Source organism: Hyla sarda, chromosome 9 (genome assembly GCF_029499605.1).
Source record: "Hyla sarda isolate aHylSar1 chromosome 9, aHylSar1.hap1, whole genome shotgun sequence".
NCBI classification, from domain to species: Eukaryota; Metazoa; Chordata; class Amphibia; order Anura; family Hylidae; genus Hyla; species Hyla sarda.
In genome coordinates this window covers 160,690,029-160,762,117 of record NC_079197.1, presented here as the reverse complement: position 1 = coordinate 160,762,117, position 72,089 = coordinate 160,690,029, and the positions used below count along the sequence as shown (strand labels likewise).

At 43.3% G+C, this 72,089-nt stretch overlaps 3 protein-coding genes across 7 annotated transcripts; all 3 read right to left on the bottom strand.

Annotated features, from left to right (window-relative positions):
• Positions 1-4,912: 4,912 nt before the first annotated feature.
• On the bottom strand, positions 4,913-5,854 carry LOC130291960 (olfactory receptor 8D1-like). The gene has a single exon (XM_056541391.1). It carries the CDS (start codon positions 5,852-5,854, stop codon positions 4,913-4,915), a length of 942 nt encoding a protein of 313 aa, XP_056397366.1.
• Positions 5,855-32,666: 26,812 nt separating this feature from the next.
• Positions 32,667-60,283, bottom strand: MVB12A (multivesicular body subunit 12A). Of its 5 annotated transcripts, XM_056538887.1 has the most exons (11): positions 59,795-60,278; positions 55,768-55,875; positions 54,253-54,345; positions 52,731-52,824; positions 50,150-50,279; positions 47,524-47,655; positions 44,381-44,481; positions 44,225-44,286; positions 38,749-38,808; positions 38,324-38,387; positions 32,670-32,761 (listed from the first exon to the last, which is right to left on the bottom strand). In XM_056538887.1, the coding sequence occupies exons 2-10, from the start codon at positions 55,843-55,845 to the stop codon at positions 38,343-38,345; spliced, it is 795 nt and encodes a 264-aa protein (XP_056394862.1). In that variant the 5' UTR covers positions 55,846-55,875; positions 59,795-60,278; the 3' UTR covers positions 32,670-32,761; positions 38,324-38,342. The 5 variants fall into 5 exon arrangements, with proteins under 5 accessions (XP_056394858.1, XP_056394859.1, XP_056394862.1 ...); XM_056538883.1 differs by lacking the exon at positions 38,324-38,387 and having other exon boundaries at positions 32,667-32,761; positions 59,795-60,283; XM_056538884.1 differs by lacking the exon at positions 38,324-38,387 and having other exon boundaries at positions 32,667-32,761; positions 44,381-44,478; positions 59,795-60,282.
• Positions 60,284-63,066: 2,783 nt separating this feature from the next.
• Positions 63,067-65,360, bottom strand: LOC130291959 (olfactory receptor 146-like). The gene has a single exon (XM_056541390.1). It carries the CDS (start codon positions 64,006-64,008, stop codon positions 63,067-63,069), a length of 942 nt encoding a protein of 313 aa, XP_056397365.1. The 5' UTR covers positions 64,009-65,360.
• Positions 65,361-72,089: the final 6,729 nt, after the last annotated feature.

The following is a 72,089-nucleotide window of genomic DNA, read 5'->3' as shown; positions in this document are numbered from 1 at the left end:
GGTACGCTATCTCCTCTGCCCCATGACTTACCCCTGGCTTCACACTCCCTTCTCGCAGTGAGCAGAATGTTTTTGCCCTGCTCCTATGTACACTGCTCAAAAAATAAAGGAAACACTTAAACCACACAATGTAACTCCAAGTCAATGACACTTCTGTGAAATCACACTGTCCACTCAGGAAGAACACTGATTGACAATCAATTTCACATGCTGTTGTGCAAATGGAACAGACAACAGGTGGAAATTATAGGCAATTAGTAAGACACCTCCAATAAAGGAGTGGTTCTGCAGGTGGTGACCACAGACCACTTATCAGTTCCTATGCTTCCTGGCTGATGTTTTTGGTCACTTTGGAATGCTGGCAGTGCTTTCACTCTAGTGGTAGCATGAGACAGAGTCTACAACCCACACAAGTGGCTCAGGTAGTGCAGCTCATCCAGGATGGCACATCAATGCGAGCTGTGGCAAAAAGGTTTGCTGTGTCTTTCAGCGTAGTGTCCAGAGCATGGAGGCGCTACCAGGAGACCGGCCAGTAAATCAGGAGACGTGGAGGAGGCCGTAGGAGGGCAACAACCCAGCAGCAGGACCGCTACCTCCACCTTTGTGCAAGGAGGAGCAGGAGGAGCACTGCCAGAGCCCTGCAAAATGACCTCCAGCAGGCCACAAATGCACATGGAGGCCACACACACTACTGAGCCTCCTTTTTACTTGTTTTAAGGACATTACATCAAAGTTGGATCAGCCTGTAGTGGGGTTTTCCACTGTGATTTTGAGTGTGACTCCATATCCAGACCTCCATGGGTTGACAAATTTTATTTCCATTGATAATTTTTGTGTGATTTTGTTGTCAGCGCATTCAACTATGTAAAGACGAAAGTATTTCATATAATTAGTTCATTCATTCAGATCTAGGATGTGTTATCTTAGTGTTCCCTTTATTTTTTTGAGTGACGGCACACTTGCTTCACATTTGAGTAATAGTCTCTCTCTTTCTTCCTGGCTTGGGTGTCTCTTACTTTTTGTCACAATCAAAACTGACACCCTTTGTGATCTCGTGATGAAGGGTGATACTCTGGGAGACCTGCTGCACCCTCCTGTCTGTAATGCCTGACACTGTTTTGGAATATTAAATGCTCAACTCTATCACTTTGTGGCTAAACAGTGGGACGGCCTAAGCCTTTTTAAGGATCTATCTCCTTTTGACACGTGATGGAACACCTGCCATTATGAAAATTTCTCTGATTTATAACCTTTTGCTTGATAATTCACTTGACCCAAAGCTCCCTTTTCAATCCAGTTTGGAGAGAGCATTGGGGCATACTTTCACTTTCACTGAGGAGGAATTGGCAATGTCTTTATTTTTATGTCACAAAAGGCACAGGAAACTTATTCTAAGATATTGACGCGTTAGCATAGAGTACCATTGCTTCTTCATAAGTTTTATCCTCAGACGTCAGAGGTGCTGGCATTGCGTGCAGGAGGTGAGTACCATGGTTCATATTTGGCGGGATTGCTCCTTGCTTCGTAGTTTTGGTAAGGCTTCTAGAGCTTACACATACAATAACTTGATTCCAGTTGCAGGATGATCTGGCTCCTTTGCTCCTATATAGTGTGCCCCATACCATTTAATCTTTATATAATTTTCTCATTATCTCATAGTGCCCAGGACCGTGATCCCATGTCTATGAAAATTTTTTTATCCACCCATTATAACTGAATGGTTCACTGAAATTAGCCATGTCCACCATATGGAAGAAAGACTAGTGGCCCATTCATCTCGAGAGGTTAAACATGACAAGGTGTGGCTTCCCTTGGTAGAATATATTCATTCAGATCTGTATAGGATGACCTAGAGGTGAAGTGTTGTTTATAGGTTTCCTTTTTCCTCTTGTTAGTTGGGTCTCTTATTTTTCAATTCTTTTATTATATCTGTGCTTCTATTTGTTTCCCCTGTCTATTGAATGTTGGGGGTACTTATGTTTCTCGTTCTACTTACTTGATTTTAGTGAGGATCTGCCTACTGAGCCTGGCCCATTTGGTCTTTGGATTGGGTATTCTACAGTATTTCTTTCATGTACCGATATTCTTGTACTTGCTCTTTAGATTTTTAGATTTCTTGTTTTATTTTTTATTTGCTCCCTCCCTCTTCCCTGCACTGTACTGCGTCTGACCAAGTGGAATTACTGTATTTATATTATATGGTGTAGTGTGATATGTTTCCCTACCTTTCCTATGTTTTCCTTGTTCTCCTTTTTTTTGTTTTGTTTTGTCTTTTCTTTTAAGGATGGTTGCCCTTAGTGTATTGTTAATTTTTACTCTTGAAAGTGAATAAAACATAACATAAGTCTAAAACATAATAATAAAAACTTTATTATCTTAAAAAATTGTATAGATCTGGATCCATCTATAAAAATATATATATATCTATCTATCATAACATTACAAATGTATTGCCACCCAATGGTCAAGGAGACATGAATCTCAGGAATGTTCACTAGAAGAACTTCAGTACAGTCATCCATTTGTCTTTTATGATATCTTTGCCCAACCAAAAATGAGGGACCCAATTCCAGTCTAAACCAAAGTCAGGTGAACCAGACTAGAACCAAGGGAATTCCTTGTCAAGAGTGATGCATATTCCTAGTTAAAAATGTCAGTGACCAAAGTGGGTTACGCATCTTTCAAACAGTAAGGAGAAGGTGAGCAAGGACCTCGTGGCATTCTAAGACATATTGGGCTTTTCACTGGACCAAGTCAACAGAGTAGCTGAGAGAACTATACCAATGTTGTCTGTATTCTGCAGCATTAGGAATTGCAGAACATTAGGAGACCTACAGATTTTATGGAGCTCACCAGGAGCAAACCTTTGTGAATTGTTCCCACCTTTGGTAAAACAAAAATAGAAGACTGTGATTTATTAAGCTCACAGAAAGACTGAATAAATAGGGGAAGAGGGCCCTTGCATCACATTCCAGCCTAGTCTCAGGGTGCTCCCTTACTCTGGCCATATACATCTATGGGATTGCACATATTTGTTGCCTTACTACAATAGTATTTTCTATCTTCTAAGCTAACTGAATAAGATTGCCTCCATGGATCTCTGAGGAAGGAAATCGTACTTTCAGAAACGCGTCAGATCCTTTTTGGCCCTAGGCTCTATCAGTAGTGATGTCACTATTAGCTTTTTGGGTCACGTTTTTGCCCTGTATTAGCAGGGAAGGGAGCCGGTGAGACGCTTCCAGCTGGAGCAAATCTCCCGGCGTTCGACTCCCTGCCACCCCGATACCTCGCATATGTTACAGGACTATTCAAGCTCCGTCTAACAACCGTGACTACCGCAGTGAAATCACAAGTTAGTGGAGCGATTGTAACTCTACATTGAAGTGGTACAACTATCATCATTAAGAGAGTGGATTACCGAGTGCCGTATCTCTAACATTGATCTGGTATGAACCAGTTTGTTTTCAATTTAAACAAGTGATATGATATACTAGTCATTTTATTGTATTGCACCTCCCATAGCGCCGATACACATTTTCCTTTACAGTTTGAACTACTTTTTGAGTGGAAATACAGGGATCCACTCAGATGTATCTAGGCTGCTAATTACAGACATCTAGTGCTCCGGTGCTGTATATATATATATATATATATATATATATATATATATATATACATATATATATATATTTACAAATCTGTTTACATTTCTTGCACCAGTTGATTAAAAAAAATTTTTTTTCACTGGAGTACTCCTTTAAGCCCTGGACATGTTTAATACACAGATATCTCTTGTATGGGCACTGATAATCATGAAATATTACGTGAGATGCTTCCTCCAGAATTTTCAGTGATTTACAATCTTGGTGCCAAATTCTGCAATTTTGGCGTGAAAAAAAACAAAAACAAAAGTGCCACGAAAATGAACTGTCACATATTTTCATATTTTCAAAGCAGCCCAAGAGACCTTTTGACAATGTGAGAAGAAAAAAAGTGTGATTAATATCTCCCCCAATGTTTATGATCCCACATGGTAAATGACTAAACGTAAAACACCAGAAATGTAGATTCTTGGTTACGTCATATATCAGAAAAAAAAGAATAAAAAGTTATCAAAAAGTCACATCTAAACCAAATCTTTACTGATAAAAACTACAGATCATAGCACAAAAATGAGCACTCATACATAATGCTTATCAGCTGCTGTATGCTACAGAGGAAGTTGTGTAGTTCTTTTCATTCTGACCACAGTGCTCTCTGCTGACACCTCTGTCCATGTCAGGAACTGTCCAGAGAAGGAGCACATCCCCATAGCAAACCTCACCTGCTCCGGGCAGTTCCTAATATGGACAGAGCTGTCAGCAGAGAGCACTGTGGTCAGACTGGAAAGAACATCAACAAAGAACTCAACTTCTTTTGTAGTATACAGCATCTGATAAGTACTGAAAGGTTTAAGATTTTTTAATAGAAGTAATTTACAAATCTGTTTAACTTTCTGGAGCCAGTTGATTTAAAATAATGTTTTTCACCGGAGTACCCCTTTAAGCATACAGTTTTTGTTAAAAATGTTTTACATTTTCCAAGTACAGTAATAGACAAACTAAATAAATTGGGTATTGTTTTAATTATACTGACCCTGAGGGGGAAAAAAAGAATATGTACCATTAAATGCACTGCTTAAAAACAAAACGCCACAAAATTAGCAAAACTGCAATTTTTTTTCCAATTTCAACCTGCATAATTTTTTTTTTCTTGCAACATACATTTTATGGCAAAGGTGAAAGGTGTCATTGCAAAGTACAATTGGTCACACAAAAAACAAGACCTAATATGGGTCTGACAATAGAAAAATAAAACAGGGCTTTTAGAAGGAGAGGAGGAAAAAACGAAAAGGCAAAAATTGTCTGTGTCCTCAAGGTGTTAATTTACACAATTTGAGCCTCCGCTTTATAGCTAATGTCATCTCTTTATTTTTGAAGCTGTAGATCAGTGGGTTTACTATGGGGATAAAGACAGTATTAAACATGGAAAACATTTTACTGGATTCAGTCGATCTTTTCGATTGTGGTGTGATGTACTGAAAGCAGATGATCAAAAAGAGAAGGATGACGACGGTGAGGTGAGAAGAACAGGTGTAGAAGGCTTTACGTCTTCCAAAGCTAGTGCGGATCTTAAGTATGGTGATGATAATAAAAATGTAAGGCGTGAATGTCACAAGAAAAGGCAAGAGAACAAAAGTAGTAACTCCTACTGTAAAAATTACTATCTCTAAAATGGCGATGTCATCACAAGTTATTTCCATGAGAGGAACAATGTCACAGAAGAAGTGATTGATCTCATGAGACCTGTAACAAGAAAAGCCTGAAACCATAATGATAGGTGGAAGGAGATTGACGAAACCAGAAATCCAGGAAACCAAAGCTAACCCTACACAGACCTTCTGGGTCATGATTGTATGGTATAGTAACGGATTACAGATGGCCACATATCGGTCAAAACTCATCACCGCTAGTATTGCAAATTCATCAAACATTAGAGCTGCGAAAAAGTACATCTGTACCATACAAGCCAGGTGAGAAACCGACTTATCTCCTGATAGGAAGTTGGCAAGGATCTTGTGAAGAGAGACTGTCGAACAAGACATGTCCACCAAAGACAAGTTGGCCAGAAAGAAGTACATGGGAGTGTGGAGTTGACGGTCCAAACAGAATAGTGTGAGAATGGTCATGTTACCTCCAAGAATGATGATGTAAATAAGAAGAACCAGTAGAAAGATGGGAAGCTGAAGTTCAGGAACACTCGAGATACCTCTGATAATGAAATAGGTCTCCATGGTCTGGTTTGGTGCATTCATGGTTAGGGCGAATTCTGTAAATGTAACCAATTCATTATTAAACTTAGCAAACACCGTGGATGCCGGACATCTGTTTCTTCTACTGTAATTCATTACTACAAACAACTGCACAATAAAAAAAAACTAATTCAAGACACAATACTGTCCTACTGCCCCACCTTGGACTTTTCTGGGACCTGTTGTACAGAATTAGAAAAACATGGCTACTTTCTTCCAAAAACAGTGCCACATCTGTCCACAGTTTGTGGGCAGGTGTCCATTCAGTTTAATGAAGCCAAGCTACAAAAACAAACACAACCGATGGTCACAAGTGTGGCACTGTACCTAGATAGGAAAGGCCATCAATGCTTGATCAGTGGAGGTGCAAAAATCCCAAACAGCACCAACAAAACCAGCACAATTGTTGACCCAGGCACTATGTGTGGATCATACAAGCTCTTGTGGCTAATACCACAAGCATCACAGCCTCTTTACTGTTCTGATCTGTGCAGTCCTGAAGGTCAAATTCCTATTGATTAACTGTAATATTACCTTAGTGAAATTAATAGCAAGTCATTCAAAAATAAGTTGTTAAAAAAACATACGATAGGGGCCCATGTGCACTACAGAAATTCTGCCCAGAATTAATTTCATTTGCAGCAGCCTCCCATTATATTCAATGGGATTCTGCTGCTCTGTTCACACGGATGAAGTTCCCCAGTGGAAATTCTGGATTATGAACTCCACTGAAAGAATAAATATGTTAATTTTTTGGTGGAATTCTGCCAAAAAAAAAAAAGAATGATGGGCCGCAGATATCCTAAACCAGTCTTAAGACTTTTTGGGTTTAAGTAGAGGAAATATAAAGTCTCTAGTAGAATAATGGACTTTCAACACATTCTGTAAAAACTGTATTAAAGGGTTTATCCAGGAATATTAACACAGCTAATTTCTTTAAAAAACAGCTTCTCATCTGTCTCCAGGTTGGATGTGGTTTTATAACTTGGCTCCATTCACTTTAATGAAACTGAGCTGCAGAACCACACCCAACCTGGAGACAGACGGGAAGCGTTTTTTGAAAGAAAGAAGCCATGTTTTTCTATTCATGGATAACCCCTTTAAGAATGTTCGTTCATGATCAGAGCCTCAGATCATCCAACCAACGCTTAATTGTTAACTGTACAGTCATTTACTCCTGATAGATTTCCCATGTAAAGGCTCCGTTGACATGGCACTTGTTAAATAGTTCATCTGCAATTACAATGGACAATAATCTTCCCAATGTGGACAATTTCCCTAAATGAAAGTTACAAATATCACTGAACAGAACTCCACCACTAGAAAATAATGAGGAATTACTAGGAAGAAATAATTTTTTACATTTGAATAATCACAATTCTTGAGCATTATAAAAAGTGTATAGGTCAATTTTGGTCCAAACCATCAGGGTTTATATGGATTATATGTAGCCTACTTGTATGAATATTTGATAAACAACATTTCTTTCTAACATTGCTGTTCGTGAGTTAGTCCCTAGAAGACTCCAACACAACTTGTCCACACATGAGGTGAGGGTTTGGTAGCCCCCATGAGCACTATAACAAAAATTGCTAAAAACAATTGAGGACATCTTTATAATCTGTCAATGAATACCTAAAACCCACAAGTAGCTTAAAAGTGGTGTCTATGTTAATAACTGATACAATGTACCCCATAGACTGATCTGCAGCTAGAACTCCTAGATTTGCTGGGGAACCCAGCAGTAAGTGTTCAGTTCTCTACATGACCCCCAAGAGGGAATTTAAGAATCACATGACCCCTCTTAAAAATCAGTGGGTTGTCCACATCCTTCATGGACATGGTGGGTCCTCCAGAGAGAAGCTCATTGTAGAAGCTTTCTGATCTACAATAAGGAAAGCCGTCTTTAATGTTGACTAGTTACCTGATCTTGTAGCTGATCCTTAGCAGATTATAGTCTTCCAGATGTTCTGCAGAGATTAGGCTTCAACTTTTTCAATACATTTTTACCTTTGTTTTGAAAAATGTATGTAAGAAAACATGGCAGTAAGGAGGTCTTTCAATATAATTGAAGCAACATAGAAAAAAATGTGTCAATGTACTAAAAACACAGCTTTTTATAGTCCCTGGACGGGGTAAAGTTCATGTTCAGTGTCACTGGATTGTTAAGGATAATTGATCTCTTGGGTGCAAACAACTTTGTTTGGCTTTAATTGGTGATTAACACAAAATCACAGTTACATTGGAACTAGATATAATAAAGCTGTGCTATATTACACCATTCACACAATAAATCACAGCCTTCTTAGGACTGTTACAACACATCTAAAATGAGAAGTGAAGTAACTGTGACAATAGTTTTAACTAAAAATAGCCAATTATTTGGCGTCCCCAGCTTCTAAAATGACTCACAGTACAGTATGTGTCTTTGTGGTTTCAGACTACAAACAAACCCTGTGTAGTTCAATCCTGTAGGCACGTGCTCCTCCTCTTCTTGCTACCCTGCAGACCACTTAAAGGGGTACTCCGGCGCTAAGACATCTTATCCCCTGTCTAAAGGATAAGGGATAAGATGCGTGATCACGGGGGTTCCGCCACTGGGGACCCCCATGATCTTGCACGCAGCACCCCGTTACAATCAGTCCCCGGAACATGTTCGCTCCGGGTCTGATGACTGGCAAAAATGTTGTCACACAGCTGTCACACCCCCTCCCATAGGCTTGCATTGAGGGTGCGAAGCGTGACATCACACCGGGGCGGGGCTGTGACATCACAATGCTCTGGCATCGTGATCTCCAGCGTACATGCTCCGGGGACTGATTGTAACAGGGTGCTGCGTGCAAGACCACGGGGGTCCCCAGCGGCGGGACTTCCGCGATCAGGCATCTTATCCCCTATCCTTTGGATAGGGGATAAGATATCTTAGTGCCGGAGTACCCCTTTAAGAAGAACAATTTCTTTACAAACAGCATCCCACATAAGTAAGTCCACTCCACTGAAGAAATGCCCCTCTGCTACAATGTAATGTAGTGAGTGCACATCCTGTATAACAGTGTTTAATGTTGTGTCCCCTCAAAACAACTCAACACAGACATTAATGTCTAAACCTTGGCAACAAAAGTTAGTACACCCCTAAGAAGAAATGTTCAAATTGGGCCCAAAGTGTCAATATTTTGTGTGGCCACCATTATTATCGAGCACTGCCTTAAGCCTCTTAAGCATGAAGTTCACCAAACCTTCACAGGTTGTCACTGGACTCCTCTTCCTATGCTCCATGATGACATCATGGAGCTGGTGGATATTAGAGAACTTGTGCTCCCCAATTTTCTGTTTGAGGATGCCCCACAGATGCTCAATAGGGTTTAGGTCTGGAGACATGCTTATCCAGTCCATCACCTTTATCCTCAGATTCTTTACCAAGGCAGTGGTGGTCTTGGAGATATTTGGGGTGGTTATCATATTAGAATACTGTCCTGCAGCCCAGTCTCTGAAGGGAGGGGATCATGTTCTGTTCAGTATGTCACAGTATATGTTGGCATTCATGGTTCCCTCAATGAACTGTAGCTCCCCAGTGCCAGCAGCACTCATGCAGGCCCAGACCATGACACTCCACCACCATGCTTGACTGTAGGCAGGACATACTTGTCTTTGTACTCCTGGTTGCCGTCACACACGCTTGACGCCAGCTGGACCATCTTGGTCTCATTGGACCACAGGACATGGTTCCAGTTATCCATGTCCTTAACCCCTTAAGGACAATGGACGTACTCCTACGCCCCCGTTTCCGAGTCCTTAAGGACCGAGGACGTAGGAGTACGTCCTGTCCTTTCCCGGCCCCCCGCCGCTAGCCGGAGGGGAGCCGGTGCCCGATGCCTGCTGAAATCGTTCAGCAGGCATCGCGGCATATCGCCCAGGGGGGGTCATTATGTGCCCCCATGTCGGCGATGGCCGCAGATCGCTGGACAATTCAGTCCAGCGATCTGCGGCGATTCCGGGTCAATCGGGTCTCCAGTGACCCGGTGACCCGGAATTACTGGCTGATCGGGGCCGTCAGAGATGGCCCCGAACAGCCAGAGCCTGCAGGGGTGAGGTGGCACTGGTGCCACCTCACGATCGCCCTGATTCGTCGGCCGGATTACCGGCCGACCAATCAGGGCGCCTGCTGCGGGTGTCACTCCCGCACCCGCTCCGCCCCTCTTCCGGAGGACGTGAGCGGGTGCGGGAAGACGACCCCCGGTGATGGGGACCCCGATCCCCGGCGTTAATGTTGGGATCGGGGCCCCAGGAGCGACGACGGCGGCGGCGGCGGGACTGACCTGTGCGGCGATCAAGCAGCAGCAGGAGGTGAGTGACAGCCTCCTGCTGTTGCTTAGCAACAGCTCCCAGCATGCAAAAAGGGCATGCTGGGAGCTGTAGTTATGCAACAGCAGGAGGGAGACCACCCAACTCCCAGCATGCACTTATGGGCATGCTGGGACTTATGGTTTTGCAACAGCTGGAGGCACATTCTTTCTATGGAAAAGTGTACCTTCAGCTGTTGTGTAACTACAACTCCCAGCTTGCACAAACAGCTTAAGTGCATGCTGGGAGTTGTAGTGGTGCATCTGCTGGTTGCATAACTACAACTCCCAGCATGCCCGTTGGCTGTCGGTGACTGCTGAGAGTTGTAGTTTTGCAACAGCTGAAGGCACACTGAGTTAAGTAGCAAACCAGTGTGTCTCCAGCTGTTGCATAACTACAATCCCCAGCATCCCCAGCCAAAGTAGTATGCCTCCCGCTGTTGCATAACTACAACACCCAGCATGCCCTTCCGCTGTCCGTACATGCTGGGGGTTGTAGCTTTTGCAACAGCTGAAGGCACACTGGTTGCAAAACACTGAGTTTGTTGCCAAACTCGGTGTTTCACAACCTGTGTGTCTCCAGCTGTTGCAAAACTACAACTCCCAGCATGCACTGATAGACCGTACATGCTGGGAGTTGTAGTTTTGCAACAGCTGGATGTTCCCCCCCCCCCCCCAATGTGAATGTACAGGGTACACTCACATGGGCGGAGGATTACAGTAAGTATCCGGCTGCAAGTTTGAGCTGCAGCAAATTTTCTGCTGCAGCTCAAGCTGCCAGCGAGAAACTACTGTGAACCCCCACCCGTGCGACTGTACCCTAAAAACACTACACTACACTAACACACAATAAAATAAAAAGTAAAAAAACACTACATATACACATACCCCTACAATAAAAATGAAAAACGTCTGGTACGCCACCGTTTCCAAAACGGAGCCTCCAACTGTTGCAAAACTACAACTCCCAGCATGCACTTTTAGACCCTACATGCTGGGAGTTGTAGTTTTGCAACAGCTGGATGTCCCCCCCCCCCCCCCCCCCCAATGTGAACGTACAGGGTACACTCACATGGGCGGAGGATTACAGTAAGTATCCGGCTGCAAGTTTGAGCTGAGGCAAATTTTCTGCCGCTGCTCAAACTGCCAGCGAGAAACTACTGTGAACCCCCCGCCCGTGCGACTGTACCCTAAAAACACTACACTACACTAACACAAAATAAAATAAAAAGTAAAAAACACTACGTATACACATACCCCTACACAGCCCCCCTCCCCAATAAAAATGAAAAACGTCTGGTACGCCACTGTTTCCAAAACGGAGCCTTCAGCTGTTGCAAAACAACTACTCCCAGTATTACCAGACAGCCACTGACTGTCCAGGCATGCTGGGACTTTTACAACAGCTGGAGGCACCCTATTTGGGAATCACTGGCGTAGAATACCCCTATGTCCACCCCTATGCAAGTCCCTAATTCAGGCCTCAAATGCGCATGGCGCTCTCCCTTTGGAGCCCTGTCGTATTTCAAGGCAACAGTTAAGGGTCACCTATGGGGTATCGCCGTACTCGGGAGAGATTGTGTTACAAATTATGGGGGGTATTTTCTGCTATTACCCTTTTTAAAAATCTAAAATTTTTGGGAAACCAACATTTTAGGTAAAAATTTTTTTTTTTTTTTTTTTTACATATGCAAAAGTTGTGAATCACCTGTGGGGTATTAAGGTTCACATTACCCCTTATTACGTTCCCCGAGGGGTCTAGTTTCCAAAATGGTATGCCATGTTGGTTTTTTTTTTTGCTGTCCTGGCACCATAGGGGCTTCCTAAATGCGGCATGCCCCCAGAGCAAAATTTGCTTTCAAAAAGCCAAATGTGACTCCTCCTCTTCTGAGACCTGTAGTGTGCCAGCAGAGCACTTCTCACCCCCATATGGGGTGTTTTCTGAATCGGGAGAAATTGAGCTTCAAATTTTGGGGGGTATTTTCTGCTATTACCCTTTTAAAAAATGTAAAAATTTTGGGAAACCAAGCATTTTAGGTTAAAAAAAATGTTTTTTTTTTACATATGCAAAAGTCGTGAAACACCTGTGGGGTATTAAGGTTCACATTACCCCTTGTTACGTTCCACGAGGGGTCTAGTTTCCAAAATGGTATGCCATGTGTTTTTTTTTTGCTGTTCTGGCACCATAGGGGCTTCCTAAATGCGGCATGCCCCCAGAGCAAAATTTGCTTTCAAAAAGCCAAATGTGACTCCTTCTCTTCTGAGACCTGTAGTGCGCCAGCAGAGCACTTCTCACCCCCATATGGGGTGTTTTCTGAATCGGGAGAAATTGGGCTTCAAATTTTGGGGGGTATTTTCTGCTATTACCCTTTTTAAAAATGTAAAAATTTTGGGAAACCAAGCATTTTAGGTAAAAAAAAAAATTTTTTTTAACATATGCAAAAGTCGTGAAACACCTGTAGGGTATTAAGGTTCACTTTACCCCTTTTTACGTTCCCCGAGGGGTCTGGTTTCCAAAATGGTATGCCAAGTGTTTTTTTTTTTGCGGTTCTGGCACCATAGGGGCTTCCTAAATGCGGCATGCCCCCAGAGCAAAATTTGCTTTCAAAAAGCCAAATGTGACTCCTTCTCTTCTGAGACCTGTAGTGCTCCAGCAGAGCACTTTTCACCCCCATATGGGGTGTTTTCTGAATCGTGAGAAATTGGGCTTCAAATTTTGGGGGGTATTTTCTGCTATTATCCTTTTTAAAAATGTAACATTTTTGGGAAACCAAGCATTTTAGGTAAAACATTTTTATTTTTTTTTTACATATGCAAAAGTCGTGAATCACCTGTGGGGTATTAAGGTTCACTTTACCCCTTGTTACGTTCCCTGAGGGGTCTAGTTTCCAAAATGGTATGCCATGTGTTTTTTTTTTGCTGTCCTGGCACCATAGGGGCTTCCTAAAGGTGACATGCCCCCCAAAAACCATTTGACGCTCCTTCCCTTCTGAGCCCTCTACTGCGCCCGCCGAACAATTAACATAGACATATGAGGTATGTGCTTACTCGAGAGAAATTGGGTTTCAAATACAAGTAAAATTTTTCTCCTTTTTACCCCTTGCAAAAATTAAAAAATTGGGTCTACAAAAACATGCGAGTGTAAAAAATGAAGATTGTGCATTTTCTCCTTCACTTTTCTGCTATTCCTGTGAAACACCTAAAGGGTTAATACACTTATTGAATGTCATTTTGAATACTTTGGGAGGTGTAGTTTTTATAATGGGGTCATTTATAGGGTATTTCTAATATGAAGACCCTTCAAATCCACTTCAAACCTGAACTGGTCCATGAAAAATAGCGAGTTTGAAAATTTTGTGAAACATTTCCAAATTGCTGCTGAACTTTGAAGCCCTCTGGTGTCTTCAAAAAGTAAAAACTCATAAATTTTATGATGCAAACATAAAGTAGACATATTGTATATGTGAACCCAAAAATGTTTTATTTTGAATATCCATTTTCCTTACAAGCAGAGAGCTTCAAAGTTAGAAAAATGCAAAATTTTCATTTTTTTCATCAAATTTGGGGATTTTTCACCAAGAAAGGATGCAAGTTACCATAAAATTTTACCACTAATTTAAAGTAGAATATGTCATGAAAAAACAATCTCGGAATCAGAATGATAACTAAAAGCATTCCAGAGTTATTAATGTTTAAAGTGATAGTGGTCAGAATTGCAAAAAACGCTCTGGTCCTTAAGGTGTAAAATGGCCTGGTCCTTAAGGGGTTAATGTGCTTGTCCTCAAAAAACTGTCTACTTTCTTGTGCTATATCTTGAGAAGAGGCGTCCTTCTTGGATGGCAACCATGCAAACCAATTTGATGCAGTGTGCTGCATATGGTCTGAACACTGACAAGCTGACCCCCCACCCCTTCAACCTCTGCCACAATGCCAGCAGCAATCATACATTTACTTCTCAAAGACAACCTCTGGATATGACGCTGAGCATGTGCACTCAACATCTGTGGTCCACCTGAGCCTGTCCTGAGTGGAACCTGTCCTGTAAAACTGCTGTATGGTCTTGTCCACAGTGCTGCGGCTCAGTTTCAAGGTCGTGGCAATCTTCTTATAGCCTATGCCATCTGTATATAAAGCAATAATTCTTTTTTCAAATTCTCAGAGAGTTATTTGCCATCAAGTGCCATATTGAATTTTCAGGGACCAGTATTAGAGAATGTGAGAGCAAAAACATATGCTCCTCCTACACACCTGAGACCTTGTAACACTTGCAAGTCACATGATACTGGAGAGGGAAAATTGCTAATTAGGCCCATCTAATATAATACACGAGGCACCACCCTTCATATATTTATGGTTACATAAGTTCATAAAGTTCAACCTATAACCCTATTGTGTCCTTACTGTGTTAATCCAGAAGAAGGCATAATCCCCCTATGAGGCTGATGCCAATTCCCTATAAGAAACATTCCTTCCAGACTCCAAACATGGTATAACAATAAATCCCTGAATCAACGTCCTGTCCCAATAAATCTAGAATCCATAACCTGTAATATTTCCTATTACTTTGGTTTCCTCCTCTACACCCTCTCCAGTTCAGCCATGTCCTTCTTAACCCCTTAAGGACCCAGCCCATTTTCACCTTAAGGACCCGTCGATTTTTTGGCACATCTGACCACTGTCCCTTCAAGCATTAATAACTCTTAGATACTTTTACTTTTCATTCTGATTCCGAGACCGTTTTTTCCTGACATAATCTACTTTAACACAGTGGTAAAATTTTGTTGATACTTGCATCATTACTTGGTGAAAAATTTAAAAAATGTGATGAAAAATTTGAAAATGTTGCATTTTTTTTACTTTGAAACTCTCTGCTTATAAGGAAAATGGACATCCCAAAAAATTATATATTGATTCACATATAAAATATGTCTACTTTATGTTGGGATCATCAGGGGATATCTTTAAATTATTATATTTTATACAATATATTATGTTTGCATCATAAAGTTGTCATGTTTTTACTTTTGGAAGACATCAGAGGCTTCAGAGCTCAGCAGCAATTGTCCTCAAAATTTTCAAAATCAGAATTTTTCAGGGACCAGTTCAGTTTTGAAGTGGATTTGAAGGGCCTTCATATTAGAAATACCCCATAAATGACCCCATTATAAAAACTGCACCCCTCAAAGTATTTAAAATGACATTCAGTTAGTGTGTTAACCCTTTAGGTGCTTCAAAGGAAAAGCAGCAAAGTGAAGGAAAGAATTCAAAATCTTCATTTTTTACACTCACATGTTCTTGTAGACCCAGTTTTATAGGGGTAAAAGGAGAGAAATCACCCTTAAAATTGCAACCCAATTTCTCTTGAGTAAGGAAATACCTCATATGTGTATGTAAAATGTTCTGTGGGCGCACTAGAGGGCTCAGAAGGGAAGGAGCAACAGTGGGATTTTGGAGAGTGAGTTTTTCTGAAATGGTTTTTGGGGGGCATGTCACATTTAGGAAGCCCCTATGGTGACATAACAGCAAAAAAAAAAACACATGGCATACTATTTTGGAAACTACACCCCTCAAGGAACGTAACAAGGGGTACAGTGAGCCTTAACACCCCACAGGTGTTTTTAGACTTTTCGTTAAAGTCGGATGTGTAAATGGAAAAAAAAATGTCAATAAAATGCATTTTTCCCCCAAATTTTACATTTTTACAAGGGGTAGTAGGAGAAAATGACCCCCAAAATTTGTAACCCCAGTATGGAAATACCATAGGAGCACCATTGAGCTTTTGGAGAGAGAATTTAGTTGGAATAGTTGCGTTTACAGAGCCCCCCATGGTGCCAGAACAGTGTAATTTTTCATTTTCACGGATCACTGTTCCAAAAATCTGTCAGACACCTGTGGGGCGTAAATGCTATCTGTACCCCTTATAACATTCCGTTAGGGGTGTAGTTTCCAAAATGGGGTCACATGTGGGGGGGGGTCCATTGTTCTGGCTCTATGGGGGCTTTGTAAACACACGTAGCCTTCAATTCCGGACAAATTTTCTCGCCAAAATTCCAATGGCGCTCCTTCTCTTCTCAGCATTGTAGTTCGCCTGCAGAGCATTTTACATCCACATATGGGGTATGTTCTTACTCAGAAGAAATGGGGTTATAAATTTTGGGGGCTTTTTCTCCTATTACCCCTTGTAAAAATGAAAAATTTAGGGTGACACCAGCATTTTAGTAAAATTTTTTTATTTTTTTCATTTTCCCATCCCATCCAACTTTAAGGAAAATTCGTCAAACACCTGTTGCAAAACTACAACTTCCAGCATGTACTGATCACCGAAGGGCATGCTGGGAGATGTAGTTATACAACAGCTGGAGGTACTCAACTACTACTCCCAGCATGGCGAGACAGCCGTTTGCTGTTTGAGCATGCTGGGAGTTGTAGTTTTACAAGATTTAGAGGTCCACGATTTAGAAACCACCGCACAATGATCTCCAAACTGTGGCCCTCCGGATGTTGCAAAACTACAAATCCCAGTATGCCCAGAGAGCAAACTGCTGTGTGGGCATGCTGGGAGTTGTAGTTTTGACAGATCAAGAGGGCCATAGTTTAGAGATCACTGCACAGTAATCTCCAAATGGTAGCCCTCCAGCTGTTGCAAAACTACAAATCCCAGCATGCCCAAACAGCAAACAGCTGTCTGGACTGTATAGTGGTCTCCAAACTGTAGCCCTCCAGATGTTGCTAAGCAACTCACGACTTCCGTAGCCTGCACCAGGGAGCCGCACGCTGCGGCCGATCGTCGCCTCTTCCGCCGGCGATGGTAAATTACCTCCAGCACTGGTCAGACGACAGTTCCCCCATTCTGCCTGCTCTACTGTGGGTGGGCAGAACGGGGGAACTGAACTTTAACCTCCCCCCGATCTATTATTGGTCGGTTGATTCTGACTGACCAATAGCAGGGATAGGAGGGGTGGCACCCCTTCCACCTAACTCCTATCCCTTCAGGGAGATCGTGGGTGTCTTGGACACTCCCGATCCCCCTTATTTTCCGGGTCACTGGAGACCCGTATGACCCAGAATCCCTGCAGATCGCCGGTCTGAACTGAACCCGGCGGCTTTTGCACGGGATGTCTACTGATAGATATCAGCAGTCATCCCGGTCCGGTCCCCGCATGGTGCGCGGCGGGGTCCAAAACCTTTAACCCCTGACCCAATACTTTTAACCCATACAGACATATATATGATGCTTCATAACATCAGGAAGAAATCATGGAGCGAGTACAGAAGCTGATCCATACACCATGCACAGCAGGTGCTGGTCAGGACAGATTGGTAAAATGACACCACACTGCACAACAATAATACAGCACTGAACTTTACAATGAAGCGATCGCATGGAGAGGTGGGGGGATAAGCTTAGTACTTCCTTACCCCCGCACCCTAACTGATCAAAACGTTTTGTTTGTTTAAAGATACTAACATTTCAAATCAATACATGAATAACTTACTACATTAATAATTTACCAGTGAATTGCTGTTTATGAATATATGAATATACTATCAAGAATATTCTTGATCTTGGATATTTGGTAGTTAATACCGTTTGTATTTTTAGAGAATAGCTTGGACAACTTTCAGTTTCCTTTCTTCAGTATTACTCCATTTACCCTACAATGCTTGACGTTACTTGTGCCTCATATTTAGGGAGTGGTCATTGTAAGAGACACATGAATCACGTTGATGACTATAAATAACCATAAATATCGAAAACAAAAGAACCAATTGTATTATATTCTGCATCATAACTCGATTATCCAGTTTCCAACCATATAAAAGGGAAAGTGATTTCCATACAAGAAGCCACAAGAGAAGAGCTCCGGGTGATACAACCCTTCAGGTCAGTACGTCTGCCGTAAGCTACAGATACCGTACAGTATACCTATCGTAACATTCATTCTTCACATAGCAAGAATTGTAGGGTCAAGTATACAAGTGTGCATTAACCGCCTTCATGGGTTTTATGACCCCTTGAATTTTGATTTGCGGCTTACGTTTTCTTCCTTCTCAAGTTCTAAGGCCCATGACTTTTTTTTTATTTTTCTACAGACAAAGTTGTGTTAGAGATTATTTGTTTGTGGGACAAGTAGAACTTTTTAATTTGCCCACTTTATTTTATCATCTTATGTATTACCGAGCCAGAGAAAAAATTAAATGTAGGGCAAAATTGAAAAAAAGAATGGAGTTGCGCAATTTAGTGGGAAGATGTTAAATTGCTGTAGTCTGTGCTCTATAACTTTTTTTTTTTTAAGGCATGATCTGTAGTGTTTATTGGTTCCATTTTTATTCAGATGGGACTTCTTGACCACTTTTATTTCATTATTTTCTGGTATATGATGTGACCGAAAATCAGCAAATTTGTCTGGTCTGGTATCAGGTGAGTGGACCTCCGTGGGCATAGAAACCATTTTGGACTCCTGCATTCATGTTGTGGGGATGCCAATAGGGGAGGGGCACAGTGATTACGGTTCTTAACCCCCTAACCCCTTAAGGACCCTTGACGTACGCGTACGTCATGACACCCTGGTACTTAAGGACCCATGACGTACACGTACGTCATGGAGAATTCCGGTCCCCGCCGGGCGCTGGTCGAGGATCGGACTGGGATGCCTGCTGAAATCATTCAATCATTAGACCCCCCCATGTCGGCGATCGCGGCAAGTGAATTCACACTTGCGATTTGCGCAATTTCGGGTCATTACGGGTCTATGGTGACCCGGAATATAAAGGGGATCGCGGTCGTCTAAGGCACCCACGATCCCCCTGAAAGCATAGGAGTGAGGTGGGGGTGCCACCCCTCCTATCCCTGCTATTGGTGGTCTAGACTTTCGTTTTCCCCATCCTGCCCACCCACAATAGGCGGGGCAGAACGGGGAACGGAAGGAGACCGGCGCCGAAGATCCACTTACCGATCCGGGCGGGCATCGGAGGCAGCGGGCGATGAAGATCGGCGGGCGGCGATTACGTGCAGCTGGATCCGACGGAAGCCGGTGAGTTGCCTAGCAACATCCGGAAGGTACAGTTTGAGACCATTATACAGTGGTCTCTAACTGTAGCCCTCCAGATGTTGCAAAACTACAACTCCCAGCATGCCCAGACAGCTGTTTGGTCATGCTGGAATATGTAGTTTTGCAACAGCTGGAGGGCTACAGTTAGAGACCACTATACAGTGGTCTCTAAACTGTATTCCTCCAGATCTTGCAAAACTACAACTCCTAGCATGCCCAAACAGCTGTTTGCTGTCTGGGCATGCTGGGATTTGTAGTTTTGCAGCAGCTGGAGGACCACAGTTTTGAGATCACTTTGCATTGTTCTCTAAAACTGTAGCCCTCCAGATGTTGCAAAACTGCAAATCCCAGCATGCACAGACAGCAAACAGCTGTATCGGCATGCTGGGAGTTGTAGTTGCGTACCTCCAGCTATTGCATAACTACATCTCCCAGCATGCCCTTCGGCTATTAGTACATGCTGGGAGTTGTAGTTTTGCAACAGCTGGAGGCACACTGGTTGGAAAATACTGAGTTAGGTAACAAAACCTAACTGAAGGTTTCCAACCAGTGTGCCTCCAGCTGTTGCAAAAGTACAACTCCCAGCATGCATGATCTGTAAGTACATGCTGGGAGTTGTAGTTTTGAAACAGCTGGAGGTTTGCCCCCCCCCCCCCCCAGGTAAACGTACAGGGTACATTCACACGGGCAGGTTTACAGTAAGCTTCCTGCTTCAAGTTTGGGCTGCGGCAAATTTTTCGCCGCAGCGCAAACTCCTAGCACCGTAACACGCCAGTGCGAATGTACCCTAAGAAAACTACACTACACTACACTAACACATAATAAAGAGTAAAACACTACATATACACCCTCATACACTGCCCCCCCCCCCCCCTCAATAAAAATTAAAAACGTATTGTATGGCAGTGTTTCCAAAACGGAGCCTCCAGCTGTTGCAAAACAACAACTCCCAGCATTTTCGGGCAGCCACTGAGTGTTCAGGCATGCTGGGAATTTAGCAACAGCTGGAGGCACTCTGTTTGGGAATCACTGGCATAGAATACCCCTATGTCCACCCCTATGCAATCCCTAATTTAGTCCTCAAATGCGCATGGCGCTCTCTCACTTCGGAGCCCTGTCGTATTTCAAGGAAACAGTTTAGGGCCACATATGGGGTATTTCCGTACTCGGGAGAAATTGCACTACAAATTTTGAGGGGCTTTTTCTCCTTTTACCCCTTATGAAAAGGAAAAGTTGGGGGCTACACCAGCTTGTTAGTGTAAAAAAAAAAAAAATGTTACACTAACATGCTGGTGTTGCCCCATACCTTTTATTTTCACAAGCGGTAAAAGGAAAAAAAAGACCCCCAAAATTTGTAACGCAATTTCTCCTGAGTACGGAAATACCCCATATGTGGGCGTAAAATGCTCTGCGGGCGCACAACAAGGCTCAGGAGTGAGAGTGCACTATGTACATTTGAGGCCTAAATTGGTGATTTGCACAGGGGTGGCTAATTTTACGGTGGTTCTGACATAAACGCAAAAAAAGAAATACCCACATGTGACCCCACTTGGAAACTAGACCCCTCGTATAATGTTATAAGGGGTACAGTGAGCATTTACGCCCCACAGGGGTCTTACAGATTTTTGGAACAGTGGTCCGTGAAAATGAAAAATGTAATTTTCCATTTGCACAGCCCACTGTTCCAAAGATCTGTCAAACGCCAGTGGGGTGTAAATACTCACTGCACCCCTTATTAAATTCTGTGAGGGGTGTAGTTTCCAAAATGGGGTCACTTGTGGGGGGTCCACTGTTCTGGCACCACGGGGGGCTTTGTAAACGCACATGGCCCCTGACTTCCATTCCCAACAAATTTTTTTCCCCAAAAGCTCAATGGCGCTCCTTCTCTTCTGAGCATTGTAGTTCGCCCTCAGTGCACTTGACGTCCACACATGGGGTATTTCCATACTCGGGGGGGGGGGGGGCATTTTGTCCTATTACCCCTTGTAAAAAAAATTCATTTGAGGGAAAACTAGCATTTTAGTGAAAAAAAAAATAATAATTTACACATCCAACTTTAACGAAAAGTCGTCAAACACCTGTGGGGTGTTATGGCTCACCGGACCCCTTGTTACGTGCCTTGAGGGGTTTAGTTTCCAAAATAGTATGCCATGTGCGTTTTTTTTTTTTTTGCTTTCCTGGCACCATAGTGGCTTCCTAAATAGGACATGCCCCCAAAAAAACATTTCAGCAAAATTTGCTTTTCAAAAGCCAAATGTGACTCCTCTTGTAGATACACTGGTGCTTGCCTGGTGACAGGGGGACTGAGGCAAAATTTCTCCCACTGCGGGTAGTTTTTTTTCCCTGTAGGTAGCTTGCCCTGTATAGGTAGGACCCTCCTATTGGTGGTTTTTCCCCTGAGTGTAGTTTTACCCCTGTAGGTTAGATTCCTATGTAAGTAGTTTGCTCCTGTAGGTAGCTTGGCCCCTGTAGGAAGGACCCCCGCCATAGGTAATTTTCCTCATGTAGGTCAGTCCCCTCTGTAGGTGACATGCCAATTCTTACAGCAGAGACCAGAACTGTGCACGGTGCAGCAGAATCTCATTGAAAACAATGGAACAAAATTTCCGAGCAGAATTTTTCCGCTGGGTTCCGCTTGGAAATTCTGCTGTGTAAACAGCGCCTTATTGCCAGTATTTGGAGCTCGTTTTGGTCAATATTTTACCCGAATCAAGGAGTGGTTCTGTGGTAGCCTGGGGAAGTTGGGTATGGTGAGTGTAGCTGTGTGGTTACTAAAGGGTGCTTGTTAACCCTTGCTATTCGTGACGCCAGGGTGGGGGGTCCTCAGTAATGCTTGTCCTACCACCACCCTTCCCAAGAGCGATAGGGAGGTAGATAATAATGGAATGTCCACAACCGGAGAGTTTGCTGAAACAGTTGTAACTTTTACTGAAGATTTTATGCAAGCTTCATAACCGGAACAGTTGCTATACATGCAAGCTTTCTTTGGAGATTGACAAAGGTTGGGACTAGCAGTTTAGAGTCTTTAAGATAATATGCGCTGCTCCACTGGATTTAGGGGATTAGTTGCCAGTAGTTATGCTAGCTTTAGTGGGGATTAGTTTAAATTCCGCTGAGGCCGGTAGGTTTTCAGGCCTAGCCTTTCTTTGCAAGTTGCGCAGATGCGTCCTGCTGGTCCGGCATCCACGAGAGCAGCAACCCAAGAGAGCGATAATTGGCTACAGCTCCCTTATATGGGCAGGGGCTGGACTAATGCTAATTGGTCCAATACTTGTGTCAATCATATATACATGTATTAACAGTATAAAATTTGAGTTGAGAAGAGGCGACTAGGTGCTGTCCCACCTGGGGGACCCTACCTGAGTGTAGTTACTCTGACTTTGGGGACCACCACGCGTATGCAATACGGTACCGGGACACCAAAGTTCCAAAGGTGCTAATCTTTAAATTTTCTGTATATAGTTTTTTTTATTCTGTTTTTAGTATTGACTTTTTAGTCAGAGAAATTTCTGCAACAAATTTGGCATGCAGGAATATATTTCTAACAGATGAATGTGCATAAACAAACCTCATTGTGTTCTGTACACTCCAGACTACAGTACATTTCACCTCCATTGATAGATTGTAGCAAACTTTGTAGAGAATGTGCAACTGATGCACTTAAAGGGGTACTCTTCCCCTAGACATCCAAAGGATAATGAATAAGGTGTCTGATCGTGGTGGTCCCGCTTCTGGGGCCCCCGCGATCTCCTTGCAGCACCTGGTGTTTTAAAACAGTATGGGTTCCCGCAGTGAGGGGCGTGATGTCAAATCACGCCCCCTCAATTCATGTCTGTGGGAGGGGGCCTGGAGGCCGTCACACCCCCCTCCCATAGACATGAATGGAGGTTGCGTGAAGTCATGAGCAGGGTCGCTTCTGCCTATAGGCAAAATAGGCAGCCTCCTAGAGCGCCCTCTTGATGGGGGCACTGCTCTGACTGCTGCATATAAGTCAGTTGCCAGCCAGCATCCAAAGCCCCCACTGCTCATCCGAAGCACCCGCCTAGCCAGCACCACCGTTCCAACATCCCCCTCGGTACCATAATAATCTGCATTCTTCAGCTTTGTGGAGGAGCGCAGTGCCACCTTCAAGGCCAGGCAGGCAGGTCAGGTCCGTCCAGCATCCTGACATTGAGCGCGTCTCCATACATTCGCCCCATGAGGAGGAGGTTTGCTACAGTGTGTCACCCAAGTAGTAAGGTGGGGGCGTGTCAAAGGACAGAGCGAATGGGCTGGTTAAGGGGCGGCAAAATTAGCTTTCACCTAGGGTGGCAAAAATCCTTGCACCAGGCCTGGTCATGAGGTGGCGTGGTGTCATGTCACGACCCCCGCAGTCGGAACCCAGCATTCTAAACGTAATGTTTAGAACACCGGGTGCTGCAAGGAGATCACGGGGGTCTCAGCAGCGGGACCTCTGCGATCCTTTGGATAGGGGATAAGATGTCTAAGGGCAGAATACTCCTTTAACTTGCATTAGTTAGGCTGGGCCCAACTTTTCGGATGTGAGAATTTTCCCTGTACGTGTTGAGGCATTATATTTGCTCCTATGTTTTTCAAATTCTCTTTTTTAGGCTTGTGATGTGTGCCCCTCTTACCACCATGAATTTGATGTCTCCTGAAATGTTTTACTCTCATTATGGACCAGTTACTGATCCCCCAGCAACTCATCTTTGCTATGAGGTGTATGACCAGGGCAGACGTATTGCCTTAGGCCACCTTACCAACACTGAGGAGGCCCATGCTGAAGAAGGGTTTCTTGGTGAACGATTCCGAGATGCTTGGAAACGATGTACTATTGTATGGTACATCTCCTGGAGTCCTTGTGATCCTTGCCTTCAGATTTTACTGGACACTTTCCTTCCTAATAACCCTCATGTCACATTGCAAATCAAATTCGCCAAGGTCCACAGACTCACTTCTAGGACCAAAGTCCAGGAACTTAACAGAAGAGGAGTGAATATACAAGTAATGTGTCACACAGGTGAGTATAGTCTATGAGAGCTTTACGACTTTTGAACAGTATAAGAATCTTATATCTAAAGACCCTCATGTCATAATGTAGAGGGTGACCTGTTTGGATATGGACAGTTAAGGCGCATTCACACTACGGAATTTCCGAGTGGAGAAATTCAGCTTGGAAACTCTGATACAGCATTGTCTGGGATAGAAATTCAAGTTTCAGGCTCTGCTGAAAGATTGAACATGTTCATTCTTTCGGCAGAATCTGGCCGTAAATGCATTGCCGTCTATGGAGATGGGGCATATCCAATCTTGCCGCTGGCAGCAGATGGAAAATCCACCCAGAATATCTCTGGGCAGAGGTTCAGTAGTGTGAATACAGCCTAAAGCTCTTCATCAGAACATTTTCAGTGTCTCTTAGGTTGGGACAAGTAAGGGTCTATTCACACGGCAGAATTTCCACTTTCTGAATTCCCCCTCAAATTGAAGCCCATAGACTTTTATGGGATTCCGCATTCCCACTCACACTTCTAAATTTCCGCTTGCGGAATTTCGCTAGCGGAATTCTGCAAACGGAAATTTTGAAGTGTGAATGGGAGTTCGGAATCCCATGGAAGTCTATGGGCTTCAACTTGAGGGGGAATTCTGCCATGTGAATAAACTCTTAAAGGGGTACTTCTCCGCTCAGTGTTTAGAACAAACTATTCCGAATGCTGGAGCAGGCACCGGGAGCTTGTGTCGTCATAGCCCCGCCTCCTCAAAACAAGTCTATGGGAGGGGGCGTGAAAGTCATCACGCCCCCTCCCATAGACTTGCATTGAGGGGCGGGGTGTGACATCATGAGGGGGCGGGACTATGACGTCACGAGTTCCCGGCGCCGGCTCCAGGGTTTGTAAACAGTTTGTTCCAAACGCTGAGCAGCGGAGTACCCCTTTAAGGAGGTGATCATGAATAAAGGAAATGTTTAAAAGACAAACTAAAGGTGCCCATGCATATTAGACAATTCTTGGCCAAGCATGCTGACTTCAGTTTCATCACACGAAAATCTAACGTGCATTGGGGCATCTAGCTCTTTCCCGACTGCAGACGTTTCCAGAAAGGGTTGGCGTGTAAGATTATATTATGCTTAGTATATTGTACCCACTATCATAGTTTCACAGTGGCTTATCCCTCTCTTCCCAATGGAAATGAACATTTGAGAGAACTAGGCTTTTGCTCCACAGTGACACTGCATCACCCACTATTCCCCTATAAAATTGCAGGATTGGTGCAACTTATTGTTTCATTATGGGGGAAAAAATTAGATACTGTACAACAGTTCTACATTTTTGTGAACCTTCGCAAGGCTGTTGTAATGGATGTGTCTGTTTTTTATTCTGATAGCAGCTCCAAACCCTCCTACTCAATTGCCCCTTTGTCCAGGCCAATCAGGAGGACTGGTCAATCCTGTCTGGCCAAAGTGCCCTCCTTAGCTGGTCTATATATACTGTTCTCAGACTCCATGTTTTCGCCTGCGATAAAAGATGTTTCCCTTGTCCTTGGCTCTGTTTTATCTGTGTTTTCCTGTCTACTCTTTTACATTCTGAGTTTGTACTGCACCACTCTCTCTGTTAATAACTTGGCTTGTTTGATTCTGATTAGACATGAGTGAAGTTACAGTGATTCGATACTTCACGAACCTCGGGGCTCGGCAGTTGCTTACTTTAGCCTGCATAAATTAGTTCAGCATCTGAAAGCTGGACTAATTTATGCAGGCTAAAGTAAGTAACCGCCGAGCCGCGAGGTTCGGGACGAATCGAATCACTGTAACTTCACTCATCTCTAATTCTGATTATACTTTTGTTAGTGCATTTCCTTATAGTGCTCCTATTGCTGTTTAGTTGCATTTTACCCTTTTGTTCCCTGACCTTTTCCCTGGTACTGGATTGTTTGTTTCTTTGACTTTGCCAAGCCCTGCACCTTAGGAGCATAAGGACCAGCACCATTAGCGGTGGGCCCCCCAAAAGACAGGGAAAGATGGTGTGAGTCAGTGCAGGACAACACTTATCCCTACCTAGCATGACAGTTGTATATACAGAAAAACTTTGTGTGGGGTAATGGTTACTTCACTGTTACGACTCCCTTGTGTTATCCTGTCTGTCACCATAGCCAGATACAAATGTTGCTTTTGCACACCTGATTAGTATATTCATACGCACACAAATACACACATATGCAAACTGTAGCACACATATATGCACAAACAATTCCAAGCTCAGAGATCAGTTTCACAGTCAGGTAATGTTGGTATGTAAGTTTTTCACCTATCTGAGTGACCTAAACAATGACAAATGTACTGTACAGTGATCCCTCAACTTACAATGGCCTCAACATACAATAGTGTCAACATACAATTGTCTTTTCTGGACCAATGTAACTTGAAACCAGACTCAACATACAATGCTATGGAATCTGCGAAACGTGTCAATGGCTGGAAGAACCGACCAATGAGAATGGACATTTCACTGGTAAAATCCCTGTATTACTGAAGTGCATGCACTGACTGGTGTCTGGTAGTGCCCCCTACAGTACAGGGAGGTATTACATGTTCTGTACTCTTTACCTGTGCCCGGGTTAGCTGCTCCTTTGGGCATCATGTGAGGGCGGCTCCATTTTACTTTTTTTTTAGGACATTGCATGTTCTGTACAGGACCCTGAAGAAGCTCCTGTCCTCTACATAGACCAGTGTTTCCCAAAGAGGGTGCATCCAGCTGTTGCAAAACTACAACTCCAGGCATGCCCGTACAGCCTTCGGCTGTCCGGGCATGCTGGGAGTTGTAGTTTTGCAACAGCTGGAGGCACCCTCTTTGAGAAACACTGACATAGACAGTGATCTATAGCTCCCAGCAGATCTTTACTTTTACGTGTAAGAATTAGCTTTATCTCTATTTTAGTTATCTACTTATTTTTGTTTCATTCTCACTTTTTCCTATTTTTGGATGTCATTTTTGTGGCTTCAGAACCAATTACCAGGTTTCCACAGAGTTCTGGTTTCAACATACGATGGTTTCAACATACAATGGTCGTCCTGGAACCAATTAATATTGTAACTTGAGGGACCACTGTATATTGAAAGTTATTTCTTTGAAAATTTTGGTGGAGAGAAGGGTTGGGCATGTTCTTTTTTTTTTTTATCACCCGACCCTACTGATCTGGGAGGGTTAAGACGCCGCCAGAGCAATCTTAACCCTTCCCTGGCCATAGAGGAAACATGAACTTTGGCCGTACATGTGCACTTGAAGGTTGGGAGGTCTTTGTGCCATATTGATTTTTCTTCTCTTGTTTTAGATTTTCATCATTGCTGGATTCACTTTGTACAAAACACAGGACCCTTCATTCCACAACAAAATATGTACATGATGCTTTTAAATTATCACAACGCTTTTCAATGGCTTCTATATGCTTTATCCTCTGACTTCCAGAGTACCTAAGATTGCCTAGTTTTCCTACCAAAACCTTCTGGGAAAGAAAAAGCAAGGACAACACTCTCGTCATCATATCCTGACCTCGAATCAACACTCTCATCATCATATCCTGACCTCAAATCTTGTCCCAAGCACTAACTATTCTCTGCACCTGCCTGCTGGACAATCGGCAGGATGTTAAAAAGTTCTAAGCAATCTCTGCAGCCCCAGAGTAGCAGGAGATGTACCAGAAGTCCCATAGACCAGAAAAAAAAAAAAAATTACAGCCCATTTTGGCCTTAAAGGGGTAGTCCAGTGGTGAAAAACGTATCCCCTATCCTAAGGATAGGGGATAAGTTTGAGATTGCGTGGGGTCCGACCGCTGGGGCCCCCTGCGATCTCGCTGTACGGGGGCCTGGCTCTCCGGCCAGATAGCGGGTGTCGACCCGCCGACACGCCCCCTCAATACATCTCTATGGCAGAGCCGGAGATTGACGAAGGCAGCGCTTCGGCTCTGCCATAGAGTTGTATTGAGGGGGCGTGTCGACCGACGCTTCGTGCGGAGGTCGACACGCCCCTTCCCGCGGGCTGCCGGGGCTCCGTACAGGAGATCGCGGGGGGCCCCAGCGGTCGGACCCCCCGCAATCTGCAATTTATCCCCTATCTTTAGGATAGGAGATAAGTTGTTCACCACTGAGTCCCCACTGGACTACTCCTTTAAGTACGAGCCAAGTTTATTTTTAAATTTTCATTTTTTCCTCCTCATCTTCTAAAAATCATAACTCTTATATTTCCATCCACAGACGAGTATGAGGGCTTGTTTTTTGAGCGACCAGTTGTCCCTTGTAATGACATGACTCATTTTACCATAAAATGTATGGCGAAATTTAAAAAATACTATTTGTGTGGGGAAATTGAAAAGAAAACTGTCATCACGATGGCTGATGTCCGCCATTACCGGCAGGTCCCTGGCTGCTGATAACAGCCGGGACCTGCCGCGCATTACACGAGCACCACTCCGGTGCTCATGGTCATGTACAGGATGTAAATGTACGTCCTGGTGCGTTAAATACCAGGGCAACAGGATGTACATTTAGGGCCTGTGTCGTTAAGGGGTTAAAGGGGTATTCCAGGAATAAAAAGCAGGCCTTTTTTCTTTTAAGGCAGCGCTTTCCTTGTCTCCACTTTGGTTGAGGTATTACAACTTGGCTCCATTGACTTCAATGGAATTGAGCTGCAGAACCACACCCAACCTGGAGACAGACAAGGAATGTGTACCAAATTTTATTGAAATATCTCTGGTCATATGGAAGTTATTCTGGAACATACAAACATATATACTTACAACAATATGTTGAGTTTTATGTTTTTATATAGTAAGTATCTAAGATTTATTGGGGTACCCCACTGAAAAAAAAATGTTTTTTAATCAACTGGTGCCAGAAAGCTAAACAAATTTGTAAATGACGTCTATTTAAAAATCTTAACCTTCCAGTACTTATCGACTGCTGTTTACTACAGAGGAAGTTCTTTTCTTTTTGAACTTCCTTTCTGTCTAACCATAAGTGCTCTCTGCTGACACCTCTGTCCATTTTAGGAACTGTCCAGAGTAGGAGTAAATTCCCATAGCAAACCTATCCTGCTCTGGACAGTTCCTGATATAGACAGAGGTGTCGGCAGAGAGCACTTGTGGTCAGAAAGAAAAGAACTTCCTTTGTAGTATTCAGCAGCTGATTAGTACTGGAAGGGTTAATATTTTTTAATAGAAGCAATTTACAAATCTGTTTATCTTTCTGGCATCAGTTGATTAAAAAAAAAAAAATTCCTTAAAGGGTCTTTTAATTTATAAATTAAAAAGTATATATTTATTTTATAATCTGTTAAACTGAACCAATCTAGTAAAAATATTAGAGATCCCAGACTTTCAATTCTTGGTTCATACTCTACATCAGTGTTTCCCAACCAGTGTGCCTCCAGTAGTTGCAAAACTACAATTGTCCAGGCATGCTGGGAGTTGTAGTTTTGCAACACATGGAGACACACTGGTTGGCAAATACCGTATATACTCGAGTATAAGCCGAGTTTTTCAGCATGATTTTTCGTGCTGAAAACACCCCCCTCGGCTTATACTCGAGTGAACTCTCCACCCGCAGTGGTCTTCAACCTGCGGACCTCCAGAGGTTTCAAAACTACAACTCCCAGCAAGTTGTGGCTTGCGGGGAGTTGTAGTTTTGAAACCTCCGGAGGTCTGCAGGTTGAAGACCACTGCGGCCTTCGACATCATCCAGCCCCCTCTCACCCCCCTTTAGTTCTGTACAGTACTCACCTCCGCTCGGCGCTGGTCCGGTGCTGCAGGACTGTCCGGAGAGGAGGTGGTCCGGTGGGATAGTGATTCCGGGCTGCTATCTTCACCGGGGAGGCCTCTTCTAAGCGCTTCGGGCCCGGCCCCAGAATAGTCACGTTGCCTTGACAACGACGCAGAGGTACGTTCATTGCCAACGTACTTCTGCGTCATTGTCAAGGCAACGCCTCTATTCTGGGCCCGAAGCGCGGAGAAGAGGCGCCCCCGGTGAAGATAGCAGCCCGGAACCACTATCCCACCGGACGACCTACTCACCGGACAGCCCTGCAGCACCGGACCAGCGCCGAGCGGAGGCGAGTACTGTACAGAACTAAAGGGGGGTGAGAGGGGGCTGGATGATGTCGAAGGCCGCAGTGGTCTTCAACCTGCGGACCTCCGGTGGTTTCAAAACTGCAACTCCCTGCAAGCCCGGACAGCCGATGGCTGCCCGGGCTTGCTGGGAGTTGTAGTTTTGAAACCTCTGGAGGTCCGCAGGTTGAAGACCACTGAGGGCGGATGATGACAAGAGGATGATGAAGGGGGGGGGGGGGTGGGATGATGAAGGGGGTGGGGATGATGACAAGGGGATGATGAAGGGGGGGGGGTGGGATGATTACAAAGGGATGATGAAGGGGGGGGTGTGGGATGATGACAAGGGGATGATGAAGGGGGGGTGTGGGATGATTACAAGGGGATGATGAAGGGGGGTGGGGATGATGACAAGGGGATGATGAAGGGGGGATGTGTGGGATGATGACAAGGGGATGATGACAGGTGATGATGATGAGGGTCTGGATGATGACAGGCGGTGATGATGATGAGGATGTTAATGACGGGTCTGGATGATGACAGGGGGGGATGATGTATTTCCCACCCTAGGCTTATACTCGAGTCAATAACTTTTCCTGGGATTTTGGGTTGAAATTAGGGGTCTCGGCTTATACTCGGGTCGGCTTATACTCGAGTATATACGGTACTGCTCTAGCTGAAGTTGCACTAATGCTTTGTAAAAAGCAAGAGCAAATCCCCATAGTGAACCTCTCCTGTTCTGGACAGGAGGTGTATGCAGAGAGCACTGTGGTCAGACTGGAAAGAACTACACAACTTCCCATGGAGCATTCAGCAGCTGATAAGTACTAGAAGGATTAAGATTTTTATATAGAAGTAATTTACAAATCTGTATAACTTCCTGGCACCAGCTGATATGAAAACACTTGTTCGGAGTACCCCTTTAACTTTCTGTCTAAGTATCCCATGCCTTTTTCAATACACTATTTTGTTGGATTTAGAAGCAGCTCATATTATTTGAGTTGAGTTTCTAGAAGTATAATTTTATATATTTAATAGTATAGTAGCTAGAAGCAGTTTGTTATATATTTACAAACACAATGTAAGAATTCGTAAAAAAAAAAAAAAAAAACAACATGTATGAAAACAATCAAACAATAAAATAAATTATGTCGTCTTAATCAACCAATGAGAGCTCGGCCTGTTCAGTGCTTAGGGTAACCCTTTCCTTGCCATCGAACTGTTTCTTTTAAGTCTGTTCACAAAGCACATTGCAAAACCCCAGGAGGAAGGTGTTTAACATTGAAATGTAAGTAGGGGTAAGCACATGTTTCTGCTGCAGCATTTAATTTTGTTAATACCTTTGCTTTTACATCCTGTATTATTTATCATTGCACTTGCACTTTTTGGTTGGATATGGGGTTTACGTTTACCAGCTATGATAAAGTTTTTATAAATGGCAGAAACATATAAAGGGGTACTCCGCCCCTAGACATCTTATCCCCTATCCAAAGGATAGGGGATAAGATGTCAGATCGCCGGGGTCCCGCTGCTGGGGACCCCGGGGATCGCTGCTGCAGCACCCCGCTATCATTACTGCACAGAGCGAGATCACTCTGCACATAATGACGGGCAATACAGGGGCCGGAGCATCGTTACGTCACGGCTCCGCCCCTCGTGACCTCACGACACGCCCCCGTCAATACGTCTATGGGAGGGGGCGTGGCGGTCGTCACACCCCCTGCCATAGACTTGCATTAAGGGGACGGGCCGTGATGTCATGACGGGCGGAGCCATGACGTCACGCTGCTCCGGCCCCTGTATCGCCCATCATTACGTGCAGAGCGAACTCGCTCTGTGCAGTAATGATGGCGGGGTGCCGCAGCAGCGATCCCCGGGGTCCACAGCAGCGGGACCGCGGCGATCTAACATCTTATGCCCTATCCTTTGGATAGGGGATAAGATGCCAGGGGCGGAGTACCCCTTTAAGGGTGAAGTCACACATATCTTGCTGCTGCTTATTTTCCTACCCATTGAAGTCAATGGGTAGCAAAAATTAGCTGCGTATTTTGCTACCCACTGAATTCAATGGCTAGGAAAATATGCAGCAGTAAATACGCATCAACATATGGCACATGTGACCCTACACTAAAAAATAACTTTAAAAAATCCTGTACTATATCAAGATTGGGTTGTAAGTCCAATCAAAAGGTAAAAGAGCATGCCCACTTGTGTCTAAATGTCGAATTTTTATATTCATGACCCCGAACCATGTCCATTAAATATAACATTGTAAAGAAATCATTAAAAACAACACAAAGGTTTAAATGATATATTTTATGACATTATACAGCAATGACATCACTATGGCTTGAACATCACAACAGGCTTTTCAATGTGATCGGTGAGGGGATGAACGGCCCATAAGATCGCAAAAATAATTTTACCTATAATCACAATTTAGGTGTTTTATAAAAAGATTTGACGTCTTTAGGTTGTGTTCACACACTGAATTTTTTCTTCATTTTTTCCACACATTTTAGCAAAGATTTTTCAAAATCTTGGTAAAAGTAACACATTTCTTACAATTTTCTGTACAACTGAGGTACAATCTCCTTTTTGCCATTCATTGAGGAAAATCACATCAAAAACAGAAATATAAGAAAAACTAACACGAAACACAATGGCCCTCATTTACTAAGAGTGGAGTGTAGGTTTTGTTGTGTTTGTTTTTTTGTTCCGACCTTTTTTTCCATTGTGTTTTCTCCGCTTTTGGAAACTTTAAAGCATGCTTTAACCCCTTAAGGATCGGGGGTTTTTCCGTTTTTGCATTTTCGTTTTTTGCTCCTTGCCTTTAAAAAATCATAACTCTTTCAATTTTGCAGCTAAAAATCCATATGATGGCTTATTTTTTGCGCCACCAATTCTACTTTGTAATGCCGTCAGTTATTTTGCACAAAAATCTACGGTGAAACGGGAAAAAAAAATCATTGTGCGACAAAATTGAAAAAAAACCCGCTGTTTTGTAACTTTTGGGGGCTTCCGTTTCTACGTAGTACATTTTTTTGTAAAAATGACACATGCAGGAAAATTAATACGTTTAAAATTGTCATCTTCTGACCCCTATAACTTTTTTATTTTTCCGTGTATGGGGCGGTATGAGGGCTCATTTTTTGCGCCGTGATCTGAAGTTTTTAACGGTACCATTTTTGCAGTGATAGGACTTATTGATCCTAAATGATATAAAAAGTGACCAAAAATGCACTATTTTGGACTTTGGAATTTTTTTGCGCGCACGCCATTGACCGAGCGGTTTAATTAACGATATATTTTTTATAATTCGGACATTTCCGCACGCGGTGTTACCATATATGTTTATTTTTATTTACACAGTTTTGTTTTTTTTTATGGGAAAAGGGGGGTGATTCAAACTTTTAATAGGGGAGGGGTTAAATGATATTTATTCACTTTTTTTTTGCAGTGTTATAGCTCCCATAGGGACCTATAACACTGCACCCACTGATCTCTTATACTGATCATTGTTATCCCATAGGGACCTATAACACTGCACACACTGATCTTCATCATTGATCACTGGTTTCTCATAGGAAACCAGTGATCAACGATTCTGCCGCATGACTGCTCATGCCTGGATCTCAGGCACTGAGCAGTCATTCGGCGATCGGACAGCGACGAGGCAGGTAGGGGCCCTCCCGCTGTCCTGTAAGCTGTTCAGGATGCCGCAATTTCGCCGCGGCTATCCCGAACAGCCCCTGAGTTAACCGGCAGCTTTCACTTTCGGTTTTAGCCGCGCGACTCAGCTCTGAGCGCGTGGCTAAAGGGTTAATAGCGCGTGGCGCCGCGATTGGCGCTGCGCCCTATTAGTGGCGGGTCCCGGCTTCACTATGATGCCGGGCCCGCCGTGATATGACGCGGGGTTAGCGTGTAACCCCGCGTTATATCACGGGAGCAGGACCAAGGACGTACCAGTACGTCCTTGGTCCTTAAGGGGTTAAGGTGTAGGGTTTTTTTCCCAGAAAATTCACATGATTTTCAGAGTGGTTTTCAGAAAAGACAAGTGATTTTGGATGAAATGTAGGGAACACGCCTCTTTTCCCCAAAACCACACCCATTTTGTAGTTTTTTTTTTTCACCCTGAGGGTTTCTGGTTCTGTTGGGTTTTTTCAGTCGCACATTCAGAATTAACACAGAATTTAGGCGCACAACCCGACAAAAAGAGTCAGAATGCTGTTAGTAAATGAGGGCCAATGTGTGAACACATTGTCAGGAGAGGTGTACAGTAACCCCCCGACATGCGATGGCCCCGACATATGATAAAATCGACATACGATGCTTTTATATGTCGGGGCCATCGCATTAACTGCTATCCGACAGCGCAAAATGCTTAAGCTGCTGTCGGATAGCAGTTTACGCATCCCGGACAGGTTCACTTACCTATCCCCGCTGCTCCGGGTCCACTTCGCGATCCTCCAGCGTCTTCCGCATCTTCTCCAGGGTCCGGGCCTTGCTTTCCGGCGTCGTTATTACGTCACTACGCACGCCGCGCCGGCGCAGCAGCGTAATAACGTCACCAGAAAGCGAGGCCCGGACACCGGAGAAGATGCGGAAGAAGCCGGAGGATTGCGAAGAAGACGCCCGAGCAGCGGGACAGCATCGGGAGCCCCTGGGACAGCATCGGGAGCGGTGAGGACCTGGTCCGGAGCGGCGGGGACAGGTGAGTACAGCTTCCTATACTTTACATTGCACGGATCCCTCAACATACGATGGATTCGACAAACGATGGGTCGTTTGGAACGAATTACCATCTTATGTTGAGGGACCACTGTACAATTACTTTATATCTTGAGCCCATAGAAACAGCAGGGTTAGGGAATGGATCTGGTAAGTGATGATGCCATCCTGTAGCTCAAAGAAAATGAAAGTCTGACATCCTGTAGTAACATTTAGGCACAGGGAGATTTGCAAAGTCAGATATGTGATCACATGAACAAATTAGAGTAATAAAAACACATAGGGGGAGATTTATCAAAACCTGTTCAAAGGCAAAGTTGCCCAGTTGCCCATAGCAACCAATCAGATCGCTTCTTTCATTTTGCAGAGGCCTTGTTAAAAATGAAAGAAGCGAGCTGATTGGTTGCTATGGGCATTGGCATTTTTCCCTCTGGAATAGGTTTTGATAAATCTCCCCCATAGATGCAGCTGTGCTGGAATGAAACAGATGTTGGTGTGGGAAAAGTAATGGGGAGTGGGAAAAAAACTGCAGCGCTTCTTTAAAGGGGTTCTCTCTGATAAGACAACCCCTTTAAAAGAGGTATGCAGGATTTGTTTTGTCAGCCTTTAAGCCCATGATGCCAAATGATAATACTGTGTAATATACTTCTTTTTTTTATTTATTTTTTATCCCTGTGCGCTGCTTTGTCCCATTTTCATGCACAGGACCCACACCCCTAAGTGCTGTAGTGCAAGTCTTTTTATTTTACCAATATCTCTGATCTTTCCGAGCATTCTATGTGGCCAAAGACAACATGTCATAAGTCACATGGTCTCCAGGTGGCGTGGCTATGCTGCGGTGGGTGAATAACAGGCTGGAAGGAATTTACTGAACTAATGCTATCCACAACCACATACACACACACCGCAGCATAGCCACACCCCCTGCAAACCATCTGACATGCCATATTTTGTCTGGCTGCATGGAATGCTGGGAAAGGTCAAAGACAACAGTGACATAAAAAGACTACAGCACTTCCTGCTGTGAGACCTGTGCATAAATATGGGAAAAAGCGACCCACAAAGGTAAAAGAAGCAGATTATACAGTATTATATTACACGGTATTATAACTTGACATCATGGGCTCAAAAGGCAGAAGAAAAAAAAATCCTGGAATACCCTTTTAAAGAAGGTGCAAAAATATTAACATCTGCATGTCTAATTAAAAGGGTGGCTGTCAAGGAAACCATAGGATATGTCGAAAGTTTTTAGATCAAGAATAAGCCATGGACAGTCTCATAGACTTACATTAGGAGTCCGATAAGGACGCACATCTCCTAGCTTAACACAGACCCTGACCAATCAAAACTTTTCATATGCTTCTACGTCATAGAAAAACAAAATAGGACTACAGAACCAATGAAAGACAGTCATTGAGCTACATGTAACACTTTCTATGCCGGTCTTCCATTACCATGAATTGCCATGATCCCAGCTCTAACAAAACATCCTCTGAATACAATAAATACAAACAGGATACAAAAGGATATATAAAACACACACATTAACAATAGTGTGCAAAGAGAACAGAGTCTGTCGGCTGTGCTGGCCACCTATGGCTTCAGGATCGGTAAAGTGTGTCTATTCTAGCAAAAAACCTATGGCATGTCCCAGAGTAAACTTCTACGTTTTGACTGGTGGAGGGAACTTTTATATACAATCATTAGATTGTGTTTACTGTATAATGTGCCTCAGTGACTGCATCAGTGACTCGGCAATCGGCAGCAAAAGGCAGGTAAGGGGACCATTGCTTCGCTATTTTAGCTCATCAGACCCCCACTATCAGTTCCACTGAGCTACCAGCAAAACTTACTTGTGCTTTAGAAGCAGTTCTCAGAATTGATCATAGGATCTGAACCGAGTGCAGCTCCTGCGCTCCCTTAAAATTAATTTAATGCTTCAGAGCGTGGTACATCAAGGCCTAGCGGGCAAGGGCATACCTGTTTTCAGGTTGTGTGTGGCATTGCAGCTCAGTTCCATTGAAAAGAATGGAGACAAGTTGTAATATCACACAAAACCTGAGGAAAGGTATGGTGCGGTTTTTGGAAGAAATTAGTTTTGTTTTTCTACACCGCTCTCATATGGAAGGACTAAGAACGTCTCGAACTAGATGAGGTGGCATATCCATGCATTGAAAATGCAAGTGGAAAAGACTGTCTATGAGGCGCTGCTCAGCAAATGGACAAAGACGAAGAACACAGGCCAGCACAGGACAATGTTTTTTTTTATTTTGTGACAATACGGACGACGCGTTTTGGCATGGCACCCAGATGTTGTCAGGCTAGTACGGAGTACTGGTTAGAATCCTGTGTGCTTGATGTGCCGGCGTGGTGTGACACCACGCCGGCACATCAAGCACACAGGATTCTAAACAGTGCTCCGTACTAGCCTGACAGCATCTGGGTGTACTGTATAATTGGACCTGAGGAAGGCATCAGCACACACCGAAACGCGTCGTCCAAATTGTCACAAAATAAAAAATAAAAACATTGTCCTGTGCTGGCCTATGTTCTTTGTCTGTTTCCATTTGCTGAGCAGCACCTCATAGACCGTCTTTTCTACTTGAATTTTCACTGTTCCCTCTTGGTTTCCCCATGGGAGTCTGACACCGATCGGAGTGCAGCAACTCCAACCTGACCCCACCCTACTATCCCCTAAACCGAACACCTACTGTTACCATTTGGAAGGTTAGTATATCACTTGGGTGTGGTGGAGGGTACACACCAAGTTGATATACATCATAAGGGAGCGCCCCCTATAAAAAAAAAAAATAATTCTCTCCCACTAACCTCATATCCCTGCATTATAAGACAGTCCATTGATGTCACTGGGAAACATGCAATCGATTATTTCTCCAGTAGTGGGGCTGCAGGTTACACAGCAGACTATGGCTGATAACTGTGGATCCCAGCAGTAAGGCAACCAGTGGGGAACACATCTAACTAAAAATGAACGTACAAAAAGGGAGACCTGTTTATAGACTTTCTATGGACAGACCCTTTAAATTGGGGAGCTCCACTAGTTATACAATACAAGGTCCTCATTTCATATTAAGAAAAACAAAGCCTAAACTAGAAAACAAGTGGACATGTGAAGTCAGCTGAGGGAGCATGGATAGGTATAAAGCTGTAGGGAAATTCATCATTGTATAAAGTCAGTACTAGTCATTGTTATTGCTGGTCTCTATCATATGGTCAGTAAATCATTGTGTAAGGACCTGGGCGGCAGGGAAGTCGTCATCTGGCACAAGCAGAACGCTCCACAAGAAATGCATAGTCGTACTAAAAAATAGAAAACAGATATTTACAATGACTTTGATACTTAAAGGGGTACTCCGCTGCTCAGCGTTTGGAACAAACTGTTCGGAACACTGGAGCAGGGAGCTCGTGACGTCATTGCCCCGCCCCCTCATTGCATCACGCCACGTGCGGTCATGAGGGGGCGGGGCTATGACGTCACGAGCTCCCAGCACTGGCTCCAGCGTTTGGAACAGTTTGTTCCAAACGCTGAGCAGCAGAGTAACCCTTTAAACCAAAAATAGAAGATATGACACAAACAGATAGATAGCTAGAAGTTTGAAATATCAAAGTTCCCTTTTAATTAGCAACAATACGACCATTTCGTTAGGTCTTAAATATTTACCTCATTTTCAATCTCAGCCAAGGTTTTGATTTTAAGATCTCTAAAGTTAGAAAAGTTTATCTGAAAGGAAAATTAAAAAAAATTAACACATCAGATATTAGATAATTGCTACTGTAGGAGTTAAACTTTGAGGGTCTATTCACACATACAGCGTCCTGCACATATTTAAAGCTGCAGATTTGAAGCCGTGGTTAGTTATCAAGTTTACCGTATATACTCGAGTATAAGCAGAGTTTTTCAGCACGATTTTTCGTGCTGAAAACACCCCCCTCGGCTTATACTCGAGTGAACTTTCCGCCCTCAGTGGTCTTCAACCTGCGGACCTCCAGATGTTTCAAAACTACAACTCCCAGCAAGCCCGGGCAGCCATCGGCTGTCCGGGCTTGCGGGGAGTTATAGTTTTGAAACCTCTGGAGGTCCGCAGGTTGAAGACCACTGCGGCCTTCGACATCATCCAGCCCCCCCCCTCTCACCCCCTTTAGTTCTGTACTCACCTCCGCTCAGCGGGACGTTAGGGTGCGCTGGTCCGGTGCTGCAGGACTGTCCGGTGGGATAGTGGTTCCAGGCTGCCATCTTCACCTCTTCTCCGGGCTTCGGGCCCGGAATAGTCACTTTGCCTTGACAACGACTATCCCACCGGACGACCTCCCCTATGGACAGTCCTGCAGCACCGGACCAGCGCACCCTAACGTCCCGCCAAGCGGAGGAGAGTACAGAACTAAAGGGGGTGGGAGGGGGGGGGGGCTGGATGATGTTAAAGGCCGTAGTGGTGGGAGTTGTAGTTTTGAAACATCTGGAGGTCCGCAGGTTGAAGACCACTGTATCAGACATTGACAAGCGGTGATGATGAAGGTGGGGGGGGGGGCTGATGACATGTGGTGATGATTACAAGGGGATGATGAAGGGGGGGGTGTGGGATGATGACAAGGGGATGATGAAGGGGGGGGGTGTGGGATGATGATGAAGGGGGGATGATGACAGGGTGATGATGAGGGTGTTAATGACGGGGGTCTGGATGATGACAGGGGGGGATGATGTATTTCCCACCCTAGGCTTATACTCGAGTCAATAACTTTTCCTGGGATTTTGGGGGTGAAATTAGGGGCATCGGCTTATATTCGGGTCAGCTTATACTCGAGTATATACGGTACATTAACCCCTTAACGACGCAGGACGTATATTTACGTCCTGCGCCGGCTCCCGCGATATGAAGCGGGATCGCGCCGCGATCCCGCATCATATCGCGTGGGTCCCGGCGCTAATCAGCGGCCGGGACCCGTGGCTAATACCACACATCGCTGATCGCGGCGATGTGCGGTATTAACCCTTTAGAAGCGGCGGTCAAAGCTGACCGCCGCTTCTAAAGTGAAACTGAAAGTATCCCGGCTGCTCAGTCGGGCTGTTCGGGACCGCCGCGGTGAAATCGCGGCGTCCCGAACAGCTGATCGGACACCGGGAGGGCTCTTACCTGCCTCCTCGGTGTCCGATCGACGAATGACTGCTCCGTGCCTGAGATCCAGGCAGGAGCAGTCAAGCGCCGATAATGCTGATCACAGGCGTGTTAATACACGCCAGTGATCAGCATAGGAGATCAGTGTGTGCAGTGTTATAGGTCCCTATTTAAACCCTTCCCTAATAAAAGTTTGAATCACCCCCCTTTTCCCATAAAAAAAATAAAACTGTGTAAAAAAATAAATAAATAAACATATGTGGTATCGCCGCGTGCGTAAATGTCCGAACTATAAAAATATATCATTAATTAAGCCGTACGGTCAATGGCGTACGCGCAAAAAAATTCCAAAGTCTAAAAATGCGTATTTTGGTAACTTTTTAGAACATTAAAAAATGAATAAAAAGTGATCAAAAAGTCATATCAAAACAAAAATCATACCGATAAAAACTTCAGATCACGGCGCAAAAAATGAGTCCTCATACTGCCCCGTCCGTGGAAAAATAAAAAAGTTATAGGGGTCAGAAGATGACATTTTTAAACGTAAAAATTTTCCTGCATGTAGTTATGATTTTTTCCAGAAGTGCGACAAAATCAAACCTATATAAGTAGGGTATCATTTTAACCGTATGGACCTACAGAATAATGATAAGGTGTAATTTTTACCGAAATATGCACTGCGTAGAAACGGAAGCCCCCAAAAGTTACAAAATGGCGTTTTTTTTTCGATTTTGTCGCACAATGATTTTTTTTTCCGTTTCGCCGTGCATTTTTGGGTAAAATGACTAATGTCACTGCAAAGTAGAATTGGCGACGCAAAAAATAAGACATAATATGGATTTTTAGGTGGAAAATTGAAAGGGTTATGATTTTTAAAAGGTAAGGAGGAAAAAACGAAAGTGCAAAAACGGAAAAACCCTGAGTCCTTAAGGGGTTAAAATCTGTAGCTTCAAATCCTGTGCACCAGATATGTGCAGGATACCGTACATGTGAATACAGCCTAAGGGTAGGGTCAAGGATTCCAGGACTAGCCTAATGACTATGGATTTATCACCTCCTCTATGACTCAGGCCGTTTTATGGTAATTAATACAGGACGTCTAGTAGGGGACTGTAGGATAATTGTACAGACTGGAAACAGGAGCCTTTTTTTCTGTAATCACTATTATTCCCGTGGTAGTGTACAGAACAGCCATTACTGATACCTGATATGTGAATACATAATATTATCTGGTTTTTATATCTTATACAAATACAGATATATTTAAAAGGTAAACTCTTGAGGAAATGAAAAGCCATTTGATATTCTCCTGCTAGAAAAATTAAGTCTCTCTGTTCGGTGGATAAACAAGATGCTTCTTAACCCCTTAAGGACTCAGACCATTTTGGCCTTACGTTTTCATTTTTTCCTCCTCGCCTTCTAAAAATCATAACTCTTTTATATTTTCATCCACAGACTAGTATGTGGGCTTGTTTTTTGCGCGACCAGTTGTCCTTTGTAATGACATAACTCATTATATCATAAAAAGTTTGGCGCAACCAAAAAACACTATTTTTGTGGGGAAATGAAAACGAAAAACGCAATTTTGCTAATTTTGGAAGGTTTTGTTTTCACGCCGTACAATTTATGGTAAAAATTACATGTGTTCTTTATTCTGAGGGTCAATACGATTAAAATGATACCCATTATTATATACTTTTATATTATTGTTGCGCTTAAAAAAAATCACAAACTTTTTAACCAAATTAGTACGTTTATAATCCCTTTATTTTGATGACCTCTAACTTTTTTATTTTTCCGTATAAGCGGCGGTATGGGGGCTCATTTTTTGCGCCATGATCTGTACTTTTTTTTGATACCACATTTGCATATAAAAAACTTTTAATACATTTTTTATAATTTTTTTTTTAATAAAATGCATTAAAAAAGTAGGAATTTTGGACTTTTTTTTTTTTTTTCGTTCACACCGTTCACCGTACAGGATCATTAACATTTTATTTTAATAGTTCGGACATTTACGCACGCGGCGATACCAAATATGTCTATAAAAAATGTTTTTTTACGCTTTTTGGGGGTAAAATAGGAAAAAACTGACGTTTTACTTTTTAATTGGGGGAGGGGATTTTTCACTTTTTTTTTACTTTTACTTTTACATTTTTTTACATTTTTTTTTACACTTGAATAGTCCCCATAACGGACTATTCATAGCAATACCATGATTGCTAATACTGATCTGTTCTATGTATAGGACATAGAACAGATCAGTGTTATCGGCGATCTTCTGCTCTGGTCTGCTCGATCACAGACCAGAGCAGGAGACGCCGGGAGCAGGGACGGAGGAAGGAGAGGGGACCTCCGTCCGGCGTTCTGAATAATCGGATCCCCGCAGCAGCGCTGCGGGCGATCCGATCGTTCATTTAAATCGCGAACTGCCGCAGATGCCGGGATCTGTATTGATCCCGGCACCTGAGGGGTTAATGGCGGACGCCCGCGAGATCGCGGGCGTCGGCCATTGCCGGCGGGTCCCTGGCTGTGATCAGCAGCCGGGATTAGCCGCGCATGACACGGGCATCGCTCCGATGCCCGCGGTTATGCTTAGGACGTAAATGTACATCCTGGTGCGCTAAGTACCACCTCACCAGGACGTACATTTACGTCCTGCATCCTTAAGGGGTTAAAGGGGTACCCTGCCCCTAAACATCTTATCCCCTATCCAAAAGGATAGGGGATAAGATGTCTGATAACGGAGGTCCCGCCGCTGGGGACCCCCGGGATCTCTGTTCAGCACCCAGCATTCATGTAGAATGCTGGGTGCGGGGGTTGTGATGTCACGGCCACGCCCCTTGTGACATCACACTATACCCCCTCAATGCAAGTCTATGGGAGGGGGTGTGGCGGCAGTCACGCCCTTCCCATAGACTTGCATTGAGGGGATGTGGCATGACGACACGAGGGGACGTGTCCGTGACGTCATGATCCCCGCCGCCCGCTCCAAGCGTTCTGAACAAAATGTTCCGAATGCTGGGGTAGTGGAGTACCCCTTTAAGAAGGCAGATCCTAAGGGCCTATTCACACTACAGTGCATCTTAAATTACTTGGAGCTAGGACCTTTCAAACACGCACAAAGTTCCCAGCGGATTCCGCCAAAAGAATGAACATGTTTATCCTTTCAGCAGAGTCAGAATTCCATTGAAAAGAATGGGAGGCTGGTGCACCGGAAATTTTGTGTGAAAAAAATTCTCTAGTGTGAATGGGCCTCTAAGTGTACGTTCCGCCGCTGAAGAACCTCCTATATGCTGGCTTTACATGTGCTTGCTTGGAGCAGCAATACGCCACTACGAGCAGACACACTGCAATGTGCGAGTCGCAGCGCGCATGCGCAGTATGCTCGCACATAGTGGCAGCTCATTGAGCAGGGGGAGCGGCCACGATGTGTGAGAGTACACCACACATGCGCGGCGACTCACACATCGTTTCAGTGTGTCTGCACATAGTGGTGTATTGCCGCTCCGAGCAGGCACATGAAAGCCAGCATATTGAGGTCCTTCAGCGGTGGATCTGCAGTGTAAAATATGCTGCAAATCCGCTCGTGTAAACGTACCCTAAGGCTATGTTCACACGACAGAATTTCTGTGCTGAATTTCATATGGAGATTCTGCAGCAGCAGAGTCCCCTTGATTTCAATGGGATTTTGTTGCACTGTACACACGGAAATTCCGACATGTCTAGGGTTCTGTGGACTCCGCTCATAATGCATTCCCGAGCAGTCCTAGCACCAGCATGTCATGCCGGCGCCCGCAGGATGTCTGCACAGAGATTTTTCGTGCAGATATTCGGACATGTGAACATAGCCTAAGGATGCATTACGGAGGTTCCCTATAAAGTAAAGCAGTAGGGGCTTTCAGACTCTTGCAAAGCTACAACTCCCAGCTAAAAGCTGTCAGGGCATGCTGGGAGTTGTAGTTTTGTAACATCTGGAGAGGCACAGGTCAAGGATCACTGGTGGGACACAATCCAGATACTCACAGAAGGTTCAGAAATCTTGCTTTCAAACATCGGATGGATGGTAAATGGGATTCCATCAATAGCTGAAACACAAAAATAAACAACACAATAAAAAACCTCTGAAGGATACATAAGGAATCTAAGTTTTGGGTATTTGTGACAGACTTAAGATCTTACCGGATACGCCATAGACATTCGACTCGTGGATCGGGTGTTCGGATTGGGGCGATCTTACATTTGGTTTGGCAGCTACAGGAGCCGGAATGTGGAGGGAGCTGCTGGAAGGGACAGAGGGATTGTTACTAGAGATGAGCGAACTTACAGTAAATTTGATTCGTCTCGAACTTCTCCGCTCGGCAGTTGATGACTTTTCCTGCATAAATTAGTTCAGCTTTCAGGTGCTCCGATGGGCTGGAAAAGGTGGATACAGTCCTAGGAGACTCTTTCCTAGGACTGTATCCACCTTTTCCAGCCCACCGGAGCACCTGAACGCTGAACTAATTTACACAGGATAAGTCATCAACTGCTGAGCCGAGAAGTTCGTGACGAATCAAATTTACTGTAAGTTCGCTCATCTCTAATTGTTACAGTCCTGAAAACAGTAATGTAGGAGGTAAAAATAAAACACAGGTCACAGGTCTGTGGACCTCCAGATGTTGCAAAACTACTGCTCCCAGCATGCCCAGAAAGTCTGCGGCTGTCAGGGCATGCTCGGAATTGCAGTTTTGAAAGCAGTGATCTCCAAACTGTGGACCCGCAACCGTTGCAAAACTACTTCTCCTGCATAAATTAGTTCAGCTTTCCGGTGCTCCGGTGGGCTGGAAACGGTGGATACAGTCCTAGGAAACTCTTTCCTAGGAATGTATCCAGCTTTTCTAGCCCACCAGAGCACCTGAGGGCTGAACTTATTTACGCGGGATAAGTCATCAACTGCCGAGCCGAGAAGTTTGTGACGAATCGAATTTACTGTAAGTTCGATCATCTCTAATCTGAATGTTCAGACCTCTGCCGATCAGCAGAAGGAACCTGGAGAAGTTTGTGCTGCTGCACGCGCCTCTCCCTGCATTGTGTCATGTGATCGAGAAACGCACCACAGACTTACATTATGAGACAGTCACGATCTCATGATCCACGGGGCTAACTTCTTCCGGATCGGTGGAGGTCTGAACACTCAGACCCCTGCCGATTAAAGCTTTTGACATGTAGCTAGGATATATCAAGTTTTTCAAAATGACAATGCCCATTTAAATCTTATAGTTAGTTTAAAATAAATAAAATAATAAAAAAAAAAGAAAAAGAAAATCATATACCCTATTATGTAATTCTGAGTTAATATATGGGAGAGGTATACACTGTTCAAATTCTCATCAGCTCTGGGACCTGATATGTAAAAGGTTTTCGAAATGACAGGTACACTTTAAAATCCTGAATGTGTGAACGCACCCTAAGGGTACATTCCCACCTGGCGTATTTTGCTGCTGCGTATTTTATTTCCCATTAAAGTCAATGGGTAGGAAAATATGCAGCAGCAAAATACGCCAGGTGGGAACGTACCCTAAAAGGGAGCTTTTCATCATTTTCATGCTGCCTGAACAAAGAGTCATCATGGTGTTTCCCAGTGGCTTCTCCCTGCCAGCCTTGACTGATAGGATAGAGCAGTGTTTCCTAACCTGGGTGCCTCCAGCGGTTGCAAAACTACAACTCCCAGCATGCCCGGACAGCCAAAGGCTGTCCGGGCATGCTGGGAGTTGTAATTTTCCAACAGCTAGAGGAACCCTGATTGTCAACATTGGGGTAAAGGGAGAGATCCATCAATCAAGGCTTGGGGGACAAGGAGAAGCCACCATGGACTGCCAAGCTTACTCATGGTTCAGGCAGCATGAAAAACGAGGACAGGTTCCCTTTAAAGCGCAACTGTCACAAATTTGTACCCCCATAAACTAATCGTGGGTAACGAAGTTCTTTAGAATTACTCCCCAGGTATACCTTTTACTGCTTTCTAGCAGTTTTTATCATTGCATCATAAGACAGCCAGCAACAGTCCTGCATGTCATCGCTAGGACCGCTGTGTGATTGATCCCAGCACATAGGCCCCTTATCTGTGGCAGCGAACATACAAATGTATAAGTAAAACAAGTGCCCGTTCTTCTATCAGTTTACAATGCCCATTCTCCTATTAGGTTACAGTGCCGTCACACCAGGGTAGTTTGCATAGCAAGCGGCAGAGCATTACGCTGCGCACTGGGGCCGGGAGGGAGAGCTTGCTATGAAAACTAGCCGCCCGCAGCGCCGGTGATGTGAAGAAAACTGTCTCCTGGTGCTGCGGGCCGCAAGCAATCTCTCCTGATGGCCCCAGTATGATGTGATTACATCACCGGCGCTGCGAGCGGCTAGTTTTCATAGCAAGCGCTCCTTCCCGGCCCCAGTGTGCAGCGCAATGCTCTATGCAAACTAACCCCCTGTGACGGCACTGTAATCTAATAGGAGAATAGGAGAACGGGAACTTGTTTTACTTATACATTTGTATGTTTGCCGGTGTGAGGTGGTTTTTTTGCGCCCCCCGTAGATCCATGCGTCCGCTCCTCCCCCAGCTCTCCGAAGATTTCCGAAGCTAGAGCTGGGGGAGGGCAGAGCAAGGGGAGGGAGGAGGTTCACGCCCCCTCCCTCATCTCGCTCGAATGGATGCAGATCTCTACGGCACGCCCCCTCCCTGAGGACAGATTAGGAAAATAAAGGGGCCTATGTGCTGGGAACAATCACACAGCGGTCCTAGCGATGACATACAGAAGATAGGCATGGCGGCCGCGGGCCTTAGCCACGCCTATCCGACTGTTGCTGGCTGTCTTATAAAGCATTATTTAGCCTGATAAAAGCTGCTAGAAAGCAGTAAAAGGTATACCTGGAGAGTAATTCTAAAGAACTTTTTTACCCAGTGATTAGTTTATAGGGGTACAAATTTGTGACAGTTGCGCTTTCAATATGGGACCAATTTTCCATGGTGACAGCCACTCATTGCAGAAGCGGGTCCTTAGTAAGGGACAACCTCTATTATATTCATATGCTCGAATAGGGAATAGAGATAACGAGTGTCCAAAGCACGGCACCTCTTAACATGCAATTGCATAGCATTCTACAATATTGTCATAAAAATAGCACAGAACCAATTTTAGCATTGGCAGTCCTGAATTTCATGAGATCGGTGTAGAGCATGCATTCTAGTAAAGGGTGTAATGGATTTTGCTCAGGTGATGGTCAATCCTACCATACTCCATCCCATATTACGCTTTTCTTTGGTCTGCCGCTTTGTGGATTGTACTTACTTAGTCTGGGGTGGGGTGCCGTTATCGAAAGAAAGTCCCCGGATGCCTGAGGTGATGTTTCTTGGTTTTGGAGTTGGTTTCTGGACGGAGACAGGAACCTTCTTGCACCATAGAGCGAGACCACTCATATCACTGAGGGGGGGGGGGGGTCACAAGAAAAGCAGAACATTAGGATGAATCATAAGCATACTGTACAGTGTTATAACACTATAATAAGTGAGGGTGAACAAACACTTTTCAAGCTGTCGCAGAATGGACTATAAACGGCAGAGCGAGCTCCCTGCTGCTGCTGCCGTAACTCTGTGTGTCAGCTGGTAACTGCGGATTTCCCGCCAGCAGTCACACAGAGCTACAGCAACAGCAGCAGGACGCTCGCTCTGCTGTAACTCTCTGTGTACCGGCAGCGCATCCGCATCGTCAAACACGCTGCGGATACGCTCCCGTGTGAACATACCCTAAATGTACTGGATCTTGTTGTTAAAGTCTTATGTCTTGTCTTTCTCATCATGAAGTTTTTCCAGGCCACGACCTATATGGGGGAGATCAAACCCTGTCCAGAGGAAAAGTTGCTGAGTTGCCCATAGCAACCAATCAGATTGCTTCTTTAATTTCTCAGAGGCCTTTCCAAAAATGAAAGAAGCGATCCGATTGGTTGCTATGGGCAACTCAGCAACTTTTCTTCTGGACAGGTTTTGATAAATCTCCCCCATAGTGATTAATACTGAAAAACAGTAGGAGAAAAAGCTAGCTACCTTCTTCATCACTGATGTAACCAAGCTACCCAAGATTCCTTGTTTTTAAGTTTTTAAAAAAACCCTGACTTTAAAGAAGCACTTCGAGAATTTTTTTTTTTTTTTTTTTTTTCTGTAATGCAGCATAGACTATTATTAGATAATAATGTAGAGGTTCTTGTGTTTGCCTTGTGTTTACCTGTTTTAGCTGATGGCAGGCATTGATATGCTCCATGGTTCTGTAATGCTGTCTACATTTCCGATGAACCCTCTGGTTTTGGGTGTGGTGTTTGATCACTGCACCTGGTCATCTAAATCAGGCTGCAGGTGAACTCATATGTCCATTCACATTGGGGGAGATTTATTAAAACCTGTGTAGAGCAAAAGTGGTGCAGTTGCCTATTGCAAACAATCAAATGGCCTATTTCATTTTTTCATAGGCAAGTTTGAAAATAAAAGAAGCGATCTGATTGGTTGCTATGGGAAACTGCACCACTTTTCCTCTACACAGGTTTTGATAAATCTCCCCCATTATGTGCAGTTTCTATGTGCTTTCTTATTCAATGCATGCTTTTTTAAAGAAATATTGCCATGAGGAGCAAGTGATTTGACCTCTAATCACAACAGAGATGTTTTATGAAAATATTAAAATATTTAGGTTATGTCGCGCATTGACTTGTTACTTAATTTTTTTTTACATTTTTACTGCATCTTGGCTGTTTCTGCTGGGATTTTCCAAAATTGCATTAGAAATTATCATTTTTTTACTGTAATTTGCACAATTGCCACAAATTCGCTGTTAAACAGCATCTTTTTCTGCAGCAATTTTGGGCAAATTACTTCAGTAACAGAAAAACGCAGAAACGCAATGTGTAAACACAGCCTTAGAGGAGGTGTATAAATACTATATATCCTGATCCCATAGGAATAGCAGTAATATACAGATCTGGGAGCTAGAAGGTGATGATGTCATCCTGTAGTTCACAAGTCAGCTGACCCAGGACTTCCTTTTGACACATTGGGGGAGATCTATGAAAATCTGTCCATAGGAAAAGTTGACGAATTGACCATAGCAACCAATCAGATCGCTTCTTTCATTTTTCAAAGGCCTTTTCAAAAAATGAAAGAAGCGATCTGATTGGTTGCTATGGGCAACTGGTCAATTTTTCCTCTGCACAGGTTTTAATAGAGCCATGTAACTGTGTGGGTCATACCAGTGATTACATGACCAAATTATAGTTTTTAAGGTTGTGTTTCATTACTGTACAGTTCTCTAAGGGCTCATTTACACTACGGAAACTCCACCCAGAGATTCCGAATTAGACTCTGCTCCATAGTTCTTCTGCGGAAAATATGGTGCAGCAGTCTCCATGCTCTCAATGGAATTGTGCTGCAAAATTCACACTACGGAATTTCTGCAGTGGACATCCTGCTGCATAAATTTTGGACCCCAGACGCTGCCAAAAGAATGAAGATGTTCATTGTTTCAGCAAAATGTGCTCAAAAATGCATTGCTGTCTATGGAGGCAGCGCATGTCCGTGTGGTTTAAGAGCAGACTTGTTTTGGTGGAGCCCGCTACAGATTAAGTTTACGCCCGGGCAGAGTTTCTGTAGTGTGAATGGTGCAGTAGAATCCTATCGAGAGCTATGGGAGGCTGTTGCACCTTATTTTCCAAGCAGAATTCCGATAGGGAAAAACACAGTGTCAATTGGGCCCTTACTGCACGTAAAGATTCAGGAGCTCATTGATGCTCCAGACCAGTAGTCTCCAAACTATGGCTCTCCAGATGTTGCAAAACTACAACTCCCAGCATGCTGAGAGTTGTAGTTTTGCAACATCTGGAGGGCCACAGTTTGGAGCCCACTGCTCTAGATGAGACCTCTATAGAACTTACCCAATACGAGTATACGGCGCGGCAAGGTGCTTGCTTTTTACCGTCAGCTTAATGTCAGCGACAGCGGAGTCCGCAGTGTTCACAGGACTTAGTTTAACACACAGGCGTTTCTTCTTTGGCACAGTCACCTCTGTAGAGACAAGGAACACTTGAAGGTCCTGACAGTAAAAATCAAGCCACAAAACCTGAAAAATTAAAGGGGTACTCCTCCCCTAGATATGTTATCCCCTATCCAAAAGGAGGTCCGGACGGGGGATCACGGGGGTCCGGACGCTAGGATCTCCCCCAGATACCCGGGCTGGTGCTGCAGCGTTACGGTTACGGAAGTCTGGGGCTTCTGTGATCGTGATATCACGCTACGCCCCCTCCATTCATGGCTATGGGAGGGGACATGACAGCTTTTATCACCAGTAATCCGGCACGGAACAGAGTTCACTCCATGCACCAGATGACTGGGGTGCTGGAGTGGAGATCGCGGGGGTCCTTTGGATAGGGGATAACATGTCTAGCAGCAGGGTACCCCTTTAGGTGGCAGTTTTTGTGTGGAGGTTTTTTTGGGAGGTTAAAAAAAAAAAAAAAAAAAACACCGCAAGAAAATAACTGCATCCTAATTTTGCAGATGTAGTTTTTGTTGAGTTTATTTTTTTTTTTAGAACGAGTGGGTTTTAGTATAGGCCTTTTTTTCTTTGATGCTTTATCCCCTTTTTTTCCCCCCATTACAAGTCATGTAACTGAAACAAATTATGTGCATCTACTGATTTAAAAAAATCTCCAAAAAAAAAAAAAAAACATTTTTAACCCCTTAAGGACGCAGCCCATTTGGGCTTTGAGGACGCAGACAATAAAATTTTTACGTTTTTGTTTTTTCCTCCTCGCCTTCAAAAAATCATAACTCTTTTATATTTTCATCCACAGACTAGTATGAGGACTTGTTTTTTGTGCGACCAGTTGTCCGTTGTAATGCCACTCACTCACTTTACCATTAAATGTATGGCGCAACCAAAAAAATACTATTTGTGTGGTGAAATTAAAAAGAAAACTGCAATTTTGCTAATTTTGGAAGGTTTTGTTTTCACGCCGTACAATTTACGGTAAAAATTACATATGTTCTTTATTTTTTGGGTCAATATGATTAAAATGATACCCATGATTATACACTTTTCTATTACTATTGTGCTTAAAAAAAAAAAAAAAAAAAAAAAAAAAAAATCGCAAACTTTTTAACCAAATTAGTACATTTAAGATCCCCCTATTTTGAAGACCTATAACTTTTTCATTTTTCCGTATAAGCGGCGGTATGAGGGCTCATTTTTTGCACTGTGATCTGTACTTTTTATTGATACCATATTTGCTTATATAGAACTTTTAATCAATTTTTTATAAATTTTTTTGGGAATAAAATGTTATAAAAAAACGTATCTATTTTGGACTTTTTTTATTTTTACATTCACGCCGTTCACAGTACGGTATCATTAACATTTTATTTTAATAGTTCAGATATTTACGCACGCGGTGATACCAAATATGTATATAAAATATTTTTTTTAACACTTTTTGGGGGTGAAATAGGGAAAATGGGACAATTTACGTTATTATTGGGGGAGGGGGTTTTTCACATTTTTTTTTTACTTTTATTTTTACACTTTAATAGTCCCCATAGGGGACTATTTAAAGCAATCACTTGATTGCTAATCCTGTTCATTGCTATGTATAGGACACAGCACTGATCAGTATTATCGGTCATCTTCTGCTCTGGTCTGCGGGAAGGCAGATCAGAGCAGAAGACTCCTGGAAGGCAGCGGAGGCCGGTGAGGGGACCTCCGGCTGCAGTTCTGGATGATCGGATCGCCGCGGCAGCAGTGCGGGCGATCCGATCATCCATTTTAGTGACCGGGATGTTGCAGATGCCGTGATCTGTATTGATCACGGCATCTGTGGGGTTAATGGCGGTCATCCGCGGGATCGCGGGTGTCCGCCATTACGGGCGGGTCCCTGGCTGCGATCAGCAGCCGGGACCTGCCCGCCCATGACCCGGGCATCGCTCCGATGCTCGCGGTTATGCTTAGGACATAAATGTACGTCTTGGTGCGTTAAGTACCACCTCACCAGGACGTACATTTATGGTGCTCGTCGTTAAGGGGTTAAAGAGTTTTTTTTCCCTCCCATCAAAATCTATGAATGGAAAAAGCCAAGATTTCCTGAAGAAACCCTATTGCCACTGAGCCTAAAAACACTACTAAAAAGGGTAAACAAAAAAAACTGCAAAAGAAAAATAAATGTCACAGGTCTGTTGTTTCGTATTTCCGTATTGACTCCCAGCTAATATCTGACCATAGATTTTCGCTCCCTAGGGCCTGACTATGGATATAACCTACTTCACCCTCATAGAACTTTTTACAGCCTAAGAAGGACACATCACAGATACACTGACTAATCTGTCATAGTCGTCATACAGGTTTACATCATTACATAACAAGACACGAGCGATGACGTGATCCATGCAGGACATACCGGCTACATTACTCAGCAGGAAGGATCAAGTGATTCTAGGCTATAGCTAAAACCTTACTAAAATACTTACTGGGATCCACATATTCCCCAATGAAGGCGAACCCTACCGGTAATGCGTTCTTGTCGCTCAGCAGCAGGACCTCAGTGATCACCTGTTCTATAGTCTGTAGATACAAGACGACATGAGGACAGGTGACTAACACAATAAAGTGGAGATGTACTTGTTCCAAAAACATGTCAATTATCAATGTCATCCAGAAGATACCTATAAGGGGTTAAAACTGTAATACCATAAATATCCTGTGAAGGTAGCACCAACTTATTGTGTCAAAAGGAAGTCAAGTCCTGGGTCCGCTGACTTCCTGTGAACTAAATGATGACATCACCTACCAGATCCCCTCCTAGCAAATCAAAGACCTCTCCCCACCCAGATCTGTATTCTGCTGCTGCTATCTCTATGGGATTAAGATATATAGTAGTTATACACCTCCCCTCCCAGATCTATCTGTATACTGCTGCTATCACTATGGAATCAGGATATATAGTAGTTATACACCTCCCCTCCCAGATCTATCTGTATACTGCTGCTATCACTATGGAATCAGGATATATAGTAGTTATACACCTCCCCTCCCAGATCTATCTGTATACTGCTGCTATCACTATGGAATCAGGATGTATAGTAGTTATACACCTCCCCTCCCAGATCTATCTGTATACTGCTGCTATCACTATGGAATCAGAATATATAGTAGTTATACACCTCCCCTACCAGATCTATCTGTATACTGCTGCTATCACTATGGAATCAGAATATATAGTAGTTATACACCTCCCCTCCCAGATCTATCTGTATACTGCTGCTATCACTATGGAATCAGGATATATAGTAGTTATACACCGCCCCTCCCAGATCTATCTGTATACTGCTGCTATCACTATGGAATCAGGATATATAGTAGTTACACACCGCCCCTCCATCTCTCTCTCTATGGGTTCCGGATATTAAGTAGTTATACACCTTTCCGGAGGTTGCGTTCATTACATTGTGCTACTTGCTGACGTTTTTCTGTTTTTGCTGTGATTTTCCTTAAATCATGGCAAACAATTAATATTTTAATGCAATTGTGCAGAAAATGGTAAAAGGTGTTATTTTTACCACAATTTTTCCCAAAATCCCAGCAAAAAAGTTGCTATTGTACTGTGATTTTGGAAAATTGCAGCCATAAAAACATGTGAAAAATGCAGTAAAAGTTCAATATGTTACTACAGTCTAAAGAAATCAAATCTTCATAAAATACTAATATTAAGATTACAGGTCAAATCGATTTTGCCTCATGGCAATATTTCTCTAAAAGAATGACTTCGAATAAGTAAATGCATCAAAACTGCACAGTGTAACCTGACCTCCTTCCACTTACAAGTAAACTCCAGAACCCTAACTAGATGACCAGATGCAGTGATCAAATGCCACACCCTAAGCCACAGGATTCATGGGATATGTAGGCAGCATTACAGAACCTAACATGGATTTATATCCAAAATGGAGCCAAACCAATGCCTGCCCCAGCTTTATGTTATAGAGAGCTTACCTCTGGAGTACTGCTGTAACATAGGTATAGAGCAGACCTCTGATTAAACCCCTTTAAGAAGTTAGCAGAGGCTCCTTCAGCGGTGGCTGCGATCTATGAAGGAAACAAATGACAGACTTTACACCTGTTACATCATTTCCAATGGGTGAGCACCTTAATGGGGTACTCCACTGCCCAGCGTTTAGAAAAAACTGTTCCGAATGCTGGAGCCGGGAGCTTGTGACGTCATAACCCCGCCCCCTCATGACGTCACGCCCCCCCCTCAATGCAAGTCTATGGGAGGGGGCTATGACGGCACGAGCTGCCGGCTCCAGCATTCTAAACAGTTTGTACCAAACGCTGAGCAGTGGAGTACCCCTTTATAAAAGGAACCAGTCATCATCTGGCACAAGCAGAATGCTCCACAAGAAATGCATAGTCGTACTGAAAAATAGAAAACAAACGATGACTTTGATGCTTAAAGGGGTACTCCACTGCTCAGTGTTTCTAATAAACTGTTCCGAATGCTGGAGCCAGGAGCTTGTGATGTCATAGCCCCGCCCCCTCATGACATCATTCCCCACCCCCTCAATGCAAGTCTATGGGAGGGGGCGTGACGGCTGTCACGCCCCCTCCCATAGACTTGCATTGAGGGGGCGGGACGGTGCATCATGAGGGGGTGGGGCTATGACGTTACGCACTCCCGGCTCCAGCGTTCAAAACAGTTTGTTCCAAACACTGAGAAGCGAAGTACCATTACTGCGGGCAGGAAGTCTCCCGGCGATGGTGAGGAAGAAGATTTTACCATTTATAACGTGTTGCCATGCATTATGTATGGTTTATTGGACCAACTTTCTCCCATTCACCCCATACACATGGGCGGGTCAGTTAAAAATAAAGGTGTCGGCCAATTAAAATCCAACATGACCAATCCCACTATCCCCTAACATCATTAGCCAAGGGAGAGCTAGGAGGTCCCCATACACATTAGAACAGTGTTTTGCAACCAGTGAGCCTCCAGCTGTTGCAAAACTACAACTGCCAGCATGTCCGGAGAGCCAAAGGCATGCTGGAAGTTGTAGTTCTGAAACAGCAGGAGACTCACTGGTTGGGAGACACTGTATTGTATTAGGCTGGATTCGAGGGTGGATATTACACACATTTGACTAATCGGGCTGGCGGTAGGACAGCTCGGAAATGCACCGTCTCATAGACGGCAATGCATTTTCTTGCAGACTCCGCAGAAAGTATAGACATGTCTATTCTTTCTGCGGATGCTGGAATCTAAATTTCGGTGGCAGAAACATCTGGCACGGAAATTATGCCGTGTAAACAGTGCAGCAGAATCCCAATGAAATCGATGGGACTCTGCTGCAACAGAATGTCCGTGCGGAATATTCATGCGGAATTCCGCCATGTGAACATACCCTTAGACAGTCGGCCTGCTCCACTGAAAACGGCAGGTTGTGCCGTCTTATCATTGATGTGTATGGGGGGCCTTACATCACCACCAATCAATCAAAACCAATCACTTACTATGATGTGGCCTTTGGGACAAGTTGATTGGCCAGAAGTCCATGCCAAACTGGTCAGAGGCGTAGAGTTCTCCTCCATATTACAAATTCTTTGAGAAAATCCCTGAAACTAAATTTAAAAAAAAAGAAATTTAAGGGGCACGTCTGACTTTTAACATCATTTTACAGTTTATGGAATCACAAAAGGAAGAAAGCGGAGCAACTCACCCGGTCAATGGTGAAGCTTATCAGGTCACAATCAGGCAACGAAGAAGCGGGGAGGCGGAAGCTGAAACGGGTGGGATCAGGCGTCGGGCCACAGCCGTATCGTACCTTGTGGTGCTTCATCAGGCCCCTGCGTCGCAGGGGCCTGACGAAGCACCACAAGGTGCGATACGGCTGTAGCCCGACGCCTTATTCCCCCCCGTTCCAGCTTCCGCCTCCCCGCTTCTTCGTTGCCTGATCGTGACCTGACAAGCTTCACCGTCTCCCGTTGACCGGGTGAGTTGCTCCGCTTTCTTTCTTTTGTGATTCCATTTTGCTCTGTTCCGTCTGGCGTGCAGCACCACTCATAGGAGAATATTGATTGCAAACACTGGTTTTACAATTTGAGGAATCATCTACTAGGTTAAAGGGACAGTGCCGGTTTATTATAAATTTTTTACCTTTTTGATTACATTTTACAGTTTATACTTCAAAATGGTAAATCTAAAGTAATTCAGCAAATGTATTGTGTTCTTTATATTCACTACGATTGAGAAAAGCCGCTCCAGGGGGTGCAGAAGGAGTGGAAATCTCCCCCACGTGTGTGAATGGAGCTGAGGCAGCCGCCTAGGTCACAAAGGTCACCCCGGCCGTGATGACAAAGGAGGACATTGTGCCAAAACAGCACGTGAGGAGAAGGGTTCTCTCTTCTACAGGTACACAACTAAGGGTGCATGCACACTGCGTTTTCACTCTACGGGTACCGGATCTGACTGGGGGAGTGGAAAGCTGTGCGCTCCAGACCGACGCCCTAATCCATTGACTTTAATGAGGCGATCGGAGTCACTGTTTTACTCCGGTCAGCTCATTTTTGACCCGTATCCGGTTTTCTGACCGGACCTCAAAACGTACGGTTTTCCCCTCCCTCTGCCAGATCCGGCACCCATAGACTGAAAACGTGGTGTGCATGCCCCCTAAATAAGGCAAGAAACAGTGGAGCTCCAAGGATGGTAGGCGGGAAGTCCCCCTCCTGCAGGAGTGCCAATGGGCAGGATAAATATGGTGGAGCTCAATGGGTGGTAGGAGAGGAGGTGCCATGCGTTCCAGCCCTTGTTGATTGTGTCCGTCAGCATCCCGCCAAAAACTAGATGCAGACATATACTGTTAAAGGAGTAGTCCGGCGCGCACTTTTTTCCTTTTATCCCGTCCAGGCTGCAAAATAAAAGAAAACACACTTTCTCTTACCTGCCAACGAGCCCCCGGAGCTCCGGTACAGGTGTCCGGTCCCCGGGCTGTATTCTTCTTACTTCCTGTTAGCCCGGCACGTCACGAGCTTCAGCCTAACACCGGACGCAGCGATGTCCCGCCTCGGCCAGTGATAGGCTGAAGCTCCGTGTGACGTGCCGGGCTAACAGGAAGTAAGAAGAATACAGCCCGGGGACCGGACACCTGTACCGGAGTGTACCTGAGCTCCGGGGGCTCGTTGGCAGGTAAGAGAAAGGGTGTTTTCTTTTATTTTGCAGCCCGGACGGGATAACATGAAAAAAGTGCGCGCTGGAGTACTCCTTTAACAGGGGCAGTGGACCCCTTTCACTTCTATGGCCGAATGGAGTCATCCATAGTGGCTTCAATCAGGATATATCCGCTATTCTAAGCGGACTAGTAACGGGGACTGTTGTGCTTTTGAAATAGTGCATAGGTCCCAAAAGGAGTCACTAGGTGACTGTTTGGCCATAGAAGTGAAGGGGGTCCGCTGCTTCCGTTAACAGTATACAGTAGCATTCCGTTTAAGCAGGATGCCGGTGGATACAATGAAAGGAAAACTGTCAGCCTGTTCACCCACACTTAAGCCAATACACTGGGTTATAGTGCGGGTGAACAGGAGTCCAACGAGGGGTTCACCTGCTAAAATACATCCAGTAGGTCCTGAGATATGTCCCCCAGAAGATCATCTGCTAAATTCAGTGAATTGCGCACTAGAGGTGGGGCTTAGTGGTATGGAGTTGCTGGTCAAGTGAGCGCCCTGGTCTCTGCATCCCTCACTTGGGTCACAGACCATGAACTGAGCCGGCAGGGCCCCGCCTCTAGCGCGCAATTCACTGAATTTAGCAGTGGATATTGGGGAGGACATATCTCCGGACCTACTGGACATATTTTAGTATGTGACCCCTCGTTGGACTCCTGTTCGCCCGCACAATACCCCAGTGCATTGGCTTTAGTGTGGTTGAATGGGCTGACAGTTTTCCATTAAAGGACATGTCCAGTGCTCACTTTTCTTATTGTATCCGGTCTGGGCTGCAAAAAAAAAAAAAAAGCTTTCTCTTACCTGCCTATGCTCCCCCGGTGCTCCGGTACAGGCGTTCGGTCCCCGGGCTGTATTCTTCTTACTTCCTGTTAGCCCGACACGTCACACAGAGCTTCAGCCTATCACTCGCCGAGGCGGGACATCGCTGCGGCCGGTGATAGGCTGAAGCTCCGTGTGACGTGCCGGGCTAACAGGAAGTAAGAAGAATACAGCCCGGGGACCTAACACCTGTACCGGAGCACCGGGGGAGCGTAGGCAGGTAAGAGAAAATTTGTTTTCTTTTATTTTTCAGCCCGAGACGGATAAAATAAGAAAAGTGAGCACCGGACATCTCCTTTAAATGGGCACTGTCATTAAAACAAATTTTTGCTATTGCACTCCTTATGGTAAATAAAAAAATATTTCTAATGAACTTTGTTTAAAAAAAAAAAAAAAAGAAGAAGTTTTCTATGTTTTATTTGTGTTTAAAAAAAGCTTTTGGCACCATTTTCCATCTCTTAAAGGGGTACTCCGGTAGAATATATATATATATATATATATATATATATATATTTTTTTTTTTTTTTTTTTTTAAAACCAACTGTTACCAGAAAGTTAAACAGACTTGTAAATTACTTCTATTAAAAAAAATCTTAATTCTTCCAAAACTTATCAGCTGCTGTATGATCCACGGGAAGTTCCTTTTCTTTTTGAATTTCCTTTCTGTCTGACCACAGTGCTCTCTGCTGACACCTCTGTCCATGTCAGGGACTATCCAGAGCAGGAGAGGTTTGCTATGGGGATTTTCTCCTACTCTGGACAATTCCTGACATAGACAGAGGTGTCAGCAGAGAGCACTGTGGTCAGACAGAAAAGAAATTCAAAAAGAAAAGAACTTCCTGTGGATCAAACAGCAGCTGATAAGTACTGGAAGGATTAAGATTTTTTTAATAGAAGTCATTTACAAATCTTTTTAACTTTCTGGCACCAGTTGATTTAAAAAAAATTATAAATTGTTTTCCACCAGAGTACCCCTTTAATTCTGGTGCCCTTATGGGTTTGATTGGCAATCAGATACGTAACCCAACCGTCCTTCGCCAGACTATGGTCACAGACATTAGAGGGCGCTATATCAGCTCACTGTGCCACCCCAAGAATATAGGCGTCTATACCCACTGTAGGAGCCGGACCATGTTGCCAAAAGTCCTCAAGAGACTTTTTTCCAGGTCACGAAACATCTGTAACAAAACACTTCACTGGAAAAAGTTATTATTTTACAAGACGACATATATGGCGGTTAATTCCCCCGCAGTCCTCTACCCCAAAGAGCCAACCTAGAACAGTAGTTGCCAAACTGTGGACCTCCAGCTGTTGAAAAACTACAACTCCCAGCATGCCCGGATAGCCGTTGGCTGTCCGGGCATGCTGGGAGTAGTAGTTTTTCAACAGCTGGAGGTCCACAGTTTGGAGACCACTGACCTACAAAGTTCTATAGAAATATTTATACTTTCACCTCCTTCTTACATTTCTGATATATCAAAGGAAAAACAAGGACACTCACCCCTCAAAGTCCTACAGACGACAACAACTTCTACTTCCTGGTCGGGTGTCACCTATAAGAGCAGGTAGAACAGCTGCCCGACTCGGGGAAAACTACATTTCCCGACACACTTCCTTCTCGTGACGCTGGCGTCCCCGCTCTGCGCCTGCGTGAAGAAGCCTGCGGGCTATCACGCTGCGCACGCGCAGTGTAGCCATACCCGCTGTCCGCTGCCAGTAGGTTTTGTGTGAGGGTTGGGTTGCACCGTGCGGTCTGTGAGGTGATGACCGGCGGTTTCCCGTAGGTGTGCGGTGCCGCTCTGCGGGATATACACGTTCACAGCCCCGCATCCTCCCATCTGTCTGCTATTATTACGTTATAAATAGCGTCAGAGTGTGCGATAAAGTGTGAACTAGTGGGTTAGAAAGAGTTAAAATTCTAAAAAATGACAGCAATAATAATAACATAATAAAAATTTATTCTGTTATGTTAATTTTACCACGAAATCTATGCCAAAAAAAACCAAAAAGAGCAAAAAAAACAATTTTCGACTTTTGGGGGCTTCCGTTTCTACCCAGTGTGGTTTTCGTTAAATACGACCTATTATCTAACCTCTGTATGTCTATACGATTACAACAATACCCAATTCATATAGGTTTTGTTTTCTTTTAACCCCTTAAGGATCGGGGGTTTTCCAGTTTTTGCACTTTCGTTTTTTCCTCATTACCTTTTAAAAATCATAACCCTTTCAATTTTGCAGCTAAAAATCCATATGATGGCTTATTTTTGCGCCACCAATTCTACTTTGCAGTGACATTAGTCATTTTACCCAAAAATCTACAGCGAAAAGGAAAAAAAAATCATTGGGCGACAAAATTGAAGAAAAAAACGCCATTTTGTAACTTTTGGGGGCTTCCGTTTCTACGCAGTAAATTTTTTGGTATAAATGACACCTTATCTTTATTCTGTAGGTCCATACGGTTAAAATGATATCCTACTTATATAGGTTTGATTTTGTCGCACTTCTGGAAAAAATCATAACTACATGCAGGAAAATGTATACGTTTAAAATGGTCATATTCTGACCCCTATAACTTTTTTTATTTTTCCGCCTATGGGGCGGTATGATGGCTCATTTTTTGCGCTGTGATCTGAAGTTTTTAGAGGTACCATTTATGTATTGGTCAGATTTTTTTAATCACTTTTTATTCATTTTTTCATGATATAAAAAGTGACCAAAATACGCTATTTTGGACTTTGGAATTGTTTTTTGAACGTACGCCATTGACCGTGCGGTTTAATTAACGATATATTTTTTTAAATCGGACATTTCCGCACACGGCGATACCACATATGTTTATTTTTCTCTCACCAAAAACAATGAGGCCAAATATGGAAAAAATTCATATACTTTATTGAAAATACAGTAAAAACTTGTACTAAAAAGTTACAATACAATATTAAATCGGTGGTCATACAACACACACTGCAAGAAAGTGATGAGAATGTCCCCTATGAATAAACAGGATACACATGGTACAAAATGTCTCATTCAATATGGTGGCCTACCACATGGGGTATGTCAATATGCAAACACACAATATATATGAGAACGAGACTATAAAGAACAGGAATCAATATGAAGAAAGAAGACAGAGTAAACAAAAATGGAAATAATAGACAAATTCTGGTCATGCACCCTATCTTGGGACAGCTCAGCTACCCCGAACGCGTTTTTGCTTGTAGCTTCGTCAGGGTACAGGCTTCCATTATGGGTAAGTGAGGATCACTGAACTATTTATTGATTTACTTTGGGCTTATTCATAATACCAAACATGTGATAGAGCAGTTAGCTTCACATTCATTATACTGGGGCCCTTTCTGGACCCCTGGTTACTTCTTATTGAATAGGAGCCACGTTACATCATTCCTTGACCTCACTATATATATATCCATTGTGATTATTACTATTACTGTACCTGATCCACCTACGTGTTTTTTTTGGCTGTATCTGAGACATCTCATTTTGTATTGCTTTATACATACACATCTGGTATTTTATCTTTATTGAATTTAGTCACAAATGTGTGACGTTTTTTAACTTTTTGGATATAACAATAACATTTAGCATATTTATCAGTAGCAATTGCTCTTTGTTTGAGTTTTTTCTCTCCTCTTGCATAAAATGATAAAATTCCGCCTTTTATTTCTGTGAAATGCCTAAAGGGTTAATAAACTTTTTTAATGTCATTCTGACTACTTTAAGGGGTGCAGTTTATAAAATGGGGTTATTTATGGGTGTATCTAACATACAGGCTCCTCAATTCCACTTCAGAACTGAATTGGTCCCTGTAAAATCGGATTTTGCTATTTTCTTAAAAATCTGGAAAATTGCTACTAAACTTATAAACCCTCTAACATTCTAAAAAAGTAAAATAATGTTTATCAAATAATGGGAACACAAAGTAGACCTATTGTAGATGTGAATCAATCATTAATATGGTGCAGCATGGCTATTTTTCGTACGAGCAGAAAATATCAAATCTATAAAAATGCTAATTTTTCATTTTTTTTCACACATTTTTGTTTTTACAAAAACCGCTCTATATACATTAATCAAAAATCACACTAATGTGAAGTACAAAATGTCATGAAAAAACTATCTAAGTGAAAGCGTTCCAAAGTTATTACCAAATAAGTGGACGCATGTCAGATTTAGAAAATTTGACTTAGTTGTTAAAGGAGTACTCCGCTGCTCAGCGTTTGGAACAAACTGTTCCGAACGCTGGAGCCAGGAGCTCATGACATCATAGCCCCGCCCCCTAATGACGTCACTCCCCACTCCCTCAATGCAAGTCTATGGAAGGGGACGTGACAGCCGTCACGCCCCCTCTCATAGACTTGCATTGAGGGGGCGGGGCGTGATGTCATGAGGGGGCAGGGTCATGACGTTACGAGCTCCTGTCGCCGGCTCCAGTGTTCGAAACAGTTTGTTCCAAACGCTGAGCAGCAGAGTACCCCTTTAAGGTCAAAACAGGCTATTGAGTAAAGGGGTTAAAGGTTCTGATTCCAGTTGGAATTGGAAATAGGTCAACTCAAGCTTTCTCCTGCTCTTCAGGGTCACGTGCAGCTGCAAAGTCAGCCACTATAGTAAAGTGAACGTACTCAAAAGAATGATGCACTTATGTTTAGACATATCTATGATTAATAAAACTGTTAAGAAGTAGAGTACAAATTAGATCAGTTTAATGATCATTGATCAGTTTAATTTAAGCAGAAAAAGTAACACAAGATCACAGCAATAGTTTATTCTTCTTGATCAGACGGTTGAAGGCCATTTTTACATCTTTGTTTTTCAGGCTGTAGATAAGAGGATTTAACAGAGGTGTTAATGCAGTGTAAAATAGTGTTAAAAACTTTTCTGACTCTAAAGTGGTTGACGGAGAAGGTCTCAAGTACGTGCAGAATAATGTCACATAAAGGAGAAAAACAACAGTGATATGAGAAGAACATGTATAGAAGACTTTACTCTTGCCAGTTCTGGAGGGGATCCGAAGAATGTTCTTGATGATGAAAACATAAGAAGTTAGAGTGAGTGTGAGGGGCAAGAAGCCAATGAAGATTGACGCCACATAAATTAAGTATTCCATTTTGAAGGCCTTGTAGCAAAACAGCTTCATGATGACCAGAAGATCACAGAAGAAGTGGTCAATTTCAACTAATTTAAAGCAATTGATGTCAAAGGTAACACACAATGCCGGAACAACCATAAAAAAACCAAGGACCCAAGAAACTGACATAAAAATACAACAGACTTTACCATTCATGATGGTACTGTAATGTAGAGGGTTACAAATAGCAACATATCGATCATAACTCATAGCAGTCAAGAGCACAAACTCGCAGCAGAGAAGACCTACGTAAAAACACATCTGTGCAATACAGGCTGAGAGTGAAACAGTTTTGTCCCCAAATATGTACATGGCCAGTGACTTATGCATGGTGACTGTGCTGTAACAAATGTCCATGATGGAAAGCTGAGACAAGAAGTAATACATCGGAGTCTGCAACTGGTGATCTTCGCAAATAAGCAGTAAAATAGCAGAATTTCCCATAAGAATAGCAAGGTAAGTAACCAAAACCAAGAGGAAGATGGGGGTTTGTAGCTGAGGCAACTCACTAATACCTTTCATGGTGAAAAATTCCACCCGTGTTTGATTCTTATCTTCCATCATATGGTCTGCTGAGGAAATAAAATGTGATAATAACAAGTGGCCATCACCACCCTACAAGTACCATAACATTCACGAAACCTAAAAGAATAAACTGAGAAATAAATCACCGCACCTTGGCTCCTTTCACACCAAGGCCAAAGAGTGTCAATTTTGCCTCTGTTTAGTATTTCCATTTAATTGCTAGATGGAACAGTGTAGACCTTTTCCATAAAGCAGTACAAAATCAGAACCATAGGCAGAGTCAACAACAGGCAGCATGAAACCAGGAGATAGGAGGTCAGGTCCAAATCGGCAGGCAAGTCAGGGAACAAGCAAGGTCCAGGAAACAGGGATCGGATGCTGTGTGGGAGCAAGGACAGGTCAGGTTCTGACAGCAACACCATTCATTGAGGTTTCCCTTTTTTTTTTCTACAAATGGGATTGGTTGTTATGGGTCACTGCTCAACTTGCGTTGTTTTTTGTAAATCTCTCCCTGTGTCAAAGGGTATATCAGAATAACTGATAGTATAGGCAGAGACAAATCTTTTTATTTTCTTATCATATTACAGTCTTGGTGTAAGGAAGGCTATGTTCACACTGCTTTTTTTATTTGTTTTACTGCTTCTGTTACAGTCAGTTTCTTTTTGCATTTAAGTTACTGTTCTTTTTTATAATGTATATTAATGGTAAATGGATGGCATACATTTTTTAGCATCCATTAACCTATACCTCTTTTTACTTTAAAAAAAAAAAAAAATAATAAAAAAAGGCATACATTGCAAACATAAACAAAACATGGGCTCAATGTAGCCTAAGGCATCACAACATCAAGTGGCAGAGAGTTCCTAAATCTCACTGCTCTTACAGTAAAGAATCTGTCTTTGATGATGGTGAAACCTTCTTTACCCTAGACATAGAGGATGCCCCCTTGTCAATGTTACCAGCCTAGGTATAAAAATATCACTAAAGAGATCTGTATATTTATACAAAGCTTTTTTTCATACAGTACGGTACTATTTTTCAGCAAAGTAAGCATCCTAGTGTCAGACATAGTTTATGTTATACTGCCCCATGCAGCATCTTTATGACTGTAAGCTCTAGTAGTTTATAACAATTATTTGTGAGCGGAAATGTAAAAAAACAGCAATTTTGCTACTTTTCGGGGGTTTGGTTTTTACACAGTGCATTTTATGGTTAAAATTATACATTTTCTTTATTCTGTAGGTTGATGCAATTAAAAGTACCCAATTTATATAGTTATATTGCACTATTTAAAAATTGGTATGGATTAAATTCGTCCTTTTCTGACCCTTATAACTTTTGTATGTCTGAGCGCTAATTTTTGCACCGTGATCTGTAGTTTTTATCGGTACAGTTTTCGATTTGATGGCACTTTTTAAATGTTTTTTATAATTTTTTTCTGATTATATGTTATGATAAAAAAAAATCTGTATTTTTGGTGTTTGGTATTTTTTGTTTTACGTTTATGCCATTTACCATTCAAGATTATAAGTATAATAAGGGAGGTTTTAAAAAAAAAAAAATTTACATACATTTTCCCATAGGAGACTTTTATATGTAATCATTAGATTGCATTTACTGTATTATGCTATGCGTATGACATATCATTACACAGTCAGATCTGTGATCCACTGATATAACCTGGCTAAACCAGACTACACCATTGGATTAGATATAGGTTGCAGGAGGCAGGTCAGGGGACCCTCTTCTGCCATTTTATCTCCCGAACAACAGCGATCAAGTGGGTGTTCGTGAACTCACCTGAACTACTGGCAACTATTCTTTTCACTTTAGGTACCGTGATTGGCATTGATCATGGCGTCTAAAGGGTTAAATGCTGGGCAGCGTTGGGATCACCCTGCCTGTCATTCACAGTAAGTGTCTGGCTACTGATAGTAGCTTACACTCACTACTCTGAAGTAAGCATAGCTCCTGCTACGCCATCAGGGCATAGAGATATGCCCTTGGGCCTTAAGTACCATGACACAAGGGCATACTTGTATGCCGATGTCCTGAACGGGTTAATGTAGGTTTAGATTGATGTGATTATCTAAAAATGTTTGCTTTTATTAACCCTTTAATGATGTGGCCTATTTTGGCCTTATGGACCAAGGCCCATTTTTCAAAGTTGACCTGTCTCACTTTAAGTGCTGATAACTTTAACTTATCTTTAACTTATCTAAGTGATTAAGAGTTTTTCTTTTTAGACACATTGTACTTTATGTTAGTGATAACTTTTAGTCAATACCTTCGGCTATAATTAGTGAAAAATGTCACATTTTGAAACAATGGGAGTCTGTTGCAACAGAATTTCCATGGGGAATTTTTCTGCCGAATTTCAGTTCCGTCATGTGAACATAACCTAAGGGTACATTCGCACATAACATATCCACAGGTAAAACTAGTAAAACATCTCTGATACGATACAAATTGGGTATCTTTGTATTGTGCTGACCTGAGGAATCAAGATAACATGTCAGTTTGACTGCAAAGAGGACGCCCCTCCACCCCCACCCCCCTTCTCAATTGTCTCAAATAATATTTATTTGCATACACAGTAAATTGTATGGTAAAATAAAAGGTGTCATTACAAAGTACACTTGGTTGTGTGACAAAAACAAGTCTCATATGGGTCTGTGGATAGAAAAATAAGAGTTCTGGCTCTTAAAAGGCGAGGAGGAAAAAATGAAGAAGAAAAAAGGAAAATGTGCTGCATCATTAAGAGGTTAAAGTTTAAGGCTTTGTCCAACTTTTTATTTTATTTATATATATATATATATATACATATCTAAAATAAGAAATGAAGCAATTGTACAGTAGATAAGAATTAAAGATGTCCCACCATTTTATTTATACAGCTCCTATGCAAACCTATGTGTCTCTATGCTAACAAAGTAACAAACAGTCAGTTCTCACTGTTCTTTGCTGTTTTTCTAACCTCCCACATGTATAGTAGCATAAAGTAGGAGACACATGGAGGGAAATATGACTGCAAAATGAGACTATACAGGGATTTGTTCATTGTCTGTTACAGAAAATATGCATTGTCTGTATAGGAGCTGTAGAAGAAAACTAATGTACAAAATGTTCAAATTCCGACCTATAGCAAAGCTGCTTCATTTTTCATTTAAGAGGCATTAAATCAATTTTAAAAAATGGTTGTAAAGATTGACAGCGTCTTTAATAAAAATAAAAAAAGAACTGCTTACGAAATAAACCTTCAGCTACTGCTGCCGCTTGGAATCCTGCCAGGCCGGAGTACACTGGAAAATGCATTAAATATTGTACAAAAATACCATGTGAAAACAGCCTCATACCCTAGACATGTGCACAATGGAAAAATTGGCTTCTGTTTGTTTAGTTTTGTTAAGCGCATTTTTTTATTCTGTTGTTTTGTTTTTTTTTACCTAATTTGTTATGCTAAACTACTCAGTTAGTTTAGCTTCGATACAGCATTCGTAACTGTGTTCTTTCGATAAAGATACAATGGAGGGAGATATCAAAACCTGTCCAGAGGAGAAGTGGTGCAGTTGTGCATAAGTTGCACATGTCTATGATACACAATGTTGCTGATATCCTGGAAAATGCATGACGGGAAGAGGTAAAGGGGGTAAAAAATATGAACTTGGATTAACTAGATTATACCTACTTTTCCAATTTCCATCTTTTTGCTTGAAAAATAGATTTTCAGAATATTGTTATGCTAACGTTTTTCAATTGGAGATCATACAGTGATGAAGCATTATACTCAGAAGAAACAGCAGCTACTGTACAAAAAGATATTATACAATTCTATCTACTTAATAATGTGCAAAAGTATATGAGAAAGTGTTACCTTCCACTGCCAGAAGCTGCACTATAGTCTCTCCCCCACTATATATTATGTATGCAGCCTCTCAAAGGGAACAATGACCCTGGAGGCCAAATCACTGGATGAGGTACAATTAACTTCCAAGCCTGATTTCATCATCTATTATTACTAAGGATGCACCAAAAGTTTGTATGTTTTATACAGTTGTACAGGAATAGAAAACATGGGTGCTTTTCAAGAAACCGTGCCCCACCTGAATGTTAAAGGGATTACAGCTCATCCCCATTCACCTTAAAGTGAATCTGACACCTTGTTCACCTGCACTAAACCCAATAGGCAGTTATGTGTGGGTGAACCTGATTAAGAAAGAGGTGTAACTCACCCCGATCGGTGATCCGGTGTCAGAACCTATAGGGTTAAAAGGTTCTGACAGGTTCTTTGTTGTTTTTTGTTGCTGGGTTACGCCCGGCTGTCTGGACTGGTTAGCTGACCTTGATTGGAGCCCCTGCTTTGGCTCCATATAAGTTGATTGTTTACTCCCAGTCTTTGCCTTAGTTTGTACTCCTAGCTAGCTTTCTACTGTATCTGTATATCTGGCATTTTGACCCTTTGGCTCCGTTCTCTGACTCTTCTCTGGTATAAGCGATTTTTGTACTTTGTCAACTCCTGGTTTTTGACGTGGATAGTGGACTTATTGTGTGAGTGTGTTAGTTTTGCTTCCGATAGTCTGTCTGCTCCCTACTGTACCTTGACCTGTGTCTGTATTATTGTATTTTATTATTTTGACAGTTGACTCCCCTCACTTGTCTAGGGAGGGACTGTCACCGTGGTTACGGACCCGTTGCCTAGGGCGCGTACATAAGTAAGCAGGGATAGGGGAGTGGGCGAGAATAGTGTACACTACTTCCCTGCCCAGTCGTGACATCCGGTTCCAGAGATCCAGGCTGAAAGCAGGCACCATTGCCAATATCCCCTGTGCAATGAAGGTGGGAGCCGGTATACAGAGCTTTCCTGCATCTGTCCCCTCTTCTCCTACATGCCCCCCAACAAAGGGTCTATGAATATTTATAAGGGGGAGGGCATATAAGAGCTGAAGGGGACAGAGGCAGGGAAGCTCTTTATACCCATCTCCATTTCGCAGGGGGGGATTAGCAATGCTGAATGTATTCAGTCTGGATCTGTGGAACCGGACCACAGATCCGGGTAAGTTATATCTCTTTTCACTGAGGTTTACCTGCACCATAATCCTGTTTATTGGATTTAGTGCAGGTGAAAAAGGCATCAGATTCACTTTAACCCCTTAAGGACCCAGGCTTTTTCAGTTTTTTCATTTTCAATTTTTCCTCCTTAATTTAAAAAAAATCATAACTCTTTAAAATTTTCACCTAAAATTCTATATGATGGCTTATTTTTTGCGTCACTAATTCTACTTTGTAATGACATTAGTCATTTTACCCAAAAATCTACGGTGAAACTAGAAAAAAATCAATGTGCGACAAAATTGATGAAAAAACACTTTTGTAAAATTTGGGGGGCTTCCGTTTTTACGCAGTACATTTTTCGGCAAAAATTATACCTTACCTTTATTCTGTAGGTCCATACGGTTAAAATGATACCCTACTTGTGTAGGTTTGATTTTGTATCACTTCAGAAAAAAAATCATGAATACATGCAGGAAAATTTATACGTTTAAAATGGTAATTTTCTGACCCCTATAACTTTTTATTTTTCTGTGATCAGGGTGCTATGAGGGTTAATTTTTTGCGCCGTGATCTGTAGTTTTTAGCGGTACCATTTTTGTTCTGATCAGACTTTTTGATCACTTTTTATTCACTTTTTTGTGGTAGAAAAAGTGATCAAAAATACGCTATTTTGGACTTTGGAATTTTTTTGCGCGTACGCCATTGAACGTGCGGTTTAAAAAGTGGTACATTTTTATAATGCGAACATTTCCGCACGCGGCGATACCACATATTTTTATTTTTATTTACACTGTTTTTTTTATTCTTGGAAATGCCTGGTGATTCAAACTTTTATTAGGGGAAGGGATAATTGAAAGGGTTAATGATTTTTTGTACACTTTTCTTATGCCATATTATAGCTCCTATAGGGGGGGCTATAACATTGCATGAACTGATCTTTTACACTGATTGATCCATCTCCATAGGAATGGACCAATCAGTGTTTTCGGCGATTGAATGCTCAAGCCTGGATCTCAGGCTTGAAGCATTCAATCTGCGATCGGACTGCAGGAAGGAAGGTAAGAGACCTCCTCCTGTGCTACAGCTGTTCGGGATGCCATGATTATACCGTGGCGATCCTGACCAGCTCCCTGAGCTAACCAGCACTTTTTACTTTCACTTTTAACCGCGTGGCTCAGCTTTGAGCGCGCGGCTAAAGGGTTAATAGCGCGCGGCACCGCGATCAGTGCCACGCGATATGATGCGGGGTCACCGTGTGACCCCGCCTTATATCGCAGGACCGGGACCCAGGACGTACTCATACGTCCTGGGTCCTTAAGAGGTTAAGGAGCTGCAATACAAGAATCAACCATTGGAGATCTATGGTGCTATGTCTTCATGTTTATATTTTTTTACCTGTACTTCCCCTTTGAAAATTAACCTGCATTAAAAAGAGCTGGATCACCATCACTCATTTTGGTTGTGTAGGTTTAGGTGACTGTTCAACAGTGGAATACTCTTGTATTATTCATATAGCCCCCTGGATCATGGATTCTAGTGATTCTAGTAAAGGGATCTACACTGCTCAAAAAAATAAAGGAAAAACTTAAACAACACAATATAACTCCAAGTCAATGACACTTCTGTGAAATCACACTGTCCACTCAGGAAGCAACACTGATTGACAATCAATTTCACATGCTGTGGAACAGACAACAGGTGGAAATTATAGGTAATTAGCAGGACACCCCCAATAAAGGAGTGGTTCTGCAGATGGTGACCACAGACCACTTCTCAGTTCCTTTGCTTCCTGGCTGATGTTTTGGTCACTTTTGAATGCTGGCGGTGCTTTCCCTCTAGTGGTAGCATGAGACGGAGTCTGCAACCCAGACAAGTGGCTCTCATCCAGGATGGCACATCAGTGCGAGCTGTGGCAAGAAGGTTTGCTGTGTCTGTCAGCATAGTGTCCAGAGCTTGGAGGTGCTACCAAGAGACAGTCCAGTACATCAGGAGATGTGGAGGAGGCCGTAGGAGGGCAACAACCCAGCAGCAGGACCGCTACCTATGTCTTTGTGCAAGTGCCTTGCAAAATGACCTCCAGCAGGCCACAAATTTGCATGTGTCCACTCAAACGGTCAAAAACAGACTCCATGAGGGTGGTATGAGGGTCCAACATCCACAGGTGGGAGTTGTGCTTACAGCCCAACACCATCAAGGATGTTTGGCATTTGCCAGAGAACACCAAGATTGGCAAATTCGCCACTGGTGCCCTGTGCTCTTCACAGATGTAAGCAGGTTCACACTGAGCACATGTGACAGGATCTGGAGAGACCGTGGAGAATGTTCTGCTGCATGCAACATCCTCCAGCATGACCGGTTTGGCCATGGGTCAGTAATGGTGTGGGGTGGCATTTCTTTGGGGGCCACACAGCCTTCCATGTGCTTGCCAGAGGTAGCCTGACTACCATTAGGTACCAAGATGAGATCCTCAGACCCCTTGTGAGACCATATGCTGGTGCGGTTGGCCCTGGGTTCCTCCTAATGCAAGACAATGCTAGACCCCATGTGGCTGGAGTGTGTCAGTAGTTCCTGCAAGAGGAAGGCATTGATGCTATGGACTGGCCCGCCCGTTCCCCAGACCTGAATCCGATTGAGCACATCTGGGACATCATGTCTCGCTCCATCCACCACAGACTGTCCAGGAGTTGGCTTTATCCAGGAGGATGCTTTAGTCCAGGTCAGGGAGGACATCCCTCGGAGACCATCCGCCACTTCATCAGGAGCATGCCCAGGCATTGAAGGGAGGTCATACGGGCACGTGGAGGCCACACACACTACTGAGCCTCATTTTGACTTGTTTTAAGGACATTACATAAAGTTGGATCAGCCTGTAGTGTGGTTTTCCACTTTGATTTTGAGTGTGACTCCATATCCAGACCTCCATGGGTTGATAAATTTGATTTCCAATGATCATTTTTGAGTGATTTTGTTGTCAGCACATTCAACTATGTAAAGATGAAAGTATTTCATACGATTAGTTCATTCAGATCTAGGATATGTTATCTTAGTGTTCCCTTTATTTTTTGAGC

Coding starts and splice junctions, on each gene's coding strand:
- LOC130291960 (XM_056541391.1), bottom strand. CDS start 5,854: ATGAATGCACCAAACCAGACCATGGAGACCTATTTCATTATCAGAGGT.
- MVB12A (XM_056538883.1), bottom strand. CDS start 55,845: ATGGAGGAGAACTCTACGCCTCTGACCAGTTTGGCATGGACTTCTGGC. Junction 54,346..55,767: donor GTCCCAAAGGCCACATCATA/GTAAGTGATTGG, acceptor TTTCCTTCATAG/ATCGCAGCCACCGCTGAAGG. Junction 44,287..44,380: donor GAATGTCTATGGCGTATCCG/GTAAGATCTTAA, acceptor TTTGTGTTTCAG/CTATTGATGGAATCCCATTT.
- LOC130291959 (XM_056541390.1), bottom strand. CDS start 64,008: ATGATGGAAGATAAGAATCAAACACGGGTGGAATTTTTCACCATGAAA.